Raw genomic sequence first — 72,089 nt, forward strand, 5'->3', positions numbered from 1 at the left:
ACAATGCGCTAAGTGCCCCAGTGGCACACTGTCAACTTACAAATGCCATAACTCCTTCACAGAGTGTCGGATTAGGGCGAATCTTATATCGATGGAAAGCTTATTCAATTTCCCACACAATGGAAAGTCAAAATCTTGAAAATACCACATGAAATAAAAAGGTATTCATCTTAGAAGTAATTTTTTGACATTCTCAGGACGAATTTAAGCTAGGAAAAAGTACGGGGTGTTACACATATCGTAGTGTACGAGACATTTCCCCTAGCCTTATTCTATCTAGAGACTAGAAATCTAGGAAATTTTCTAAGGATAAAAAACTCAGGATGTTTCACTCCCCCCACTAGGAACATTCGTCCCTGAATGACGGACAAGGTGGTATATACACGACTTACACCCCTTAGATACCTCTACCCTCACTGTTAAGACAGAAAACAAAGATGCAAGGAAATTAACCTTTCCTTTAACAAAATCAAAAAATTAAGATGTGTTCAAGAACACATACCTTCCACATAATCACAAGAGAAGAAAACAGATGCGGATACGTGTGCTTTATACCCTCCTCCACATCATATGTAGCCTCTTCCACCTTATGGTTCCGCTATAGAACCTTTAACGAGGCCATATCTTTGGCCCACAATTGATGAACCTGCTGATCTAGTATTTCAACCGGGACCTCTTCATAAGATAGAGAATTGAGATAACCAAGCCCTCCAAAGAAACCATCAAAGAAAGATCACCAAGATGCTTCCTTAACATGTAAACATGAAATACTGGATAAATGGAGCTGAAACTAGAAGGTAACTCCAATGTATAAGCAATATTACTAACCTTCCGTAAAATAGCATAAGGACGAGCAAACCAGGGACTGAGCCTCCCCTTCTTACTATAACGCAGTACTCCCTTCATGGGAGATACCTTTATGAACACTTTATCCCCAACTGTATGCCTTACATCCGCATATGACTTTTGGTGACTTTGGACAGCCTTAAGCCTATCCCGAATCAACTTTACCTTTTCCACAGCCCGATAAACCAAACACGGATAAAACATGTCCACCTCACTAATCTCAAACCTCCAATAGGAGATCTATACCTCTTACCATACAATGCCTTAAAATGGGCCATCCGAATACTTCAATGATAGCTATTGTTATAAGCAAACTCTACCAAAGGTAAATACTCAACCCAATTTTCACCATAATTGTTCACATATGCCCGAAGCATATCCTCCAATGTCTAAGTAGTCCTTTCTTCTTTCCCACTGTATGAGGATGAAAACCATTACTCAGACTCACCTCAGTACCCAATCCCTTCTGAAAGGACCATCAGAAATAAGGTGAAAACTGCATACCACAATTAGAGAATATCGAAACAGGTACCTCATGCATCTTCAGAACCTCCTGAAGATACAAATTCACATAATCCTCCTCCAAAAATATAGTCCTCACTAGCAAGAAGTGAGCAGACTTTGTCTTCGTCATCCTATCCACGATGACCCAAATCAAATCAAATTAGTTCCGCGACCGAGGAAGACAGGTCATGAAATCCATATTTATCACCTTCTATTTCCATTTGGGCAAATCAATTTCGTGAAACAACCCTTCAGCCCTCATGTGCTCAACCTTCACTTTTTGACACACCATACACTTAGGTACAAAATTAGCCACATCTCTTTTCATACCATTCCACTAATATATCTATTTGAGATCATGATACATCTTCATAGAACCAGGATGAACAACATAGCATGATCCATGCACCTCAGGCAAGATCTTATGTCGCAACACATCGACGTCAGGAACACATAAACTTCATTTGTAGCATAAAGTACCTCTCCACTGATCTTGAATACCATTACCTTTTACCCATCTACATCACTCTTGATTTTCATCAATATAGGATCTATCACTTACTTCTCCTTAATCTCTACACTAAGACATGATCTAACCGCTTCCTGTAGCTAAACTCCCCATGGATAAATTGCTAAGAGAATCAACAACAACATTAGCCTTACCTGGATGGTAGTGAAGACTCATATCATAGTCCTTGAGAAGCTCTAACTATCTGCTCTGTATTAGATTTTGCTCCTTCTGAGTGAACACATGCTTTAGACTCTTATGATTACAAAATATGTCTACATGCACTCCATACAAATAATGACACCATATTTTCAAAGAAAAAACCACTGCCAATATCCCCAAACCATGAGTAGGATAATTCCTCACATGCACCTTCAACTGCCTTAAAGAATAGGCAATTACCTTTCTATGCTTCCTCAAAACACAACTAAGTCCCACCCTATATTCATCATAATAAACCATAAACCCCTTATTATATTCAAGCAATGTCAAAATCAGAGTAGAAGTAAACTTTTTCTTAAGCTTCTTAAAATTCCCTCACATGCTTCTGACTAATAAAACTTTACCTTCTTCTGAGTTAACTTAGTCAATGAAGCATCTATCGAAGAAAATCTTTCCACAAACTACCTATAACACCCAGCCAAACCTATGAAACTCTGAATGTCAGTTGGAGTCATGGGTCTAGTCCACCTTTAAACCACAACCACCTTTTGACGATCCACTATGATCCTCTCTCTAGAAACAATATGACCCAAGAATGTTATAATGTTCAACCAAAAATCACACTAGGAGAACATGGTATATATTATTGTTCGTTCAAGGTATGCAATACAACCCAGAGGTGATAGAATGATCCACCTCACTCTTAGAATAGACCAAGATGTCATCAATGAACGCAATGACAAAAAGATCCAAGAACAGCCTGAAAACCCTATTTATTAAATCAATAAATGCCGATGGGGCATTAGTCAATCCAAATGGCATAACCAAGAATTCAAAGTGCCTATACATAGTACCAAAAGCTGTCTTAGGGATATCTTACTCCCTAAACATAAGCTTATGATACCCAGACTAAAGGCCTATTTTAGAAAAGAACTTGGCACCTTGCAACTGATTAAAGAAGTCATCTATCCTTGGAAGAGGATACTTGTTCTTGACTGTTAAATTATTCAATTATCGATAGTCAATGCACATTTAAAGGGAACCATTCTTCTTGCGCATGAACAACACTGGTGCACCTCACGGGGATATACTAGGATGAATAAACCCTTTATCTAAAAGATCCTTAAATTGCTCCTTGATTTATTTCAACTCAGTCGGAGCCATTCTCTATGGAAGAATAGATATTGGATTAGAGTACTAAGCCAAATCAATACCAAACTCCATTTCCCTATCCAAAGGAACACAGGGAAGATCATCTGAAAAGAACTCAGGAAAATCATTTACCATTGAAACCGAATGTAAAGAGGGACCTTCTGAGTTAGAATCTTTAACCCAGAACAAGTGATAAAAACACCTTTTGGAGATTAATCTCCTAGCTCTAAGATAATAAATAAACCTTCCTCCAGCGGCTAGGGAACAACCCTCCCACTCTATAATCAGTTCACTAGGGAACCTAAAGACAACTTTATTTATCAGACAATCTAAGGACGCATAACAAGAGTCTAACCAATCTATTCCCAGAATAATATTAAAATCTACCATATCCAACTCAAAAAGATCTACCAAGGTCTGCTTGCTACCAACAGATACCACATACCCGCTATAGATACTTTTAGCAATATTCGAGTCGCCTACCGGGGTAGAAATAGAAAATGGATACAAAATAACGTTAGGATCAAAACCAAAACACACAATCACATATAGGGTCATATAGGAAAGAGTGGACTCCAGATCAAAAACACAATACACGTCAAGAGGAAAGAGTTGTAACATACAGTAATGACATCAGGTAATGCCTTAGATTCCTGCCAAGATACAAGATCATACAACCTATTCTGGCCTATTCTAGTACCAGAATCACGAGCAGATAGAGAAGCATCACCATTAGGTACAGGAGTAGAAGATGAAGCAATTGAAGACTTGACCTTTCCAAAAGCACCCTCACTAATTAGCCAGTTTATGAGCATATGGCCTAGGCTGACTACATTTAAAATATTTATCTCTCCCTTCATAACAAAAGCCCAGATAAAGAAGACCATAAAATCATAAAAGAAGACATGAAAAAACAGACTCTGCCCCACTCTCCTTTAATTGGGTACTTTGTACCCAAAAATTATTATTACCTTGTTGACGCCTGTTATTCAACTACTTCGGGTAAGGAGAGACAACAGTAGAGAAGGGACCAGAACTCCCCCACTTTTTCTTCAACCATTTACTACTATCCCGACCACTCTACTACTGAGTACCGTGCTCAGAGAACCTACTCCTCTTACCCTGTCTTTCCCTAAACTCTGCCAGTTTTCTCTTTTCATTCTCCACCTTCTGTATTTGAATAAATAACCTTGAAAACTCCATATCCTTTATCAAAAAATCAGTCTTGATTTTAAGGATCAAATCCCAAGATATCCCAAAAGTTAACTTTCTCAACCTCACCCTCAATTAGCCACAAAATTTGTAGTATACCTTAACAATTGATGAAATTTCAAGGCGTACTCCTTGACAAACATTTTTCCCTGTTTAAGATTCACAAACTTCTCAATATTTTCTTCTCTCAACTCCTAAGTAAAGAAGTGATCCAAGAGGGCATTAGAAAAAGCCTCCGACAAAGACATCTCCTCCACATCACCCCTATTCTTATCCCACTTCTCGTACCATTGGTATGTATTTTCTTTGAGCTGATAAGCTGTGAAATTCACCCTATCCATGTTAGTGGCTTGAATTACCCTAAATATCTTCTCTATTTTATCCAAGAAACCATGAGGATCCTCTTCTACCTTTACACCAGTAAAAGTAGGAGGATTCATCTTCATGAATTCGCCAATCCTTTTAGCCTCAGCTGATTGAACACCAGATGTATCCCGCTCAGCTTGAGATATAACCAACTGAGTAATAGTATGAATGGACTAATGGAATTCTGCATTAGTCACCTCACCTTGAGGAGGACTAGTAGAAATTAAAAAAACTCTAAAACAATCAGGGATAGGCCTCTGAGATCGAGTATGAACTCCAAGTGTAGGGTGTACTATATCAACATCCCTAAATAGGATAGAAGGATTTTCTAGTGTTCTAAATAAATAAGGCCTGATCTGAAAAGTGAACAAACAAGGATTAGAGGAAATTCTAGGACTTAAGACTGCATGCTTGAAAACTAAATACCAAGAAAGTGAAATATTCCTAAATTCCTAGTAAACTCTCTTATGAGTATGGCTTTATGGACTCCCAATTGACCATGAACCTAAATCTCTTATACCAACTTGACATGACCCAACCTAAATCCTTGTTGTAATCAGAGTCCCAAGTTTGATCAGGACCGGAGCCACCCCTGTTACCCAACCCAACCTCCAACCGCCTGGACTAAGTTAGCTGAATTTTGAGCATATGATAAGATAACGTAACTATCCAAGTTATATAAATAGGTATATTATCGAGATGGACCCAATCGAGTCCAACCGTCCAAAGTATGAAACAAAATCCATAAAATGAAGACTTTCAAAAAGCTGGAAGCTCACAACATCAATCTAGTAGCTGATCCTTAATGTATAATAGCTAAGCAAGACGATTAGAATAGTCGATTCCTATATTGCATGGGGACACAACCACTCAAAGATGAGTTAGTGGGTGAATGCTAGGATGAACTCAAGATAAGGATAAAATAATACCAACTGGTAAAACAAAGTAAACCAACCATATGCATACAAACCATTCATATATAAATATATAACTATGTAGGCAAAAGGGAATTGGGTTTAGCAAGCATTTAAGATGATTAACCTGGGTATGTGAAGCTTAACCGTCCTTAACCACCTATGGGATATATGGATCTAATGTAACCCCTGAACAGGCCCCGATGTGTGTAGCTATACAAACTAGAGATACCATAAGAGTAAGGGATTCCCAAGTAATCTCACTCTCCATGATACATTTGTACATTATACATTAAGGATTTCTATATACCTTATAGTATCATAAAAGGGATGCCATGCCCTATCCCTCATATGGGTAAACATGAGTTTCCAGTGTTCATTCATTGAAATCCTACCATAATGGTTAGTTATCACACCCCACCATTTTATTCCAATTAAAACTATTTCCAATCATCCAAACCATTACTATTAATCGAGGATATACATAGTGGTATCATCATACCGACTATAACTTACAAGTATTGTCCTTAGACAACCTTTTAAGGTAAAGGGATTCTTGTATACCCATTTATCGAGTTAACTTTGAGGACTCCCATGTACCTCATAAGTCTTCCATTATGTATTTTTTAGGAAGTCTATGTACCTCACAATTTTTCATTAACATATTTACTTGGGGAATTCTATTGTACCCTATGAGGAGTTCAATTAACCATAACCATGACCACCAAACCATTTTATTTAACCATTCTAAACTATTTTACCATTTAGGGTTCCATTACAAAGTTTAAACCATACAATAGTTCCATTAAAATCTAATGAAGTAGTGAAAACATTCTCTTAGGCATTTTATCTAACATATTAGGGGCATAGTATTTTCAAAACCAAAACCAATTACCAAATAACAATTCCAATGCAACCCATTATCAAGTACTGCCATTAAAGCATATAAAAGTATAATTAAAAGATGGAAAAGCGATAACCAAACATTTATGACCAAAACCTCCCAAATTATATTTGAAAACCCAATACAATAAAATAATCAAACCATGAAAAATTGTATAAATCCATGCCTTTAGTTGGAATATAAATAAGGGAAGAGAAAATACCTTAAACCAAGAAGATGATGGAGAGAAATTGCCAACACAAGCCCCAAATTAATTCTTAAGATTAAAACCTAGCCTTCCTTTACCCAAAAGCCTTAGAGAGAATTATAGAGTGTTTAAGAGAAGTTTCTAAGTGTTAATGAATAGACTAATAAGGAAAATAAACTCCCAATAGGAATATAAGTCATGGGGACTTATTAGGTTAAGTGGGGAAATGTCCAGATCGCCCTCACTTAAACTTTCAAAAATTCTATCAGGTAGGTACAAATATCCATACCAGTTGTACCCTCCAATACGAGTGGTACCCACCACTCGTACCCAAGGATATCACCCCTAGACCCAACAATTTCCAAGGTATGACTCACTGCAAGCTATGTTGTATCCAAGAATGTGACTAGTACCCATGATTTATACACCCGGCAGAATAGAATCCCAAGAGAATTGAACACTAACCACCATACGAGTCCATAATATGAATCGTACCCTAGATTATGACATATGGTGAGCTGCTCGTACTCAGATACAACTTGAGTTACCAAGCGTAAGATTAAATAAAGTAACCAAACAACTAATATCCATCGATACGACTCTACCATCCAGGTCATACCCATTCCAGAAATTAAATCCAACCCACCAACCAACACTTGCCAGCATACGACTAACCCATACCACTCATATCCTAGTGTACGAGTCATTTCCCCTATTTGTATCCTATCCAGAGACTAGAAATCTGGGAAATTTTCTAAGAGCCAAAAACCTAGGGTGTTTCAAATAGCTACCACTCTAGTATTGGAATGGCCCTATTTTAAGCTTTGTATGGAAGAAGGTGTAGATCTCCTATTGTGTGGTTTAAGTTTGGTAAGAAAGAGATATTAGGTATGGATTTGGTTTACCAAGCCATGGAAAAGTTAAAGGTGATTTGGAATAGGCTTAAACTACCCAATGATGCTAAAATCCTATATAGATATGAGGCACAGTAAGTTAGAGTTTGAGGTTGGGGATAGTGTATTCTTGAAGGTATCTCCCATAATATGAGTGATTCTGTTTGGGAAGAAGGGGTAGTTTAGTCACTAGTATGTTGGTTCATACCTTGTTTTGAGAAGGGTTAGTAATGTTACATATGAATTACAATTGCCTTCTAGCTTGAGCTCCATTCATCCGGTGTTCCACGTCTCAATGTTGTGGAAGTGTGTAGGTGATTAATCAAAAATTATTTCTATCAAGTATATTAGTATTTCAGATTATAATCTTTTTAAGAGGTCCTGGTTGAAATCTTAGATCAACAAATTCAACGATTGTGGACCAAGGATGTAACTTTGGTAAAGGTTCTATAGAGGAACCACAAGGTTGAAAAGGCCACTTGAGAAACTGAAGAGGGCATGAAGTCCAAGTATCCATTCTAATTTTCTGCTTCAGAAGATCATGCGTAAGGTATGTGTTATTCTTAACATCTTTGTTTTCTAACTTAGTTAAAGGTAAGAGTGGAGATGTTTGGGGTTTGATCGTGCTAATCTATGCCTTGTCCCATCATTCGGGGATGAATGATCCAAGTGGGGGAGAATTGAAACATATTGAATTTTTGTCCCTTGGAAAATTCGTTAGCTTTAAGCTCACTGTCCTAGTAACGACTCATATAATGAGTCATACGGTGTGGTTACAAGTCTAGTGACCCTAGTTGTAAGGTGTTTAGTGGATGGTGGTTGGGTTTTCTGTCTTGGTTATGACTTGGTGGTTTTAGTTGTTAGGGGTGGTGACGAGTCATTAGGAGGAACCTTAACCAAATCAGTAACTTAGTGACTTGACTCTACTCTGAGTACATGTGGTTTGCTAAGAGCCTTGAGGATAGGTTATAAGAGGTAGGGTTAAGTCGTATGATGTCCAGTGTCTAATCCCTTGGGTTCTATCTTGGATATGATTAGACCATATGAGTCGTATGGTCAAGTCATAATTGGGGATCATGGAGTCATAAGAAGGATAATGTATGAGTTTCCAACTCATTATCTAGGATACAACTTATGGTTGAACCCAAAAATTTGATGAGTTTGACTTTGATAATGGCATGCCCTCAACCTGTTCATGAAATTTTCAATGAGAATAATATTGTCACAAGTTTAATTGTGTTTTTAAACTAAGTCTTTAGTGTAACCATGATAATAATTGATGATGGATGTTATAAAGGATTTAATGGATATAAATTGAATTGAATTGAAAACCTTATGGGGTATACGAGAATCTGCTAAGTAATTTTAACAATGAAGTTGGTGGGGAACATAGGAATCCCATAAGGATTGGATAAGGACACTACTTACAAGATATAGTCGGTATGATGATTCCACTTTATAATACCTTACAATTGTCTCCTGGAATTAGTTGTTTGGTTATGTGAAAAAGGTTTTAATGGGGAAATAATGGTGGATTCGTGATAGCTAGTTGTGAAGGTGTGAGTCCATTGGACAGACATTGGAAACTCATGTTTGCCGACTTGAGGGTTGGTCTTGGTGACCTTATGCTTTTGGGGTACACGGGACTCCCCCTAGTTTATACTTTTATATATGTATCATGGAAAACGAAGGGTAAACGTGACTCTCCGGCCTTCTGTGATATCTCTGGTTCATACAGCTACATGCACTTGGGCTCGTTTATAGGATTAGACTTGACCCATATAGTCCGCATATGGATTTATGACGGTTAATCTACGCAATCCAGGTTAAGATTTAAATGCATGCTAAACATTGTTCCCTACCATGACACGGTATATATATGTATATATGTAATTGTATATGGTTATTTAATTTTGTTTTGAATGACTACATTATTTTATCTTTATCCCTGAGTTACATGTTAGTGTTCACTCCGCTAATCGTCTTCGGGTGTTGTATCCCCATGAGATGTAGGAATCAGAAATACTACCATTCCTCCTACTCAGTAACTTGGATTTAGGGACAACTTTGAGTCAGATTGAAGTGGTGAGCTTTTATTCTCTGAAAGACTTCATTTCATACTATGGAATTCTTTTCATTATTGTTATTTCTTTGGTTTTAGTTTTAGCTATGGTCGAGGGCATGTACCGACCGAATGTTCTTTTATTTTGGTTAAATCTTTTTCAAACTACTATGGCATGGGCAATGTTGGCATTAGTGTTAGCATTGGTATTGGTATTGGTATTGGTTGGATATTTGGTTGTGGCTGTTTAGTTATGGTTATAGACTTACTTTATTATCTTTAGATTATTATTGTATTATCTATTTATATGTTTGAAATTCATATAAAATGGTATGTAGGCTAGTTAACAGTGGGGTATTGGGGGTGGTCTCTGGTCTTGGTTGGATTTGAGATACCCGATACGACTAGGCCTAGTTCAGGTCATGTCAGTAGTTTATGTGCCCTAATTCTCTTTCTTTATGTATATTTTATTTTGATGAAGAGTTCATGTTATTTACTGTAGAGAGATAATATCATTTAAAAAATTCTTATTTTGAGAAGACTTTTGCAATCGTGCAAGTATAGTATTTGTCAGTTCAAGTATTTTCCCAATAGGCTATTGATATTTGGCATATTTATACATTTAAATGTTTATTATACCTAATGATGCATAGTTTCTATCGTACTATGCTTTTTTTTGATATTTGACAAACCTGCTGAAGGACCAGACATACACCAGGATGATCTTTGGGGGAACAAAGGAATCAAGATCTCAGAGGGAATAAATGAACAAGTTTTCTTACTAAAAGAGATCTTATATCATTGGTACCAGGTACGTGCACTAGGCCATTCCATAAAATCTAACTCTTATAACAGTCCATAATTATAAATATGTTGCCAACTGTAACAGTGCTACAGAATATCTACTTGGGTTATTTCTTGAATAATGAGAAACTTGAAGGTTTTACCTCCTATATGATCCATATATATTTATACTTATGGGGGATAAAACCCTATCATTTCAACAACCAAATATTTCCTATTCTTCTTGCAAAGGCTGCTACCTTTTCCCCAAAGGCAAAACTTCAATAACAAAAGACATGCTAGTCAACTGAAGATGTTCTTAGTCTGTTGATGTTTATTTTTGTTCTTTGTTGTTATATTTTAAACCACTCTATATTAGAGAAGAAAATGGTACTCAAATGACAGACCAGATGAGAGAACCTAGTATCATTATAATTATCTATTTGGTTTTTGAATCGTGAGAGTTGGCCATGTACACTAATTTGTCTGTCATGCCTAATTCGTACGCTGATGTGGTCCTTATTTCTCCTTCAATGAGAAAAGAACATCACAACAACTCTCACTCTTCTATTCCTATATATTGATCATTATAACAGAAGAAAACTTAGATTTTGCAAACATCAAAATGAGCTTTTTCTCTTTTGTGAAAGTTGTGTTCTTATATAGTGAAGGCAAAACTTCAACAACATAGAAACTTATCTGTTCATAGTAAAAATTTCATTTTTTTCTAGATTGACCGAGTCTTTGTATTTTTGATCTTATAATTAGAAACTCACATCTCTACAGGAGATATATGTGACAATTTACTTTATCAGTTTCTTTTATTGGGGAATAGTAGCTAGAGTTAGATGATAGAGTCTCTGCAATAGAATTATTTTGAAGAAGAGTAACAATAGACTTATTTCAAGTGATTAGAGATTAAGAGGTGAATTTCTAGATAGAGTCTTTTCAATAGAGTTACTGTGAAAAGAAGTTTCAATAGAGTTACTGCGAAGGGTTAGGGATTAAAAGGTTAATTCTAAGATTACATAAGTTTGTAATCTATTTTTTTCTGGTGATAGTGAAGTAATTGATAAATCTTTTTGGGGTAGGTCATGGTTTTCCTCCCTTGAACAAGTAGTCATCCACATAAGCATCTCGTGTCCTTTTTTTAACTGCTATTTGCCTTTTGTTGTTAATTTTATTTGTTGTTCTTACTTAGAGACCTGCTAGTGTATGGTTACCTAACCCTGTGATGGACTCATACAAGCCATTACTACCCATATTTTAACTTGGTTCTAGAATAATTTGATGTATATTTTCATGTAATTTGAATTAATGGTACCTAGGAACTAATATACATAATTAGGTTATTGTAGGGTGAAAATACAGTTAGATTATTCTAAAAATTGAGAATTACTTCAAAAGGCCAAACCAAGGGATACTAGATGAGAAAATTGTGACATTTGAAGTTAGATTCCTCCCATGGAGGAGATCCAATATGCTATAACATGCCCCAGAGCAAGTGACAAAGCAGAAAAAATTGATGATGCAAAATAGTGAGAGTGCACATTGGCACCATGTTGTGATAGAGATTTAACATACCCAATTCCATGGTACGTCTGGCTTCAGGGGTATCTCATTTGCTACTTTCAAGGTTAGTATAAATAGGACACATAGTGAAATAAAACATTCGTTCATCACTTCTTAGAGCAGAAAAGCACGAGGATTCTTATTCTTAGGGTTTATTTTCTTACCCTTTCACTCATTAATTCTTCCATGGACAACTTATACTTTGTAAGCTTGCTTTTTATTATGAGTGACTTGAACCGACAATGTTTATTTCTCATACAATTGTTCCTATATTCTTATGCTTATTATTTTAGAGGTTGGCCAATGGTAGAATAAATTTGTAATCCTCGCATGAACAAACCAACAAATTATAGGTATAGGATAAAGAATATAAGGAGTAAGATCATCTCTTGAGTAACATTAGGATTTGATTTACGACTAGGATAGGAATATACTTATCTTGCCTTACTTGGTTACAACAGGATAATAAAGTGAAAGCATTTAACTTAGATTCTCAAATCCTCACTTAACGATGTCATTGTGAGGCTAGTTTGAATAGACGCGTAGATGATGACCGATTACGAATCATAATATCAACTTCATAATCCACAATTAGTGAAACAAAGCTCGTAGAGGCAATTTTGATGCTATAGTGTGAATAACATGGTGACCCTGGAATATCTCTGTAAGATTGATCATAACAATTTTTTTTAGTTTTATTATTAACTCTAGAATGATAAAACAATTTTTTTTTTTCTGTTTTAGTTGTACTTCTTAAAACCAAAGTATAAATTAAATTGGATATTTGGCTAATTCACAAGTCTCTATGGGTTCGACATCTACCTTGAAAAATCTTCTATATTACTTGTATGATCACCTGCATTTGCGTGTATGTTTGAGTGCAATACATTTTTGGCATCATTGCCGAGGACTTTGATACGTGGTAATTTTACCACTTATTTATATCTCTTTTCTTATAATTTTATGTTTTAGTCTATAGCACGAGAATAATCTCATTTGAATTGTGTTTACTTCAGATATCTTGAGACATAGAAGAATATTTGAGTAATTGAATGGAATCGAGATGAAAAGAAATTGAAATAGAAATCTAAAAAAACTGGTAAAAATTGGTCATCGCTATAACAAAGAAAAGGGCTTACAATTGTGAGATGTTGAAATTTAATGCCATGCGATCTCATGGTCAATTTACTTAACTGTGGTAGCTGGAAGTAAAAGTCACGCAATCGTGTGGGTTATGCTTGCAATATCGATGAAGAAAAGTTCTAGGTGTTAGGGTAAGTTTTGGCATATTTGACATATTTCTCAAGCTTGGATGCTTGTCTTCTTCTGTCAATACCCTTAGAAGAGAAATTGGAGTACTTTCATGAGAAATTCTTAACCCATTCTTCAATTCCTTGTTTTGTTATGATTAATTTTGGGTGTAGTTGTTAAAATTATACTTGGATATTGTACTTAGAAATAATGAAGTATTTATATTTTTAAATTTTGTGAGATAATGGTCAACTAGAAGTCAAACTCACACGATCATGTAGGTCATACTCGTGATAGCGATGAAGAAAATTTTGAAGCGTCACAGGTAGTTTTGGAATTTCACAATCTGATCTCAATTTATAAAATCTCGTTCCAGCCTCTTATGAAATCACCTTTGGAATATTTTTCATGATTGGAAGCTAGGGTTCTTCTACTGACACCCTTGGAAGAGAAGATTGGAGTACTTTCATGAAAAATTCTTAATCTTTTCTTTAATTTCTTTCTTTGTATTGTAGTTGTTAAATTCATACTTGGATATTTTTGTTAAGATAATTCAACATTTACATTTTGAATTTGGGTTTTTATTTTGTCATATGATTTTGTACTAATTGAATATTTATTAATTTATGAATGTATTTTTTCTATCTAATTAATCTTGTGATACCATTTGTAGGGGGGAGTGCGCGGATTGTGCGCGGATTTAATAGGTATAATAGATTTATTAGGTTTCTAGTGAATCTATTTTTATTTGTGCGTGGATATTTTTTAAATTTTGTTTCAATATCTTTTAATGATTTACTTTTTTCGTAAGATATATTCATTAATTATTTTATGCTGTAGTAATTGCAGAGTTACAAATTTCTGTATAATAATTTATCCTATCTGTGCTATAATATATATCTAATTCTAGATTTTCAATGTTATTTATTATCTTGTGTTGTTCTTCCCGTAGTGAGTTTTTCAAACTATATAAACTATCACATGTACTTTTATCTAAATTTTCTAAAGTTTTTTCTATCCATACTAATTTTTCTTTTAGGTTTTCCATTATTTTTCTAATTCGGTTTCTATAATTAATTTCATTATTTAGATTTTCTTGATTTTCTCTAGTTTTTCTAATATATTCTAACATTTTTTAATCTGAATAATATCCTTCTGGGTAAATTTCTTCGTATAACTGTTCTAGACAATTTGTAGTTTCGATTTCGTAGTTTATTACTTTTTCTAATATTATTTTCTTAATATCTATAATTTCTATGTTTTTAAGTATATATAGGATTAAAACTTTAAGATAATCTAAATGATCTATTTTTTTTTTTTAAATTGGTTTTATTATAATATTTTGTAGTTGTTTGTTTTAGCCTTAGTAGTTTTTGCATATTTTTATTAAGAAATTCTATGTATTTTATATCTTTATTTTCCATGTATTTGTCTACATTTATTTTTATCTATTTTTCTAGTAACTGTATGTTTCTTATATCTTTTTCTAAAAATTCCATGTAACTTATTATCTTAAATATTTGTAAGAGTAGTTAGGTAGATATGGTATATAATTTACTCTAGTCATGTAGTATTTACCAAAAGCTTTTTCTAATATGATTTTTCTTATATCTGCTACTTTTATATTTCTAAGTGCAAACAAAATAAGTATTTTGAATTTATCTACCATCACATCAGATAAATTATCATTCATTTTCATAAAATTGCTTTTTTCAAAATATTCCCTTCAACCAGGTACATAACAAAATATGGTCATCTTAGCTTACTATATACTAGATTATTCTTAAATAATATGTTCTTCCGTCACTATTAACATGGTAATCCGGATACTTTTTCCCTTAAACAGCGCCTCTACTCTGGTTACTCCCCGCCACGGCTTCTTGCCTCATTGGTTTCACCTTTAGGATGGCATAGTCCTTAGGGATTTTTCTCCATTTTCTCTTTGTTAATAAACTTCTTAACATATTATTCTTCGAATAATTCTACTATAAAGTAACTAATATGAATTTATTTTATCATATCATGATTGTTGGGAATTATGAATTTAGCTATTCATAATCATAAATAAATATACCTGTTCGAGTAGCTTTGATATTTCTGAAGTTTGTTGCTCCATAGCTTTTTCCATTGAAATATGTTTATTTAATTAACTGAGTAAAGTATTTGGAGTGGAGAGAAAAGTTGCTTCAACGCATGAAGGCTTGCCTTTGCAATGCCTTCTGCCTTCTCCATTTATAGAACGAAAATTTTACAAACTATCTTTACACATGTTAAAACTAAAATAAAGAAAGAAGAAAAAAGTCAAATAAAGGGGCCTATGGCCTATCCTATTTTCCTATTACTTACGTAAAAGTCCAATAATCTAATTAATGTACAATAACTTAATCAAGACTTTTGTACAATAATATACAATAATTCAGACTTTGTACAGTATCTTGTCTCCGTTGATTTTGTCGTATCTGCTCCATTATTGCTCCTTATCTTATCTTTTCGGCTGGCATTTTGTCTTCTTTATTCAAGATGTACCTCTGGAATAATATTATCTTCTCCATTGCACCTCGAACATTGGTGGTCTGGATATCTGTGTCCAATTATTTTACAGTATCTTGTTAGTAGTCCGTCTGAAATAAATCCTTTTTTTATTGCTCTTGCGGTAGATTGTTTTTATGGGTTGAGTAGCGTCATTATCCATTGTCTTACGTCTTCCATATCTGCTTGTCGTAGCTCTTTTGAATTTGAGTAAATCATTTGATGATCTCTCGAATAGTAGCTCCATATTGGGTTTCCGTTAGTATAGTTTTTTGCTAATTCTTGAATGATCGTAGCTAGTCCAATAAGTCGTTTATTTGCAAAAAAATCTGGTATCTCAATTCTAGGTATCTCCAGTTGTTGCGTAATATCTTCTGGTATAATCATATCTCTTGTTAGTCCTATCTTTACAACTTGTATAACTGGTTTTATTTCATCATATAATATCTCTGCTGGTGCAGTATAACACTTTATATAAAATAAATTTCCTTTTGTTATTCTTTTGTAGGTAGTGAATATTTTGTATAATTCTTCCATGGCTGTTAGCTCTTCTCCATCTTGGGTATATATGGTATTTAGTAGTCCATAGTCAAAACAGGTTTTAGCTAGGCTTGGGTTAGTTTTGGGTAGTGCGATTAGTTTATTATATCCTTGTAATTTTTGGGTTATATAATTGGTATTTGGTTCTTTGATGTCTGTAGCTCTGGGGTTATGGTTTAGAAAGGTTTGTACTCTGTATATATTTTCTATGTATTTCTGGGCGGTGTAGTTGTATACTTTTTTGTCTTGGTTTAGGCTATCTCGGTATGTGTTAACTTGTGGGGGTATGAATAAATGGTCTTTTTGTGTTTTTGGTGTAAATGGTTTTTCAAATATTTTATTCATATTTATATTCTGGTATCTTGGTCTATTAACTCCTTTGCTTGTACCTGCAGAAGTAGATTGATAATTGTTATGGGTTTTATGGAGTGTCCCAACGTCTCCTTCTAGCTCTGGATTTTTAATGTCTTCCGATCGACATAGCTCTGCACACTGCTGAGTTAGCTGATTTGTAGCTATAGACTTCAGTTTATCTTCATTAGTCTTTAGCTTTTCTATCTCATTACCCATACTGTCCACTTTCATTGAAAGCGTAGTTAGGGTGTTAAGTATTTTTTCTAGAGTATCTTCCTCTACTATTTCAGTCTGTGTAGCTTTGTCTTGATATGTAATCTGCAATAACATTTTTGTTAGTACTGATCACTTCAATTGTAAATGTGAAATTTAATATATTTAAAACTAATCTCCGAATCTCTTTTGTTGTAACTGAATTTTGTATTTTCTTTGTTAACCACCAGCGTACCTGTGTATTATCTGTTCGTACAATAAATTTGTTATATACAATATATGGCTCAAATGCTAATAAATATTTATATAATGAACATAATTCTTTCCTATTTATTTCCCATTTTATTTCTGTCTCGTTGAACGTACCTGAGTAGTATTTACAATGGTGTTCTATTTTTTCTGCTTCATATCGATATTTAAGTACTCCTCCGTAACTATATTCACTAGCATCTGCTTCTACTATATATATAAATTTTCTATTTTCATCTGGAAATTATAATTTTGGTAATTCTCTACAAAGTAATTTTATTTTTTGAACTTGTTTTTTATCTTTTTCATTATAGTTATATTCTATATCCTTTTTTAATTTTTTCTGTAGTGGTTTTAAAGTTTCTGCTAATTTTGGAATATATTCTCTTACTTAGTTTACTAGTCCTAAAAATGATTGTAATTTCTTTTTTGTATCTAATTCTTCTTTCGAATTTATTATTTTTTGTACTATATGTTGTTGCATTTTTACTCCACTTTTATCTATTTGTATTCCTAAAAATTCTATCTGATTTTTCATAATTTCAGCTTTCTTTTTGCTTAGACTTATTTCCGATTTTTCTATTATATCTGTAAATTGTTCTAATAATTTTAAATGTTCTTCTTTGGTTTTGGTATATAATAATATATCATCTATGTATACTATACAATTAGATAATTGTTTAAAATAATTATCCATAAAATGTTGGTATCTACCTGGTGTATTTTTATATCCAAATGGTAACACGTTCCATTCATAAAATCCTTGTGGTACCGTAAATGCGGTTAATTCTTTAGATTCTTCTTCTAGCTTTAGGTGGTAAAATCCTGATTTACAATCAAATTTGATAAAATAATTATATCATTGGATTTGTCTTATTTTTAATATCTTATTTGGTATTGGATAATTATATGTTATAGTTTTTGCATTTAAATTTCTATAGTCAATAACCATCCTACTTTTTCCTCTTTTTTGTTCACTATGTTTATTTACTATAAATGCTGGACTATTATGTTTACTATTACTTTTTTGTATATATTGTTTTTCTAATAATTCATCTATGTGCATTTTAAATTCTTTTAAATCGTCAAAATTATATGTTAATGGTTTTTGAGTTATTATGCTATTTTTATCTATTAATTCAATTTTTATAGTAGTTTTATGTTTTTCCCATCCTTTTAATGGATCTTCACTATATAATTGTTCTAATTTTTTCTGAATTATTTCTATTTTATTTATTGAAAATATAGTTATTTCTGTTTTATTTATCGAAAATACTACTAGTTCTATTGTATCTTCAGTATTTTTTATATTTTCTAACTTTTGTGTAATTTTTTCACTTCCCTTTATCCAATCAGTTTTCTTTCTTATTTTATTATTAACTCTTTTTGCTTTTACTTTTTGTTTACATGGTGTTGTAAACCACCAGTCTGTTTTGGTTATTATATGTGGGTATAATTTATCTAAGAATGACATTCCTAAAAGTATATCTTTTGATGTTAATTCATAATTATAAATTTCTTCTATTGTTAATATCTTGTCCCATACTTGTATTTTTACATTCCTAGCTTTATAAGTAATTAAGCTTCCTTCATTATTAAATCCTTTAACTATTATTGGTGTTTTTAATTTGTCCCATTTACTTTCTGGTAAGCAATTATATCTACATAAATTAGCTTCTGCTCCTGTATCTATCATAGGCGTATAATATCTAGTGTAATATCCTTCTACTACTATCTTCATTAATACATATATCTTCATTTCATGTTAAGGCTCTTTTTAAGAATAACTTTTCTCTGTTATATGTTAAGGTTAATTGTGTATGTTCTATATTATATGGTTTTACTTGTTCTAACCATTTTATTCCTAATAATATATGTGCTTTTTGCATTTCTTCCTTTACTTCGAATTCTATTTTTATTTTTCTAACTCCTATTATTATCTCTTTTTCTGCTATATTTTTATTATTTATTATACTTCTTGGTAGATCTGGGCATATATCATTGTCGGTTTTTATTTCTTCATTTTTTACTAGATATTTTGCTATATAATTTTCTTCTTGTCCTGTATTCAAAAGTATTAGATATTCTTTTACATTTATTTTTCCTGTTATGTAATATTGGTTTAAATTACTTATTGAATTTGTTTCATAACTTGTTCTTTTTGATGAGCTTGATGATTCTGGTTTTTCATTAGCTATTCTTTTCGTTGTACTTATTCTATCATTTACTATTTCTAAATTTTTTTCTGTATCTATGTCTCTGTAGGTATAATCATTATAATCTATTGTTTTTACAATTTGTTCGAATGGGCTTTCTATTTGTATTTTGTTAATCTTATTTTTCCCTGTTATTTTATGTTTTGTTGTTAATACATATAGATTTTTGCATCTTGCTGTAAATATTTTACTTCCTGGGGTTAATTTTATTCCTGATATTTTCCAATATAATACTAATGATTTATCTATATTTCTATTTGTTACTGCTACTGAATAATTTGCACTTATTATAAATTTAAATTTTTGATATATTAGATTTTCTTTTACGGCAGTTATTATGCTTTTTTCTATAGGTTTTATAATTCTATCATCTGCTAAATATAATTCTATTGGTGTATCTATTCCTTCTCTAAAACATGCTTTTATTAATATCTCTGTACCTCCAAGGTGTACATATTTTATTGGATCTCCTTTACTTTTTATATCATTTATTTCTTTATTAATTATTCTTTTTGTTACTAGTGGTATACTAGCTTTTCCTTTTGCATATCTGCAGTCTATTACATGTTCTTTTTGGCATACTACATAATATTCATCTTTTTTCCTAGTAAAAATATTTTTTATTGTTGGTATTTTAAATATTTTCTCTACACTTAAATCTAATTCTTTTCCTTTTATTTCATCAAATATGTTACTATCAAATATTATTTTTTGTTCCGTGCCTTCATCATTTAAATATTCTTCCTTTGTTATTATTTTTATATCTTCTTCAGTCATTTGATTCATCTATTTCACTATCTATTTCATTATCTGTTTCGTTTTCTGAAATTTCATATATACTATCCTCGCTTTCTAGTTCATAATTTATATAGTCTATCTGCATATATTCGGTATTATCTATTCTTATTTCTGATATTTGTTTATTTTTTGGATTTTTAGGTAATTTACAATCTCTAGCTAAATGTCCTAACTTTCCACAATTATAACAAGTACATTCTTTTATAGATTTCTTCTTTCTCTATGGTCTTTTATGTTTATAATTTTTTACATAATATCTTTTTCTTGGTTTCTTATATTTATATTTTGATTTTTTATATTTTTTATATTTCTTATGTCTTTTTCTTTTCTTATAATATCTTTCTTCGCATCCAAATTGGGGTGCTATTTTATTTTTGCAACATGCTAAATTTCTTATTAATGTTTTTTCCATTTTTAATTCTTCTCTATATTTTTCACATAAGTTTCTATACCATTGTTGTAAAAAGATGAGCTTGATGATTCTGGTTTTTCATTAGCTATTCTTTTCGTTGTACTTATTTTATCATTTACTATTTCTAAATTTTCTTCTGTATCTATGTCTCTGTAGGTATAATCATTATAATCTATTGTTTTTACAATTTGTTCGAATGGGCTTTCTATTTGTATTTTGTTAATCTTATTTTTCCCTGTTATTTTATGTTTTATTATTAATACATATAGATTTTTGCATCTTGCTGTCAGCAATTTAAAAAGTACGGAAGAGAAATATATATTAGAATTAGAGTTAAAAAATTTACCTACAAAATTATTAAATTAATTATGCGAAGACCATTTAACAATAGAAAAGCTTTTAGAAAAATTAAAGAATCTTTAATTAATAATTATTCAGAATATATAAGTCTAAATAAAACAAAAGAAAATCCACAAAAATTAGCCTACTTAATTACATTAATATCTAGTATTGAATCAAAATTAATAACACATTTAAAATCTAGAAGAATGAAACACATACCACCTAATTATGATAAAATTAGATTTAGATATCCACCAAGATATTATAAATATAATTTAAAATGAATAAAATACAACAATATAAAGAACTAAAACAAATTATCTCTGAAAAACGTAAAGAATTAAAAATAAGAATAAAAAGACTACATTATAATATATTTGCCGGAGTTAGTAAAAATTCAATAGATACACAAAAAGATGAATTATCAAAATTAGAACCACAAATAGATAGTTTAGAATATGTATATCAACATGACCTATTCACAATAAAATGAATAAAGAAGAATTTATAATAGATGAAAAAATATATGAAAACTACGAAGGATCAAAAATAAAAATAGTATTTTCTAATCTAGGACGAAGATATAAGAAAATAGGCGAACATTTATATCTAATGTTAGAAAAAGAAGAATTAAAATTAGAAGATAAATTGACAGTAATGGTAAGAATAGAAAAAGAAAATGAAGAGATAGATAGGAAAAAAGAAATAGAAAAAATAAAACAACAAACTACGGAAGAAATACGAAAAATAGAAGAAACTAAAAATAGTAGAATTGCTGAATTAGAAAAAGAATTACAAATATTAAAAGAGTTGTATGAACAAAGACAAAAAGAAAAAGAAGAAAAAGATAGAGAACAGAAATTACTAAACGAGATAAACCAATTTAAGGAAAAATTAGAAATAAAAAACGAAGAATTAGAAATAAATAATATAGATATTGAAGAGACAGAGACAGACAATTATGATTCCAAAGATAGTGAAACATATACAGAAATATTAACAAATACAAAAAATTTAGAAATCAATGAAGAACAAAAAGAAATTAATGAGGAAAACTTAGAAAATACCCACACAGAAATAAATACTCTTGATAAAAAAGAAAATGAAAATATAATACCTAAAACAACAGAAATAAGAAAACCTATATATTATAAGAATAAGTTTAAAAAATATAATGAATATGACAAATGGATACCAAAACAAATAGTAAATAAAAATTATAACTTTTTAGATCTAGACTGTGTAATAGATACAGAAAAAACAATACAATTATGGATAGGATATATGACAAAATAATTATTAGATAATAATATAAATATAACAGATGCACCTGAATATATAGAAAAAACCCTAATAGGATCAGTAAAACTATGGTTTGCAAATTTAACTGAAAATAGCAAAAAAGTATTAAGAACTAATAAACCTATAGAAGGAACATCATCGACAACAACTAAACTAACACCTATCGAATTATTGAAAAAATATGAAACAGCTATAAAAGATGAATTTGGTAGTACGACAACAATCGAAGAAGAACAAAATGAAGAAAAAGATACAAATAGAAATTTAATGTTAAAATTAGCAATATGTAATATGTGTTATATAGATGAATATAATTGCGCATTTAAAGAATATTATTACAAAGGAGCATATAGTATAGAAGAAAGTAAAGAAATAAGAAAATTATATTTTAATAAATTACCCGAGCCATTTAGTACGAAAATAATAAAAAGTTGGGAAGAAGCAAAAATAGTAGATACTTTAGTAGCCTAAAATTGGTTTATTATTAGTGCATCTTAGCTTGGTTTTAGAGAACAAGAGAAGATAAACCCACAACTGATCGAGATACATTAGTGGGTAATTTAGAATCCAATGCTAATTGTTAAATTTGTGGTTATTACTGAGTAATTAGTTAAATACAATAGATCATTGATATCACTCAATTCCACATTCCCATATTTCTTATTTTCCTATTTTGTGTAAGCCACTGATTACTTTATCCTTCTTTTTCTAATTGTTTTATTTGTCTTTCTTTTTAGTTGAAAAATCCCATAAAAATATTTGGATAAGAGTGAGTGGTTTTTAATTCCTTATTTTCTCAACCATCAATTACATGTTGTCACGACCTGATTTACGAGTCATGATGACACCTATTAAATCCCACAGTAGGTAAGCTGAACCATAACTCGAAACTAAATGCAATGTATTAACTTGGTGAAAATTCCCCTAAAAGGCCTAATAAGCAATCCAACAAAATAAATACACAATGCAAAGAAATAGTTTAAAGGTAGTCACTACATAAATACCATCCCACGTCCTGGTAGAGCCAGTACACGAGCATCTAGAATAATAATACAACCCAAACATCTAGGATAATCTCTTCATGTGTCTAAAAAAAAAGACTGAATATAGAAAGATAGTAGGAAATGAGAGACTTACACTCCAAGAGCTTACCCTATCTCTAAATATCAACACCGCATGAATACAAATTAATGGCAGCAACTAGTACTCGAATCTGCACTAAAATGGTACAGAAGTATAGTATGAGTACCAAAACAACAGGTACTCATTAGACATCATCGACTGGTTGAGCTAAATGATGATATAAATATGATAAAATGCAAGATAACATAACTAAGTCAAGGTATAGAAACGAACCTGAATCAACTCTAATATCGTTGTTCATAAAGAAGTAAATAAACTGGAATAATATTATAATGTAATATAAAACATTGACACATGCAATCATAATTACAAAATTAGCTTCCATATGAAAATTGGTATAGAAAAGTAAATAACTCATCACAGACTCCCATATGCCTAGAGAGTACACTCAAAGATAGAATAAACTAATCATTCATCGTTTATAAATAACCAACTCATTATTTAATCATCAATCCACAATTTACCAACATTTGACAAAGTACCCACATTCCATAATTTTACCAAAATATAGCTGTGTAGAAATATAGCAGGAAAATATTATTGAATTATTGTAACTATATTATTACATTGAGGCCATATTTATAGACAATACATTCCAATCCTTTTCCTAATAGGACACTACATTACAATCCTTTTCCAAGTAGGATTTTATATGTTATTCCTATTCCTACTCATATTCTAAAACTCCCCCTCAAGCTGGTGCATTGAAGACATATGTACCAAGCTTTTTATGGATGTAGCTAATATGAGAATTGGTGAGGGACTTGGTGAAGTTATCTCTAGAAAACTGATAAAGACTGCTTTGGACATCTGGAAGACCTTAATTGAAATGGAACAAACTGAAAAAATGATCCAAAAAGTAGTAAATATTATCGTAAAGTTGATGTGTCGCTGGAAAATTATCGAAAATTGGTATAAAATATACAGGTCATCTCAAAATCAAGAAACAATTAGATCTTGAACATGAAAGTCACTGGAAACTTAGCTAACTCATGCTCACATGCCGGATTATTAGATTTGATGGCTGAAAAGTGACTACAATCTAAGGAAAAAAAACATATGGGTAGAGTCGGAATGATGACATAATCCTACTGAAAGAGAGAAATATGTGTAGGATTGGAATGATGGCACGACCCTATTGAGAAATAGAAATTATATGAGTAGGGTCAGAATGACGATATGATCCTACTAGAAAAGAAAAATTATATGGGCAGGGTCGGAATGAGGGCATGATCCTACTGAAAAAGATTTGAGAAGTCACCGGAAAGACGTACAAAACTATGTAAATTAAATCTGCGGAGTCACCAAAAAGATGCATGGTGCTATGCAAATCAGATATGAGACAATAGTCCGAAAAGATACATGGTACTATGCAAATAAGATATGAGAAAATAGTCACTGAAAAGAAGTACGGTGCTAAGAAAATTGATATAAAAAAGTAGTCACCGGATAGATACATAGTGCTACGCAAAGATATGAGAAAATAGTCACTAGAAAGATACATAGTGAGTTAGTAACCCTACTTTTTCTAACATAGTCATTGGCCAGATGGGTGGCATATATGGATTATAGCCGCCCGCCAGCAGCGGAAACTCTTTGATTCTTTACCAAGATCATGGAAGATCTGATACCATGTGAAAAAATATAAGAGAAAAGTATTATTGAATTGTTGTAACTACATTATTAGATTAAGGCCTTATTTATAGACAATACATTCCAATCCTTTTCCTAATAGGACACTATATTACAATCCTTTTCCAAGTACGATTTTATATGTTATTCCTATTCCTACTCATATTGTAACAATAGCAAACCTTATCATCATTTATATACTAGTCACCATTAATTAGCTATCCATCTCCTATCACTAATTCAATTATCGACTAGTAACCATATACCACAAGTCATCATTTATCAACTAACCATCATTTGTCTACTAGACATTTTACCACTCTAGTCAATTTATGACATTCCACATTATAACAACTTCCTCATTTTTTGACTTAACTAAATTGCTACTTTCAATCTCATACCCCAATATCATCATTTAATAGTAAGTATATTATCATAGAATAATATGCATATCCGGACTTGAATCGATATATATATATCTATATATATACATACATAGAGAGGGAGAGGGAGAAAGAAAGAGAGAGAGTCAATAGCTAGACTTGAACTAGTAAATATATCATCAATAGCTGGACTTGAACCGATAAATATATCATCAATCGCAAGATTTGAATCGATAAATATATCATCAATAGTCGTACTTGAACAGATAAATATATTATCAGTAGCCGGACTTAAACTGGTAAATACATCATCAATAGCCGAACTTGAATAGGTAAATATTTATATATTAATGTAGTAAATACTATCATGAATGGCATAAATAATAGCATGATTAATAGACATCAACCTTCATATTAACTAACATAGCCGCCAATAATCAAATTTTCTCAACATTACCTCAATAATACTTTCCAAGAGTCTAACAAGCGTATAAAGGTCTTCACAAGCTAACATGCGTCATAGCCTAAGGTGGGTAAAGTGACTACTTCTAATCCCTGAAGTCAGATTTTAGGAAAATTCTACCCAAACTAGGTTTAAGGTATCTATATTTAGTTTTAGATGTTAAACAAGCCTCAATTATCCCTAGGATAGAAAATTCACCTACAATATAGGCAACTAGGCCAATTATTCTCAATTTACTATTTTCGATTAGCCTAAATGGTCCAACTAACCCAAAGTATGTCACTTCATCATACCAATACCTAAAACCCATCCCAAATCTAACAATATCCTAAAAATACAATGAACTAACTCAATCTAACAAGGGAGAAAACCTAGTCTACCTCGATACCGAAGAAATCTTAACAATCCACTAAAACCATTGCTTTTTTCTTTCAAGAAACCTTCTCGAGATGCTATGCTATCATAAACACATTTTAATCATCAATATGAGTATAATGATGTCCATATTGCATTATTGTGCCTTAGGTCCAAAAATTACATCAAAACCCCATGTGGATCCCACTTATGGAAATTGCATTTTTTAAACCAACCCAACATTCTTACATGCTCAAGGAGTCATTACACTTAAAAATGAGTGAAATCAAAGATAAATTGGGGCTAAAAGAAAGCCCTTAAGGTTTCAAGGTTTTGAGGAAGAAATCAATAAAATCCACCAAGAAAAAGGTGAATTCTTACCTCAAATTGGAAGATAATTGTGCAAACAAATGATAATCAATCTTCCCAATCACCCACAAGCTTTAATCCGACTCTATATCACTATTTAGGGTTGATGATCTCAAGAAATGGGTGAGAAATGGCTGAATTTGCGACATAAGGGTCTATTATACCTAGTCCAAGCATCCAGGTGTCACTATTGAGACTGAGCTATCACGTTCGCACCATATTAGACATGTATATGCGAACCACAATCACGACCACAACCTCATAATAGCTATATGTTGGGCTAATCAGACTTGTTGTGATCGCGATGACACCTGATTTTCTATTGGATTAGAATTTCCATGTCTAAAATAGGCTTTATTGGGTGCTTAGGATTCATTCAAAATCCCGTATACGCAAATGAACTACATAATGATACCTAATTTGATGTTCTGAACTCAATGACACAATCAAAATTTCCCTTTGAGGTGATTTCGACAAAATATGGCTCCCACACCCATATTTCATCTTTCTTAACTTTCTGACCAATTGATCAGAATGAGTTCGGGTGTCTCAAGACCTGAACTAAGAGGCTACATAACATAAAATCAATATTTTAGAGCTGCTTGAATAGGCATAATTTGCATTTGATGTTTTTTGACTGATGTTTTTACCCGATGACCATTTGGAACTAGAGAAATCTTCAAAATAGGGTAATGGCTCTAGAAACTAAACGAACTACCCGATAATCGAATTGTCAGATCCGGCAAGTCATAAATAACTTAGGGAAGATATAGGAAAGCTCTAAAAACTAAAATAAGTAGAAATATAGAAAATTAAGGGTCAACACAATATCCACTGCTAAAAAAACTTTTGTATAAAAAAGTTAAGGATTAGGATATACTTGAAGTCTTGAACAGGTAAGGATACTGGATCTGTATCTCACTATCGATCTCCAAAGTGGCCTTCTCCACTGGCTAGTGCCTCCATTAAACCTTAACTATAAGAATCTACCTTGTGTGAAAACACCTAACATGTTAATCCAAAATCAGCGCTTGCTCCTCCACAAAGGTCAACTGCTCATCCAAACGGATTAAGTCCTATCTTAGCATATGAGATGGATCAAGAATGTATAGTCATAACATAAAAACCTTAAAATTGGATGGACAACAACCAAATCAAGAAGTAAAGCTAACTCATATTCCATATTGCTAACTATCCAAAGAATCTTAAAGGGTCCAATAAATCTAGGCTTGAGCTTGCCTTTCCTCCTAAACCTCATAATGCTATTCATAGGAGATACATGGACAAATACGTGATCACCAAATCCAAATCTTAAGACACGGATCCTATGATCTGTATAGACCTTTTGCCTATTATGATATGCTCTTAACCTATCATGAATCACTCTAACTCTATCCGGCGACTCTTGAAGCAAATTAGTATGCAGGGTCAAATCTCAAAAGTCTCAAACAATCCAATTGGAGAACAACATCTCCTACCATACAAAGCCTTAAAAGGCGCCATCTCAATAATCTAACGATAACTATTATTATAGGCGAACTCTTCTCAACAAACGCTCAGAGCATATCTTTAAGCACTAAAATAATACACTTAGACTGATCAGTCTGCGGATGAAAAGTTATATCTGATCCACCTAGGTACCTAAATCCTTCTAAAATGCTCTCCAAAACCTCAAAGTGAACACAGAACCATGGTCATTAATAATATAAATGGGCATACCATTCAAATGACTATCTCCCGAACATAGATATAGCTTAATCTATCAACATTAAGGGATATTTGAGTAGGAATATAATGTGCTGACTTGGTCAAATGATCCATAATAACACAAATACCATTAGAATCACAGGAAGTGTGAGGAAAACCACAAATAAAATCCATGGTGACCCGCTCTAATTTCTACCAGGAAATGGGAAATCTTTGAATCAACCCACCTGGTTGCTGATGCTCGGCTTTTACCTGCTGTTAACTTAGGTAATGAGTTACAAAATCTGCCATATCCCTTTTCATACCACTCCACTAATAATTTTGCCTTAAATCTTTATACATTTTAGTTGTGCCTAGGTGAATAGAATCTCTAGAGCTATAAACCTCATATAGAATCAACTAAATTAATTCATCGATCCTTGAAAAACAAATATTACCATGAAATCTCAAAATACCATAAGAATCTATGGTTTAACTCTCAGACTCATGACTCAAAACCTAATAATGAAAGAAGCAAAGCTTACAATCCTTAAACTAACGATCCTAAATCTACTCAAATAATGAAAACCTTGCCTCAATACTAGCATGAATCCTCCTAGGGTCAGAAATATCAAGGAGAACCATTAAGTCGGCTAAGTACTAAATGTCCCATGCCAACGACGTCTATGAAATTAAAATACAAGCCAATCTACGATTACTCACTATCTTCTAACTTAAGGCATTTGCTACTACATTATCCTTGCCTGAATGATACAAGATGGAAATGTCATAAATTATTAAGCAACTCTATCCATCTATGATGTCTAGAATTAAGCTCCTTATGGGTTATAAGATGTTGAATATTATGATGACCAATGAAAATAGCATAGTGCACCTTATAAAGATAATGCCTCCAAATCATAAGCGCAACTACCGCCACCAACTCCAAATCATTGATGGGGTAGTTGCGCTCATTCATCTTAAGCTATCTCGAAGTATAATCAATAACACAATCCTGTTGCATCAAAACATAACCCAAGACAACTCTAGAAGCATCATAAAATATGGTAAATCCCTCATCCTCAAAAGAAAGAGCTACAATAGGAGCTAAAGTAAGAAAAATCTTTTAGCTTTCCAAATCTTGAGTAATACTCCTTGAACCATAGGAAAGGAACCTCTTTCTAAGTTAATCTGGTCATAAGAGTTAAAAGAGTAGTAAAACTCTTGACGAATCATTTGTAATAACTAGCCAAACCGATGGAGATACAAACCTCGGTCATAGTTTTAAGTCTAGACAAATAACAAATCACCTCAATCTTAGTTGGGTCTATCATAATACCATCCTTAGACACCTCATTCCCAAGGAATGTCACTAACTTAAGAAAAAACTCACACTTAGAGAATTTGGCAAAAAACGCATAATCTTTCAAATTCTTGAGCACGATCCTCAAATACTACAAATGCTCCTCTCTACTCCTCAAATAGACAACAATGTCACTAATGAACACAATCATAGATGAATCCAAATCGGGCTTGAAAACTCGGTTCATCAAATCCATATATACGACTGAGGCATTAGTCAAGTCAAATGACATTACTAAGAACTCATAATAATTATAACGGGTACTACAAGCTATCTTTTGATTATCCTCATCCCGAATCCACAACTAATGGTAACTAGATCTCAAATAAATCTTTAAAAATATGGTTGTATCTTAAAGCTAGTTAAACAAATCATAAATGTGAGGCGTAGAATAATGGTTCTTTACCATCACCTTATTAAGATTCCTATAATCAATGCACATACACATGGAGCTATTTTTCTTCTTCACAAACAAAATAAGAGCTCCCTTAGGACACACACTCGTTCTAATAAATACCTTACCAAAAAGATCTTAAAGTTGAGAATTTAACTACTTAAAATCGGTAGGAGCTATACAGTAAGGTGACAAAGAAATAAGTTATATGCTAGTATCGATATCAATAAAAAATTCAATCTCACGGATAGGGGTCATATGACAGACTCTCTATACTAGTATAAAAAATACAAGAGAGATAAGACTCACAACCCCTTTAAAATAAGTCTCCCATCACACATAGAATAAATAATCCTAATTGGTAAATCCCTACCATACGACTAGGTTTACACTAGGCATAGCTAAGGTAATGGTCTAGGTAAGACAATCCATGACCGCATGATAGTGGGATAACCAGTCCATGCCCCAAATCAAATCAAAATATAGCATATCTAGAATAATAAGATCATCATAAGTATCAAAACCTCTAACAGTCACTAAATATTATCTGAAAACCCAATCCACTACTTAAAAATCACCCATAAATATAGATACACACTAGGGAAAAAATAATAATTCCGAAGATAACTCTAATTGGAGAACATAATAAGTAGATATATAAGAACAAGCGGTTCCTAAATCAAATAAATTAAGGGCTGAATGAAGACACACCAAAACCATACATGTAATAATAGTATCTAAAGACTCAGCCTCAGGTCTAGTAGGTATCGCATACAACTAACCACGCCCGCTACCTGGCTGGGCTCCTTGTCTACCTCCTATATTTCTTGCCTAAGAACCTTTTGGAGTACCTTGAAAACCACCTCTATTACCCTAAAAACAAACTCTAGTTGAGTGATGCACTACTCTAATAGGGGAAAACTTTGAGATAAAGAAATAATTTCCCCACTACTAGTGCACTTACGAGAATAATGACCAAAAGATTTATAATGACAATATGCTTACTAAGTTGAACTAGAACTAATAGATCCAACCAACCTAGAGTAACCACCATGACTAGAATCGCTGAAAGATGAACACCTCAAAGATAGATCGTTAACCTATCTAGGGCGATCACTAGCACAAGACTAACTTCCCTAAATAATTTAAAAAGCTTCGTAAACTAGTCGATTGGGCTAGCTCTGAGGCTGATATAATGGTTGTGGAGAAAACCTACCATGAGAACTACTATCTCTAAATCAGGTACTACTACGACTCCCATTGAAAGTGCCCTGACATCCAAGGCTATAATTAATACCCCTTAGGGCCTCATGATTTATCTCCTCTATCACTTGAGCATGATTTAAAACCTTAAAAAAAGACCTACCCGCAGAGACCAAATTCTAGGTGGACATATATAGAGGAAGTCCTAACCATCTGACAAAGCAATCAACTGAAACACCCTGGGTTTAGGACCCTTAGAAAAATTTCTTGGATTTTTGGTTTTTGGTTAGGGATGACTAGGAGGTACAGGTCATATGCTAGGGTATAGTTAGTAAGGTTGGTAGTACACTAACCAATGAAGGTTGATGGGTCGGATTATTTTATGGAATAGGTACGACTTAGATTGGTATGAGTCGTATGATTAAATACGGGTTGCATGGTTGTGTATTTCTTTACTTAATTTAATTCATAGTAAAGTAACGTGGATCTGAGTATGAGTATCTCATCATGGGTCATGAGATAGGGTAAAAGTCATATTGTCTAACTTATATATTGGACAGTCTCAAATCCTTTTAGTTTTATGAGCATGGGTTGAGGGTATTGGTCATATCCTTAGATATAATTTGTCTTGCATGGTCGTATGTTTTCTAGTGTGGGGGTCTAAGAGAGGTCTAGGATACAAGTGGTTAGTACCACTCGTATTAGAGGGTATGACTAGTATGATGGAGTCTTACCCACCTATGGGGATTTTATTATAACACCCTAGGTTTGGGACCCTTAGAAAAATTTCTTGGATTTTTGGTTTCTAGTCAAGGTACGATTAAAGGGTACATGTCATATGCTGGGGTAGGGTTGGTAAGGTTGGTTTTACACTAACTAGTGATGGTTGGTGGGTTGGATTTGTTTTTGAAATAGGTACAACTTGGGTTGGTATGACTCGTATGGTTAATACGGGTCTTATGGTTGGGTTTTCCTTTACTTAATCTGAGAATTATTAAAGCAACTTGCATTTAAGTACGAGTGGATCACTATGGGTCATGAGATAGGGTATGAGTCATATTGTCCCAGTCATATGTTGGACAGTCTTAACTCTTCTTAGTTCTGTTATGGGTACGGGTTGAGCGTACTAGTCGTATCCTTAGATATGGTTTGTCTTACATGGTTATATGTTGACCAGTATATATGTAGGTGGGGGGTTCTAAGGTAGGTATAGGATATAAGTGGTGGGTACCACTCATATTGAAGGGTACATCTAGTATGGTAGATTCGTACCCATCTATAGGGATTTTATGCAATTAAGTTAGGGGTAATCTGTACATTTCCCCTCTTAACCCATTATGACCCACAACTTATATCACACTTGGGAGGTTATTTTCCCTTTTATTCTATTCATTAACACTTACAAAGCACACTCTAATCCTCTCTAAGGCTTTTGGCTAAAGGAAAGCTAGGGTTTTACTAAGTTGATCAAATTGGGGCTTGTGTTTGGTGATTTCTCTTTATTAAATTCATCATCTAACGCAAGTTACTTCTCCCTCTTTGTTAGTTTCAACTAAAGGCATGTTTTATACAATGTTTTCAAGGTATGCTTATTGTATGATTTTGGGTTTTTTAAATAGATGTTGGGGTTTTGGTATTAAATGCTTGGTTATGGGTTTCCCATGTTTTAATTATATTTTTACATATTTTAATATGGTGGTTTGGACAATTGGTTGTGTGGGAATGGTTAATTGGTTTTGGTAATATTATGCCCCAATATGTTTGATAAAATGCCTATGATAATGCTTTTACTATATTATTATACTTTTAATAGAACTATTGCACTGTATGTTTTGGTAATGGAACCCTAAAAGGTTTAAATTGTTTAAATGGTTTGGAATGGTTTGGCGTTTATGGTTATGGTTAATTGAACTCCTTGTAGGGTATAATGGAATCCCCCAATTAAACATGGTAATAAACAACTTGCGGGGTCTGTGGGATTCCCCCAAGCAATTATAAAAATTGAATACTTATGGGGTACATGGTATTACCCCAAGTTAACTTGATAATGTATTTTATCGGTACATGGGAATCCCTTTACATTAAAAGGCTGGATAAGGACATTGCTTGTAATCTATAATTGGTATAATGATACCACTACTCATAGACTTTGTTAACAATAATGGTATGATAGTTTGGTTGGTTAGAAATGGTTTTAATTGGGCAATAATGGTGGGGTGTGATAGCTAACTGTGAAGGTGCGAGTCCAATGGACGGTCACTGGAAACTCATGTTGGCCAAAATGAGGGGTTGGTCATAGCGACCATATATGATACTATGATGTACATGGGAATCCTATAAGTACACTTTACATATGTATCATGGAAGGCAAAAGGTACCTGGGAATCCCCTAGTCTTACGGTATCTCCGGTTCATGCGGTTACACATATTGAGGCCCGTGGGTTGTTCTAGGACGGTTACGTAACACATACCCCATTTCATGGTTTTAAAGTCATGCTAAACTTGTTTTCCTTTCCCGGCATGGTTATATTTGTATATATATAATATTATATATAAGGTTTGTGATACACCCAAATTACAACACTCCTAAAAGAGTGCAAGCAGTTGTTGTCAAATATATAACCTAACTAGGTTGGGGTCGAATTCCATAGGAATATGGTGTTAACTAAGTCTTTTGATTATTAATTAACTGTTAATCAAAAGTTTGTAGAAATAAATAGGGTTTCTATTGTTAACAAAGATTGTTTAGATTTTACCAAGTGTACAGGCTAGTGATTAGTTTGCAAAGTTAAAATCAATGAGATGCAATAAACCAGGATTATGGTCACCAAAGTGTTTCAACAACAAGGGTTGTGGTTCATCTCAAATACATATTTAAAAAATCCAGTCACAAGGCTAATTGTGCAATAAAGACCATTTAATTATTTCTCAACCCTAGAATGGGTTGATCCTATTAAGGCATCAACCACAAAACCAGAGTTTAACTTCTATGATTTTCTTGTAACTCCTCTCTTTTCCTAGCAACAACTATTTTACTCAAATAAGTGGTGTCTATAAGTACATCTTTCAAGTCAGCAACCAAAAAGAATCATTAAACTGAAGAGAAGGTTATGCAATTGGATTAATATGAAGGATTTGATCATCCCCAAAACTCTAATAATGTATCACACCAAGGCTCCCATAACCCTAGTTATGGGAGGTTTACCCACACATAGTTAAAAAAGGAATTCCATTGTATATTTCATAAATAATTCAGAAAAACTTACAAAGATACAAGAATTTGTTCCAATTCTTCAATTGATAGTGAATAAAATCAAATCCCAAAGTCTAAACGTGTTTCTCAGAGAATTGTACGTTACCTATTGTGCTTCAAATAGCCAAAATATGCCTAATCTAAACCTAAGCTTAGTATATAGGCTCCCAAAAAGTGGGAACTTAAAATTCAAACAAAAGCTATCATGTTATCGATTGATGGTCTAGCGCAAGCTTGACGGCCTGCCATTAAGTCTATTGATGGGACTCTTCCTTATGTGTTGTCTGTTTAAGGTTGATGGATGAAGTGATGGTCCATCGCACGCCTGATAGCCCATCACCAAGACCGTCGTTGAGACTCTGATTTCTATAGTTTCTATTTCATGCCGACGGATGCAGTTAAAGTCCATCACTGGCCTGACAATTCGTCACTTGGACGTCATTGAGGTCTTTGATGACTTTATTTTTGTTTAAGATTGACATAAAACGATGGTCCATTGCAAGTATGACGGTCCATTAGTTAGTCCGTCACATGCAATCCTTTCTTGCTTTTCCAAGTTATTCTTCCTTCTGAGTAAATTTCCTGAGAACAAGTAAAACCCGACATTAAATACTTTAATAGTTGATTAAAAAATACAATTATCCCTTGTATAAGGTTCAAAATGTTCCGTCAAATATCAGAACATCAACACCCTCAACTTAAGGCAATTGTTTATCTTTAAGAAACTCAACACCACATCAAAAGTATAACACGAACAATTAATAGTACTTAGCTATTGAACTACATATTAAGTAACCACTTAACCAGTACCTTAATCATGCAATCTCAACACATAAGGATCCATACTTGGCATTACTCTACAATTCAAAACTTGCATACTCGTAGACACAAGATCTCAAAGAATGAGTAATAAAAAGGACAGTTTAGTTTGTCCTCAAAGTTAAAGCAATCTGCCACACATGCTCAGATAACCTGCGCACTACCAACTTTAACTATAACTGTCACAAGGAAAGTTTCAAACATAGCACATACACCCATAAGCTTTCCCTTATGATCTTATACAACATACGATTGATTAGAAAGGATTAATCAGGACTTTTTATAGCTTGTAATAAGGGTTTGGTGATAGGTGAGGGATGTTTATTTTGGGAAGAGTGACTTTGGGTAATGAATCTACCCTTCTTTCCTTTAATACTACTCACCATAACTAGTTCTTCCTAGTCTCCTTTAAAATTTGTACTTTTCCTCTAGTAGTATCAAAATACCTTTTTTGTCTACATCAACCACTATAAACTTATGTTGATGCTGTTAGTTGAGGTACACATTATCTAAATAGATCAGGGATAGATGAGACTTCTTTACACAATTCAAACTACTTGCTTTGAATTATTAACTTCCTAACAGTAGCCACCCTCAACTTAGGTATTTTTGCTAAGTTGAGGTACTCAATGTCTAAGGAAGGACCAAGGCCAAAATCAGATGTCAATAATCAAAAGAAAGTGATTAAGATTTATAGGAAAAAAAACCAAAAATAAAGGCTCAAAAAGGGTTCAAAAGGAAACAATGCATCTTTTTGGTAGGGCCTTTTATGTCTTAGTGGACTTAACATTAAAAAGAGGTTTGTTATCCTATTTAATCAACCACAATGCTACACAAATGAACTGGTAAAGTTCTCATTGTACACATAATGTAAGAACTGCAGAAAATTCTCATACACTGGAATGAACTAATACCCATTTTACAGACTCATGGACTTGTACCAACCTAATTATTATTGGTCTAATTTAACATTTAACGCCAACTAAAGATCCACAATGGTTGATCATCACACAGTATGTATAATAATTAACAAAAAGGAATATTTTCATAAATCTCAGTTCACAGCTTTCTACCAAATCATTATTCTATAATACACATGAATAATATTTAACACATTATATATTAAATAAAGGAACAAAATATATTTATAATCACAAAATTACACAAAAGAAAAATAAACATAAGAATAAACATCCTTCACATGTCGTTTCTACTAGATAACACACGAGAGAAAAGAACACAGACAACAAAAGAGCCTTTCGTGACCTACTCCATATAACAAGTACCCTACCTCCACTAAATAAAAATGTTTTGTCCTCAATGCATAATAAATTAAGTACAAAGGAGCAGAATACTTGAAAAGACCTTAGATTTGTGAATTAGTCGAGTTAGGCAAAGCTTTAATAGCCTTAAATATGGTAACAACAACCCTCTTAGTAACTAGCGTGCTCAACACAACTTCTTCCTCAATGGCAGATATCAGAATAGGTATCGCTCCATCATATTCCCACTTTCTCAGGATGAACTAGTGGACACCCGATTTGCTTCATCAATGGCTTTTTTCCTTCTCTTCTTTCATCTTTCTTTGATTATTTTAATGCTTTTCTCATATTTCTTTGCTCTGATGTTTCATCTCTATGCCTTTTCTTCCTCTCCAATCTTATGTCAACACTTTCATTAATATTTTTACATTTATCCTTGAGTAGACTTCCTATGAGATCTACAAGACCTTTTTATTTATCACTACCACAAATGCAGGATCAAATACTCTTGGTGGTGGTTTCTTCTTCAATTCAGTAATATCAGCATGTGCTTTCTTAAATTCAACCACGAACTTTGTAAAATCAGGAATGGATAGTTCTCTCAACCTATTATTCACTCACTCTTCGATATAATCCATTGTTGTATGCAAGTTCTAATAGGGTTTAACAACTTCAACTATAATTTTGTCTACAAATGACTTGAACTATTTTGCCCACACACTCAGTTATCTCTCAAACTTATTTTGAGCCTTTACTATTTTTGTAAAATTTTCCTGGGTCAACCTCTACTCTGAATATCTCAGAGGTATATAAGAAGTGTCTAATGTCTCTCCCACTAGAGGTGCATACTCTGAACCAGTAGAAGTACCCTAAGGGACATAAGTAACTATAGGAAATGACATACCTGAAGGCATCTCCAAAGTCTCTGGAGTGGGTGAAGTCTGTACATTATAGGCTGGTGGATTATGGACCCGCACTCAAACTTGGAATCATTTTTTGTTAGCTCAATGTCTTGCCTTCTAAATTACCAAACTTTATTATCCACTCCTCTTGTTATAGGCATATTCGGGTGCCTATATAATTATGTGATCAAGCACAAAAATAGCAATGCAATTGCCATCTAGTGTGCACAAACAAACATCTCATCTGTAGATATGTGTCCGAAGTCAATCTTCAACCCATCAATCATACGGTCTACCAATACTACTCTTTGATTATCTTGTTTAACACCTCTTCCGATAGGTATTAGGATCAATCTGACTATGAACCACCAAAATTTTGCCCTAAAACTTAGGGATGACTTTACAATCTATTATTTTCCCTAAAGCCATAATAGGTTACCATTATTTATGAGTACCCAAGCCAACCAAGGCCTTTGGCTAGATGGTATAGTGATACAGTGCTCAGATTCTGGTATGATAGCCAGTGCTAGATAGTCTTGAACAAATAAAATCTTGTTGGTTGTGTGGTCAGAAATATCAGTTGTTACCAATCTCAAAGGAACCTGTGTTCTGTTCCTTATATCTGCTATTTTGGTCCCTTTGGGATAGTCCTTCTCCAATAGTACCAAGTAATTAGCAAAGAATTCCCACAACAATTTTAGATAATATGATCCTGGAGGATAGATTAAGCATTATATCTCATATTTATTAAACCTTCTTTCAAATTATGGGTACTCATGAAGATCAGACGTGACTATCTGATACTCTTCTGCAATAAGCCTCTTCATAGGACTATTTTGTATAGGATGAAGCCCATTATAGAAGTGTTTCTTTGCCCCCTTAATCTTCCATTTGGTTGGTTTGTGCACTTTTGGGTCCTTACTTCAGATCATATCTCCCTCTTCAGGTTTTGATACCCCAATTGGGTCAGGGTTTGAAGTGTTAACCCCTTCTTTCTCAAGGCTAGAACTTGTATTGCTACTTCTTGCATATTCAATCTCCTACTCTTTCTAGGAAAGTACTTGCTTATTTTTCTTACTTTGGCGAGTGTTAAACATTGGTTCCTTATCATCTCTTTCTTGCTCATCTCTGCCTCTTGAAGTGGTGATGTCTTGGGATTGTTAAGATCACCTACCACCTCTCCTTACTGGTAGTTTTTGAGTCATAGTGCCTGAAGATGGAACATAAAATCAAACTACTAGTTAGAAGATGTGACATGTTGTAATAACAAAAAAGAAAGAGTCACTATTTTCAAGTGATGATCAGGCTGACGGTTCGTCACCTTGTTCATCACATATTAGTTGATAAATAATAAGTCATTGAAGGTTAGGCTGACGGTCTGTCTCCTTGTCCATCATTAATTAACAGAACCCTTTTCAAAACTACTTTTAGTGATGGCCTTTACAACGGTCCATCACTAGGTTGATGGTTTGTCATTAGCCATCAGCACTTTCCTTTGCAGTTTTACTTTTCTTTGAGGCATTTTGTCAAATACCTGGTAAACTTAAACTTTATATTCAGAAGTTTCACTTTGAAAAATTTTTTTTTAAGAATTTTTTTGAGAAAAATACAACATATGCTACTCAAACTTTGCCTTAACCAACTTTAACCAGTGTTCGACTCACAGTTAAATTCAAAAATTCTTTTGAAAAGCCACTAGTACTTACATCCTTAACAAGTTCATCCTTGGAAACAAAAAGAGAGTAGTTTAGAGTCATACCTTTTTCTTGATGCTTCTCCTTACACTCTTAAAATATCCAACTAGGAGCAACTATAACTTTATGCTTTCAAGAGTAAAACTTGAACTTTAGAGACTGATAAAAATAGAAGAGATGGATGGCTAGTTTAAAAAGGAGTGAAGAAAAACTAGAGAGTCCTTACAGAAAATGAATTTGATTTGAAAAGAATGAATGAACAGGAGTTTTAAATGTTTTAGGAGTTAAAAATACAATATCATTCATGTAACTGATTCAATTTATCCATTTAAAACAACTTTGGATTGGTACAAATACCCATTTGGGCCTATCTTGCACCAACCTATTCATTAAAGTCCAATAATTGACATGATGTTCTTACCAATGATCCATTAGGTGACTGATAGTTCGTCAGTTAGGATGTCCTTACTTACCAAAATTAGGTGCCTACCGACTTACCTTGATGGTTCAAGTGATGTTATGTCTCTAGTGTGATGGTACATCGCACTTGCCATCAACCTTATCTAGAACACTTTGCTTTTGAACAATTTTGTGATGGTCCAAATGACGGTCTGTCACTATGTTGATGGTCCATCAGTTTTCTAATCGCCCCTTATCAAGAATGACTGCTTTTTGGCCATGGCCTTGACAACCTTTGTGATGGCCCGTTAGGTAAATGAAGGTCCATCAGTCTTTCTGCCACAACTTGTCAGCTTGTTTACTCCTTCTCCCTGAAGGACAATTCCTGTACACTGAATAACCTAATCAATTGTATATAAAAAATATATAACCTTAGCTAAACGCTTATACAACTCATTGTGGGTTTCCTTCCACTAGCGCCTGATTTAATGTTGCAACATGACTCAGTTTTCTTGATTGCTCAGACTTCATCAAGATAAACTGTACTCAAACATTTTATCGAATCCATCTGACCAATGTACTTCTTGTATCATTTCCCATTAAATTTAAAAATACTCCCATCTTTATTCTCCAACTCAACTACTCCAAAAGTAGACTTGCATGATTTTTAAAGGCCCAGACCATTTTAATTTCCGCTTACTCGGAAAAAGCTTCATTATCGAGTTGAATAACAAAACCCAATCACCAACCTGAAAGTCTCTCTTCTCAATTCTATGGTCCTGATATTTCTTCATGCATTCCTTGTGTAAATCAGCTCTTTCATATACACTGAGATAAGACTCATCCATCTCATTCAGCTGCTCTAATCTCAAGTCTGCTGACTCCTTCCAATCCATGTTCAACTTATTTAGCACCCAGAAAGCTTTGTGTTCAAGCTTAATTAGAAGATGACATGATTTTCCAAAAATAAGCTGATACAGTGACATCCGTATGGCATTTTGAAAGTCGTTCGACATGCCCAAAGAGCATAATCAAGCTTCCGTGACCAGTCACTTTTATTTGCATTCATAGTCTTGGTGAAGATCACCTTGATTTCTCTATTTGAAACCTCCACTTTCCCACTAGTTTGTGGGTGATATGGTGTAGCCACTTTGTGTTGTTTCACACCTTACTTACATAGGGAAGCCCAAAAAACCTTGTTATAGATGTGTGATACTCCATCATTTATGATCATTTGTAGCACTCCAAATTGTGAGAAAATGTTCTTCTTCAAGAATGCTACCACCCTTTTTCCTTTTTTATCTGCTAAGGAAATAGTTTCAACCCACTTGGGCACGTAGTCCACAGTGCCAAAATGTATTTGTGGCCATAGAAACTTACAAACCGATCCATGAAGTCTATGAACCATATGATAGATAATTCCACCTCTAAAATCTTCATCATTGGTATCTCGTGATAATTGTATATTGAACCTTGCCTTTGACAATGATCATATTTTAAAAAAAATTCAGAAGAATCCCTATGTAATGATGGCCAATAATAACCACTTTGAAATATCTTCCTAACAGTGCGGTCATTTGCATGGTGTCCACCAAATAGGGAAGCATGGCAAGCCTCCAAAATACTATGGATATCAACCACTAGTATGCATCTTCTATTAATATTATCTGCACAATGTCTGAAAAAGTAGGGCTCATCCAAGAAATATTTTATAGCATCATGGAGAAACTTCTTATTCAAATGGAATGACAGGTTATCCAGAATGATATTGCTAACAACAAAATTAGAAAAATCAGTATACCAAGGTATCAAGTCTAGAACAAAAGCTAGAATATGCTCATCCAGAAAAGAATCATTAATCGCCAGCTTCTCCATAGTGGACTAGTCATTCTCTAACTTGGATAAGTAGTCCGCTACTTAATTTTCACAACTCTTTTGGTCTTTGACTTCAAAGTCAAACTCCTACAGCAACAAGACCTAGCTGATAAGTCTCGGTTTGGCATCATTATTTGCTATTATGTATCTTAGCGTAACATGGTCAGTGTGTACCACTACTTTGGTCCCCAACAGATAAGCTCGAAACTTCTCAAATGCATACAGCATAGCTAAGAGTTCTTGATCTGTGACAGTGTATTTTTTCTGTGCCCCATTTAATTCCTTACTATTATAATAGATGGGATGAAACAAATTCTCTTTATTCTACCCCAAAACAGCCCTAAGTGCTACTCCACTTGCATCACATATTATTTCAAACTACTTAGACTAATCTAGAGAAATAATGAAAGGCAAAATAAATAACTTCACCTTGAGGTATTGGACTGCCTTCATACAATTATCCTCAAACTTAATCTTGCTCTCCTTTTCCAACAACTTACATAGTGGGTTTGCAATTTTGGAAAAATCTTTGATAAATTTTCGATAGAACCCAGCATGGCCAAAAAAAGTACGAACTCCTTTAATTGAGATAGGAGTAGGTAGATTTTCAGTAACTTCTATTTTAGCTTTATCAACTTCAATCATTTCTGCAGAGATTTGTGTCCTAACACCATGCCTTCCTTCACCATGAAGTGGCACTTTTTAATGCCCCAAATCTAGTACCTGGAATGCAACACAGTGCTCATGATCTTGAAGGACCACAATCTAACCCATGACAGATATCTGTACGTAAGGACTGCATAATATACTGTATAAATATGGAATAAAAGGCTGAAAGGACATAAGGTTCAAAAATCTGATGAAACATAACATGTGAATAATACGGTAGCACAATACAAAAACTAAAATAACTGTATGAACATGCTATAGTTGGAAGCCTCTAAACTGTCTAAAAACTGTAGAGTTGATGGGACATATCCCTAACTAACTCCAGACTGCTAAAATAATAAAGAAATAAAATAACTATGCTATGCTCGAATGATGAGGACTCACTACTAGTTTGGTTGCTAAATATCTGATCTGCTAAGGATGCTCGGGAGCTTATACTGTTGAACTTATGGTATAAAATACCACAGCACAATACATTAGTACGATTGAATGTACTGGTATGCAAGTGAGGTAGGCTGAATAGAAGGGTTCATATGCATGAATAATACTGACTAATTGAGTAACATAAACGTGAGAATACATGCATGAATACGTGAATTGTAACTGAGATCATGACATCACTGAGTCCAAATACTGATAACATAAGTTTTACATAATTGATATACTATTATCTGAATGACTGTGTCTGACAGTCCTATTTTTGATGGAACTAGCTGAGTTTCGCACTGAACTGGGTGACTATATCTGATAGTCCTGAGTTTTGTAGAACTATCTGAGTTCTATTACTGAGACTAAGACTGAGACTGAGACTGTGGGAAGTAGTCATTTAACTGACATACCCATAATAAACTATTATAGCTGAGTTAGGGTCCAATCTGTAACCCCAATTCGAAGGGTGTCAATACCGCGCCACTGGTAAGGACAAGCTGTGAGTGACCCCCATCTAACAGGTACTCTAATAAGAATGGCGGGACCCTTATCTAATAGGTCAAGCGACCTCATCTACCCTCACCTAGTAGGTTTGATGTCTTAACCTATGTTGGCTATGCAGTTCTAGAGCATAAGGATTGCTTCTAATAATCATACCCTCTAGTAACAGGTGAGTTCCCATCTTGGGCTCACCCAGTGCTGAATTTTACTCCCATCTGAATACATACTAAGCATAATTAACTAAACTAAACTGGACTGCATTCATTGAGTTTTGTTGACTGACGAAATATTATTGAGATCTAATAAATAACATAGATTACTGAAATTACTGAGTTTCCTGAGTCATGTGACTGACTAAATTCTACTGAGTTCTGAAATTGACTAAGAATACGATGGATCATGGCATGATTGAGATTATCATGAAACTAACACTGGCTCTAGGCACACAGCTAAATTTTTGGGTACAATTACCCCCAAGACTCAATAGCATTAAACTAACAAGACATGACACTTCTTGATACATGACCATAGTCAATAATTCATAGTACAATCATTGGGGATTTTCATAAAGTATGCACATGCTATAAGCTTACACATGAATAGGAATGCATGTAAACATATCATAATTTAATAAGCCTAATCTCATGAGACTTACGTCAATCCATTACCAAGCATAACATTAATGTGAGAGTCATATCGAACATAAGGGAGAAACATGGATTCATCAATTTTGGTCACAAATGAGTCATAAGGCATAATTCCTATTCTTTTAGGCATTTTATCAAACATCTTGCATTCATATCTTTAGGCTTAGGCATGAATATTGAAATAATACATCATGGCAATATTTTACACTTTCAATGCAAGAACTTCAACCACATGCTAACATATTTTCATGAAAGTCATTAAAGACTTTAACTTGGAAATCAAACAACAACATAAGCATGGATATAATTCAATCCATACCATGGAATCCAAAGTTTATATTTCAAATAGGGTTTCTTGAGCTTCATGGGTGAAAGGAACCCATGAATCAATCCTGACATACCTGTGTGGATGATTTCTTTAAGATTGGTGAAGGAAATCTTGAATTCTTGACTGGGTATTAGACACCTAGGGTTTCTTGTTCTTGGGGATTAATCTTTGAGAGAAACCCTAATTTGGTGTTATAGATGAATAAAAAGTTTATGAGCTCTGCTCTGGTATAATTAAGGGTAAAAACAGGTCGAAAAAGACCCAAATACCCTTTTAAAAATGGCTTTAAATTGTTGATCAAATGTGGCAATAGTTTGGGAGTTAGTCTATCACTGGCTCGACGGTCCGTCGGTCCATCCTGTCATACTTGGCAAGAACCTGAACTTTTTGCTTCGTCTGCAAAGGTTTGGGCGACAGTCCATCGCTAGCTCAGTGCTCTGTCGGTCTTGACTATTACACTTGGCCAGAAGATAGCTTCACTGCCTTAGTCACGACGGCTTGGGCAATGATCCATCGCTAGTTCGACGGCTCATCGGCCTGACCATCGCTTCTGGGCAGTTCCAGTAGTTCTTTGTAAAACATCCAAAAATTTTTACTTCGATATTGGATTTGAATAAAATTGGTATTATTGGAACGCTAATTCAATTTCCTTCTTGATAAAAAATTAGGGAAATTCTATCTGAATTAAACATTAATCATTTAGGAAGTCATCACTAACTCTTCTAGAGACTATATATGACTTAAAGAAATTTTGGGGTATTACAATATCTCCCCCTTGGGAACATTTGTCCTTGAATTGGACTGACTAGACTGGGAAAGCTAATAGACTGATCTTACTTAAGGGTTCTGAACATTGAACGTGTCTATAAGACTGGAAATTCTGATATACTAAAATCTTATACTAAATATGTATGTTTGATGCATGGATATATCACAGATAGTCTTCATGAATGCATGACTAAAATTACTGAGAAGTTGAGTTTCTCTTAATGAGAATGCATATCTAGTGCATGAAAATATGACTGACATGATACATGAACATATGACTGGATATGCAAGGGTATTTTATATCAAGTTTATTACTCAAATATAAACATGAAACTGAATAAGTTTAAGGAAAGCTATTACCTTGGGCTGAGTCTGAGTTTCTGGAGAAAAGGTGAGGATACTTGGTATGCATATCTACTTCTGCTTACCAAGTAGCTCCCTCAACGGACTGATTCTGCCAAAGAACTTTTACTAGAGAGACTTTTTTGTTCCTCAATATATGATTCTGGTAGACAAGAATTTTGACTGGGATCTCTTCAAAAGAAAGGTTGTTTTGAATGTCTAAGCCCTCTACCGGGACTACAACTGTTGGGCCACCTATGTACTTCACTGGATGAACTGAGGCTAGATCTTAAGGTAATTTGAGCTCTTAAGCTACCTTGCTAAAATGATTGAGAATTTTTAAGGGACCGACATATCGGGGACTGAGCTTTCCCTTCTTACCAAATCACTTCACTCCCTTCATGGGAGAGATTTTCAAGTACATATAATCATCGATCTCAAACTTATGATCCTTGATGCACATATATGAATAAGCCTTTTGTCGGCTCTGAGCAGCCCAGAGTCTTTCTCTGATCAACTAAACTTTCTCTACGGTGTCAAATACCCAGTCAGCCCCTACTACTGCAGCCTCACCCACTTCAAACCTACCCATTAGAGATTTGCACCTCCTACCGTATGGATCTTTAAATGGAGCCATCTGAATACTAGAATGATAACTTTTCTTGTATGCAAACTCAGTCAAAGGCAAGTGGTCATCCCAACTCCCCTTGAAATCAATTGCACATGCCCTTAGCATATCTTCCAAGGCTTGAATAGTCCTTTCTACTTGACCATCTGTTTGAGGATAAAATACTGTACTGAGATAAACTTAGGTACCAAGACCTTTTTGGAATACTTTCTAGAAGTGAGAGGTGAAATAGGTATCTCTATCTGAGATAATAGAAAATAGAACACCGTGCAATCTGACCAACTCCCTGATATAGAGTTTGGTATAATCCTCGACTGAATAAGAGGTATGGACTAGAAGAAAATTTGCTGATTTAGTCATTCTATCTATAATGACCCACATTGAATCATGCTGATGACGAGTACGAGGAAAACCCTTCACAAAGTCCATGTTCACTTCTTCTTATTTCTAAGTAGTAATACTGAACTCTTGCATAGACCCACTAGGCTTCTGATGCTCTATCTTGACCTACTAATATGTTGAGCATTTAGCCACAAACTCTGCCACATCTTTCTTTATCCTGCTCCACTAATAGATTTCCCACAAGTCGTGGTACATCTTAGTGGCCCCTATATTAATAGAGTAGCACGCACCAAGTTCTTTTGGAAGAATTCATTGCCTCAAGTCATCTACACCTGGAACACACAGACGACCCTAACAACGGAGTACATCATCTCCCCCTTGGGAGAAAGCCTCTACCTTCTGATCTCTGATCGACTCTTTCAACTTAACAAGATTGGGATCTCTATCTTGCTTTTCTTTCACCTCAGATACTAGAGATAATTCTGAACTATTTTGAACCCAATAACTACCTTCTGCTGAATCGACTAAGCAAACTCTTAGTCGGGTAAGCTAATGGACTTCCTGAGCTAACTTCTTCTTACTGTCCTCAACATGAGCAACACTACCCATAGATAGTCTACTGAGAGCATCAACCATAACATTGGCCTTGCTTGAATGATAAAGGACACTTATGTCGTTATCTTCACGAGCTCTAACTACCTTCTCTGATGGAGGTTTAAGATCTTTCTGAGAGAATACACACTGAAGGGTCTTGTGATCTATGAATACATCTACATGAACACCAAATAAGTAATGCCTCTAAACCTTTAAGGCAAAAGATATGGCGGCTAACTCAAGATCATGAGTCGGATAATTCTTCCAATTGGGTTTAAGCTGTCTGGAGGTGTAGGATATGACCTTACCATGCTGTATAAGGAAATAATCCCAACCTACTCTTGATGTATCTCAGTACACTATGAATCCATCAGAACCATCTAGAAGAGTCAAAACTAAAGCTGAGGTAAGTCGAGTCTTCAACTCCTAAAAACTCTTTTCACATGAATCTGACAACTGAAACTAAACCTTTTTCTGAGTCAATCTGGACATAGGGAATGCAATAGACAAAAATTCTTTAATAAACCGATGGTAATAGCCAGCCAAACCCAAGAAACTCCTGATATCTATGGAGAGATGGGTCTAGTCTAGTTTCCCACTAATTCATTTTTTTAAGGATCAACTCTAATGCCATCACTGGAGATGACATGACCAAGGAATGCTACTGACTTTATCCAAAATTTGCACTTACTGAATTTGGCGAACAACTGATGATTTTTGAGAGTCTGCAATACTATTATTAGATGGCCTGCATGATCATGCTCACTGCGGGAATAGATAAGAATATCATCTATAAAGACTATGAAAAACATGTCCAAGTACTGCTTGAACACACGGTTCATCAAGTCCATGAAAGCTACTAGGGCATAGGTAAGACCAAAGGACATCACTAAGAATTGATCTGAGGTCTATCTTATAAAAATAGCTGGCACCCTGAAGTTTATCGAACAAGTCATCGATTGAGAGAAGTGGATACTTGTTCTTAACGGTGAATTTATTGAGTTGATGGTAGTCTATACACATTCTGAGTGAATTGTCTTTCTTGCGCACAAATAAGACTGGTGTGCCCCACGGGGACATACAGGGTCTGATGAACCCCTTATTTAATAGATCCTTCAACTGATCTTTTAACTCTCTGAGTTCTGCTGGTGCCATTCTGCATTGTGAAATAGATATAGGCTGAGTATCTAGAAAAAGATCAATGCTGAAGTCTATTCCCCTTTTGGGTGGAATTCCTGGAAAATCTTCGGGAAAGACATCTGAATATTCATTCACTATTGGGACTGATTTAAGACTGGGAATTTCAAAACTAGAGTCCTTAACTCGAACAAGATGATAGACACATCCCTTAGATATTATTTTCTATGCACGAAGGTAGGAAACAAGTTGACCTCTAAAAACTAAAGTACTACCCTTCCACTCTAGGATGGGTTCATTCACTAATCAATATTGTAGATCTGCACTCATTGACCACACTATCATTCACCCCAGAAATAAACTTACTCATCTTAGCCTTATTACCTGCCATTACATGAGGAGCATACTAACACATTAGCTTCCCTCGGCTCTAGGGGAAAGAATCTGTCTAGAAAAGTAGTGGAAAACTCCTCCCACTCTATGGGTCCTATATCTACACCCCTCTCGGCTTTCCACTATTTGAACCATGTGTGAGCCACATCCTACAACTGATATGCAGCTAGCGCAGCACTCTCTGTAACAGTAACTTCTATGATATCTATAACCTTCTAAACCTGATCAAGGAATTCCTAAGCATACGACTTAGACCCAAAAAAGAATGGTGGATTCATTCCGATAAAGTCCCGAATCATGGCTGCATCTGAATTGGCCACTGGGTTGGCTAAAATGACAAAAGGTCATTTATTCTAGGAAGCAACTAAATTAGCAAGAGTAATGAATGCATCTCTAAACTCTACATGAGAAACATATTCATCGAAGGGATCTTCTTGGACAGACTGAGAGGCTGACTGGTATTTGTTTCTTCTATTGGGAGGCATATTCTGTAGTAGAAAGGGAGAAATAGATTAGACTGAGTGTTAAATTTAAGCTCATGCTCACTGGCACAACAGGAATACTGATATAAGGGAAACTGTTCTTAAAATTTCTTAAAACCTCTTATACATAAATATGGCTCACAACAAATCCATGCATAAGACTCTACTAGATGTAGCTTTCAAACTTCCTAGGACACTATTGAACCTTAGGCTCTAATACAAAGTTTGTAACACCCTGAATCTGATACCCAGAATGCTATGCGGTGTTCATGACCCTGAAGGACCACAAGCTAATCCATGACTGATATCTGTACATGATCACCGTGTAGCATTCTTTGTACAAAGTTCGAGGTGTTACACACTTCTCCAAATTTTAGACTAGATTGAATTCTTGTATCACTGCAAAGCCGTCCCCAAATTCACCAAACACAAATTGAAGGAATCACCTACTATAAAAAAGTTACGTATGAACACTTCTAAAGTGTCGCCAACCATATATGAAAAGATCGACATCATACACCTTTGGAACGTAGCAGGTGCATCACATAATCTGACCGACATTCATTTGAATGCAAAAGTTCCATATAGGCATGTGCAACTTTTGTTCTCTTAATCCTCAAGAGAAATCGATATTTAGTTGTATGCTGAGTAACCATCTAGGAAATAATACCAACCCCTTTCTACCAACTGATCAACCATTTGGTCCATGAAGGGCATTGGGAAAAGGTCTTTTAATATCTAAAAATTTTTCTTCCTGTAATCCATACAGACTTGCTAACTAGTTATTGGTCTGAGTGGAATTATCTTATTCCTCTCATTCGTTACAACTATCATTCCTCTTTACTTAGGCACACACTACACGAGGCTCATCCACTTACTGTCAGAGATTAGGTATACAACCCCAATGTTAACCCACTCTATTATTTCCTTCTTTACTACTTCTTATATTACTGGATTAAACTTGTGTTGATGTTCAATCATAGGAGTGAATTCTTTTTCCAACTGGATCATATGTGTGCAAATTCTAAGTAGAATACCTATGATGTCAGAAAGAGTCCACCTAATAGCTATCTTATAGAACCTCAGTATAGAAATAAGAGCCTCAACCTAATGCTCCATCAAATCCACTTTATTAATAACTGTAAATTATTTCCATCACATAGAAAAACATATTGCAAATGGACTGGTAACTCTTTTAGTTGCAACACCATTGTTTATTTAATCGAAGGGCTAGTAGTTAGTATTGGAAGATTTTTTAAGAGTACGACTCTATTCCTGTCAATGGACATATGGTCTCATCGTACCCATCAATTCCCTCACTATCAAAGTTTATCAACGCAGTAGATAAAGTCTCTATCGTAAATCTTTCTTCAACTTACACCTCTTGATCATCTTTGTAAAACACATCAATAAATGAAACAACACGCATCTCTATCTATTTCTTCATAAATTGGCACACATCAAAGCTAATCTCTTTGTCATTGAGCCTAACTTTTAGCTCATTGAACTCCAAATCAATTAGTAATTTCCCAGTCGCTAAGAACGGTCTACCCAATATTATGGGTACTTTGAAATCCATATCAAAATCTAAAATCCCAAAGTCTGTTGGGAATATAAAGCTAGCCACCTTAACTAGAACATCTTAAAGAATTCCCACTGGTCTCTCTACCGACCTTTCAGCCATTAAAAGTCACATATTAGTAGGCGTAGGATTGCCCAATTCCAAATATTTTAAAAATACCAATGGCATAAGGTTTATACTTGCTCCAAGATCGCAAAGATCTTTTACGAAGTTGAACGATCTGATAGTACAAAAAATAGTAAATGCTCTTGGGTCAGATTTTTTCTACACTAGAGATCTCATAGAAATGGCACTACAATGATGAATATTATCTATTGGTTCATAGCTCACTATCCTTTTCTTCGTAACAAGATCTTTCATGAACTTGGCGTAACCCAACATCTACTCTAGTGCCTCAACTAAGGGTACATTTACTTTTAACTACTTCAACATGACCATGAATTTGTTGAACTTAGTCTAATCTGCTTTCTTCTTCAATCTATATGGGAATGGAGGAGGAATCTTTTGTAGTCTTGTTATATCGGCCTCTACATCCTTACTTTTGTCTTTGTTAATATCATCAGCTTGCTTTTGTTTAGATGGCTCTTTCACATTCTCTAGTTTTTTAGACTCTATTAGATTTTTATCAAAAGCTTTATCTTCTATCACCACTACATCATCTGGAATGGATGAATTCAAGAAGGGACCAGGTAATATTTTACCACTTTTAGTAGTAATAGCCAAACACGAACTATCATTCCTCAGAATCTACACTATGTCACTTGGCAACGTCCCACTCATTTTTTGATTAAATGCTATCAACAATTAGTTCATCAGTTTCTTGAATTACTTGATGAATGTAGAGTGTGAGTCAACTAATTTACTCATGGATAATGAATCACTTTTCATCTCTCTAACTCCTGTATCGATTGAAACTACACCTTTCAACAGTTTAGCTATTATATTCTCCATTAACATCTTCCTTGAATTGTTTGAGGTAGTATCACGACTCCCAAGTGGTATATACAACCCACTCGTATCAGTCTTATTCTTTTAGCAATCTTGGTCATGATATTTATAACCAACCTTTTTATAATAATTCCGACACTGATTTCATTGTCCATTGCCTTAGAAACCCCCTTATTATTCAAGTAGGTTGCCTCCTTCTCAGAATCTGATTTAGCTACCTTACTATGTGACCACACAACTTTTTAACCTTTTTACCTTTTTTATTAGTTGTCTCTAGTTTGTTATAGAATCATATGCTAGCTCATTCAACTATAGAGTTGCCTTCCCAGACAGAGATAATGAAAAAAGCCTCAGATGGATTTCATTCTACCCCACTCTAGGATTATCAAAGGACTTGTAAATATTAATAAAGTTCACCATGTGCATATTCAGATCATTCCTTGGCATCCTACCAAATAGCCCCTTAAGATTAATCGACTGAATTATTGTACTTGTAATATTAAACTTCATGCTTGGTGTTAATGGTGGTGGAATAATCACTCTTGTACCCCAAGCTCTATCTAAATCAGATTCATCATTGTTATCCAAATAAAATTGCATAACTGGTTGACAATTTTCTCTCCTTCTAACTAGATGATTTTAATTTGCTGGTATAGTTGTATTCTCTACACGTCTACTGTTCATAGGGCCAATAAAGTCATCATCTCCTAAGTCATCATCCTCCGCATTAGCCACATGACCAGGGTTATCTATATTTTGTCGATTGACTTGTGTATTATCCAAAGTGGCTAATCTTTCAGCTTTTTGTTATTCAATAATACTCCCAATTCTTTATGGTTTCTAGTTGACAGGTAATAATGGCCAGCTTTACCTTATGGCTTGTGGCATACAAAACCAAGATCTTGTAATAGTCAAAACAACAAATAAAGTTAAATTAGGAAACTTGACCAAAAGTCAATTAATGTTCATATACTTAATTGGCAATCGTATTAATTGACAATTGTATTCCTCAGTAATGACAACAAAATTTGATGCACCCATATTAAAAATCTCCTAAAGGAATCTAAATGATCATTGTCAAATATATAACCTAACTAGGTTGGGGTGAAATCCCACAGGGAATATGGTATTCACTAAGTATTATGATTATTAATTAACTGTTAATCAAAAGTTTCTGAAAATAAAGTGGGTTTATATACAAAGATTGTTTGGATTTTACTCAGTGTACGGGCTAGTGGTTAGTTTGAAAAGTTAAAAATAAAGGAGAGACAGTAAACTAGGATTATGGTCACCAAAGTGTTTCAACAACAAGGGTTGTGGTTTATCTTAAATCCATACTGAACAAATCCAATTACAAGGCTAATTGTGCAATAAAGTCCATCTAATTCTTTATCAACCCTAAAATATGATTACACTTTAATTATTTCAAACTTAAAGAGCAAATAGGATTAATCAATTAAATCCTCAAGGAGTTGATCCTTTTAAGGAATCAACACTAAAATCAAAGGTTAAATTTTATGATTTTCTTGTAACTCTTCTCTTTGTCTAACATCAACTCTTATACTCAAACAAGTTGTGTCTATTGGCACATCCTTCATGTTTGCAACAAAAAAGAATCATTAAACTAAAGAGAAGGTTATTCTATTAGATTAATTTGAAGAATTTGATCATTCCCACAACTCTAATAATGAATCACACCAAGGCTCCCATAACCCTAGTTAAGGGAGTTTTATCCATACATAGTTAAAGAAAGGAATTCCATTTTATATTTTATATATAATGTAGAAAAACTTACAAAGATACAAGAATTTGTTCAAAATCCTTAATTGATAGTGAATAAAATGAAATCCCAAAGTCTAAACTTGTTTCTCAGAGAATTCTACATTACAAATTATGTTTCAAATAGCCAAAAGATGCCTAATCTAACCCTAAGCTAAGTATTTGGAGCCTCACAAAAAATTGGATCTCAAAAATCAAATAAAAGTCATCGTGTCATAAGTTGACTGTCCATCGCAAGCTTCGCAGCCCATCACCAAGTAAGTCACTGGGACTTTGGATTTTTTATGGCCTGTTTAAGAATAACGGATGCAGTGATGGTCGTCGCAAGCCTAATGGCCAATCACCAAGTCTATTGCTGAGACACTGATTTTTATGGTTTTTGTTTAATACCGACAGACATAGTAACGATCTGCCACTTGCCTAACAATCTATCACTTAGAACATCATTGAGGTCTTTAATGACCTCATTTCTATTTAAACTTGATAGATACAACAATGGTCCATTGCAAGTCTGACGAACAGTCAGGTAGTCCATCATATGTAACCCATTCTTACTTTTCCAAGTTATTCTTTCTACTGAGTAAATTTCCTAAGAACAAGTAAAACCCACCATCAAATACTTTAATAGTTGCTTAAAAAATACAATTATCCCTTGTAAAAGGTACAAAATATTTCATCAAATATCAAAACATCAACACCCATAAAGTCGTGTCAATTAGAGTCTCTTTTACGGGTATGTATCATGCCACACTTATAAAGGAAAGGCTACAGGGCATTTAGGAATGTTTCACTTTCTTGGTATTATATTTTCAAGATACAAGGTCTAATATTCTTTCTAATCCTAGTTTGTTCACTTTTTATATCATAATTTGATGATCAGAGATACAAGGTAATTCATCTTTCCCAACTGGGACAATGTTGAAGGGACATGTACTACTCAGGGGATCCATAATTGATCTAGGGGTCCAATCCCTGATATTTTTGGAACTTCACCAGTTGTTACTTGTTCTCATCAAGATGAGGTGATGAATGTAAAATTTCATCAATCGATTCATATTATTGCTCAGTTAGTTGCTGCTTAGGATGCTTGAGATTCATCTGGTGTTATATCTGCTAAGGCCATAAGAGTAGGCCAGTTTATGAAGATGAATCCTTTAAATTTTATAGGCGTGAAGGTGAAAAAGAATCCACAAGATTTCTCGGATAAAATGGAGAAAATATTTAGGGTAATGTAGGTCACAAATATGGAAGGGGTAAATTACCAGCTTATCAGCTTAAGGATATTGTATAATAGAGGTACAAGGATTGGGATAGGGATAGAGGTATTGTTCAAGAGTTGTCCTTATGGGAGACTTTCTCAAATGGTTTTCTAGATTGCATTATTCCTCAAAAGCTGAGAGAAGCAATGATAGAGGAATTTGTGAATCTTAAGCAAGGGAAAAATGTCAGTTAGTGAATATGACTTGAAATTTCATCTGCTGTCCTCTCCGGACTTGGTACCCGATAGGAGGGCAAAGATGAGAAAGTTTATTTTTGGGCTATCATGGGATTTGATCCTTGAGAGCAAGACCATATTTTTGATCAAGGATATGGATATTTCTAGGTTGTTTGTTCATATACAACATGTGGAGAAGGAAAATAGAAAATAGGCAAAGTTTGGGGAAAGACAGGGCAAGAAGTTCAACTCCTCTAAATAAGGTAATGCTAACTAGTAGGAATTTTAGGATGTTGGTAAATGAAAAACAAGAAGTGGATGAGTTCTAAAATAGTCAGTCGGTAGGGTTTAATAGGGTGGCAATAATTTTCTGACACAGGATGCCCAATCTAAGGCGAGTGGGGCTCAATCGACTTTTTCATTCCCTTCTTGCCGGCTTTATGGTTGTCTTTATTAAGGTTTTTTCGATTAAGGGAGGGACAATGTTTTAAATATGGATATTCAGGCCATATGCTTAGGAATTTTCTAGTTACTAAGGGTGCTTTGGGATCAGTCAAAGCTTTGATTGCTTTATTTTCTTCTCCTGCACAAAAGGGTGCTACTTTTGCATCTACTTTTGCTTCTTGTACTAATGCATGTTGGAATAGGTTATATTGTTTGGCTACTCGGTAGGAATCTGGCATATCACTTAATGCCCTAATTGATATGTTACAACTTTTCTTATGACGTGTATTGTCTACTTGATTTGTGGTCTACTATTTCTTGTGTGACCTAATTTATGGCTTTGTATTTTTTTCTAATCTTAAGGTTATTTTGGATCCTTTTGCTATTTCTACCCAGGTAGCATACTTTGTGGTTGCTAAGAGAGTTTATCGGTGGTGTGTGGTATCTATTAGTAGTAGGCAAACTTTGGTGGATTTATTCAGATTAGATATAGTGGATTTAAATGTTATTCTGGGGATGGATTGGTAACACTCTTGTTATGTATCCTTAGATTCTCAGACTTATAAGGTTTTCTTTAGGTTTCCTGGGAAACCACCTAGCTCATAGGGGAAGGTTTATTTCTTATCTTTGAGTTTAACGGTCAATCTCCAAAGGGTGTCAGTATCACATGGTCTGGGTTAGGGATTTTAACTCAAAAGGTCCTTCTTTCCACTTAGTTTTGGTGGTAAATGAGTTTCCTGAGGTTTGTCCAAATGATCTTCCCAGTGTTCCTCTGATAGGTAGATTGAGTTTGGTATTGAATTGGTTCCAAACACTCGTCCAATTTTTATTCCTCTTTATAGAATGGCTACAGCTGAGTTGAGGGAACTCAAGGAGCAAATTAAGGATTTTTTGGATAAAGGTTTCACCCATCCTAGTATATCCCCTTGGGGTGCACCAATTTTACTCATGCACAAGAAGAATGGTTTCCTTTTGATGTGCATTGACTACTGGTAGTTGAATAAGGTATTAGTTAAGAACAAGTTTCCTCTTCTAAGAATATATAGCTTGTTTGATCAGTTTTAAGGTGCCAAATTCTTGTCTATGATAGATCTTCATTCTAGGTATCATCAGCTTAAGATTAGGAAAGAGGATATCCCTAAGATTGTTTTTCATACTCGGTATGGGTAATTTAAGTTATTGTTATGTTATTTGGTTTGACTAATGCCCCAATGGAATTTATGGATTTGATGAATAGGGTTTTCGGGTAGTTTGAAGATCTTTTTCTCATTCTTTTCATTGATGACATTCTAGTTTACTCTAAGAGTAAGGTGGATTATTCAAATCACCTCTATGTGGTGTTGTATAATCTTAAAAGAGCAACTGTTGTATGCCAAGTTATCTAAGCGTGAGTTCTAGTTGAACGCTGTAACTTTTCTTAGTTATATTATTTATAGTGAGGGGATCATGGTGGATCCACATAAGGTGGAAGTGGTTAAAAAGTGGCCTGGACCTATAACTCCAACTTATAATTGAAGTTTTTTGGGTCTAGCTTGGTATTATAGGAAGTTCGTGAAAGGTTTCACGATGATAGCTACCCCATAGACTAAGTTAACTTAATAGAAGGTAAAGTTTTCTTGGTCGAATGCCTGTGAGATGCGTTCTTAGAAGCTCAAGGATAATCAAACTTCAACTCCAGTCTGGACATTTCCTGTAGGTAATGGGAATTTTGTGGTTTATTGTTATGCATCTCGCGTGGGACTTAGTTGTGTTTTGATTGAACATGGGAAGGTAATTACCAATACTTCTAGGCAATTAGAGGTACAAGAGACAAATCATCTTACTCATAATTTAGAGCTTTTAACAGTGGTTTTTTCTTTGAAAATGTTGAATCATTATTTCTATGGAGTGCACGTGGACATCTTGTATAATCATAAGAGTCTATAGTATATGTTAATTTGAAAGCAGCTAAATCTTAGGTAGAGCAGATAGTTGGATCTTCTAAAGGACTATGATATGAGTCTCTACTACCACCTAGGTAAAGCTAACATAGTTGTTAATGCTCTTGGCAGGTTATCCAAGGGGAGTTTAGCTAATATGAAAAAGGAAAAGCAAGAGTTAGCAAAGGATATTAACCGCTTAGCTAATCTTGGGGTCCAAATCCTAGACTTCGAGGATGGTGGTGTAATGGTATTGGAAGTGGTTCAATCTTCTCTCGGTGTGGAGATCAAGGAGAAGAAAATGCTAGATCCTATCATGATAAAAATCAAGAGTGATGTTGGTGGTAAAAGAGAGATAGTGTTTGAGATCAGTGGTGATAGTACCTTGAGGTACCAAGGGTGTTTGTGTGTTCTGGACGTCGATGGTTTGCTACAAAGGGTTTTTACTGATGAGCATAAATCATGCTATGTTATTTGTCCCAGTTCTATAAAAATGTATCATGATCTCAATGAAATATATTAGAGGACTGGTATAAAAATAGATGTGGCTGATTTTGCGGCCAAGTATTTAGTGTATCAATAAGTGAAAGTTGATAATATGAGGCATGGTGGATTATATTAGGAAATGGAGTTGCTGGAATGGAAATATGAGGTAATCAATATTGATTTTATTACCTGTCTTTCTCGATATCATAACTAATTTAATTTAATTTGGGTTATCACAGAGAGGATGACGAAGTTTGCTTATTTTTTGCCAGTGCGGAATAACTTTTTAGCTTAGAACTAAGCAAGGTTGTACCTTTAGGAGATTGTAAAATTGCATGGGATACCTATTTTGGTTATTTTTTATCATGGTATGCTTTTTCATCTCACTTCTAGTAGTTTTTGAGAAAGGGTTGGGTACTAAGGTTAGTCTGAGTACTGCTTTTCATCTGGAAAAGAATAAAGAACTATTTAGAAATTGGAGGATATGCTTCGGATGCGCATGATTGATTATGGTGGAAATTGGGTTGATCATCTATCTTTGGTAGAGTTTTCTTATAACAATAACTATCACTCTAGAAATTGTATGGCCTATTTTGAGGTATTGTATGGTAGAAGTTATAGATCTCATATTAGGTGGTTTGAACTTGGTGAGATAGATATATTTGGTCCAAATTTAGTTTATGAGGCTATGGAAAAGGTAGAAGTGATTCAGGATAGGATTAAGGCTTCCCAAAGTCACAAAAAGTCCTATGTGGATACAAGTCATAGAGACTTGGAGTTTGAGATTAGGGTTAATATGTTGCTAATGGTATCTCTCATAAAGGGAGTAATGCAGTTCGATAAAAAGGGAAAGCTCAGTCCTTGGTATGTTGGTCCTTATAAAACTTTTGAAGGGTTCGTAACATGGCGTATTAATTGGAGTTCTCTTCTAGTTTGAGCACCATTTATTCGGTATCTCATGTCTCGATGTTCAGGAAGTATCTTGGTGATCCTTCTTCGGAGGTTCCTTTAGAAGGGTATGATTTCTCAGATTCATTATCTTGTGAAGAGATCCTGGTTGAGATCTTTGACTGGCAGGTTTGTTAGTTATGGACTAAGGATGTGGCCTCAAATAAGGTTCTATGGAGTAACCACAAGGTGGAAGAGACTACGTGGGAAGCAGAAGTGTACATGAAGTTCAAATATCCATATTTGTTTTCTTCTTCGGATATTTGTGTGTAAGGTATGTGTTATTAACCTCATCTATATTTTCTAAGTTCGTTAAGGGTTGGAATAGTTCCTTGCATCTTTATTTCTAACTAGATAAATTTTGGATTGATATTTTATAGTGCAAATAAATAGTTCTTGTATTTGACCTTCCTTGTGTGTCATGCGGGGATGAATGATCCTAGTGGGGGAAATGAAACACCCTTGGTTTGGGACCCTTAGAAAATTTTTTAGGCTTTCTTGTTTCTAGTTAAGATATAAGTAGGGGGTACAAGTTGTATGCTGGGATACAGTTGTTAAAGTTGGTTGTAGTTGGTGGGTTGGATTGGTTTTGGGAATGAGTACAACTTGGGTTGGTATGAGTCGTATGGTCATATACGGGTTGTATGGTGGGTTTTCCTTTACTTAATTTGAGACTTAGTAAAGTAACTTGGATTTGAGCACGAGTGGCTCACCATGGGTTGTGAGATAGGGTACTAGTTATATTGTCCCACTCGTATATTGGACAGTCTCAACTCCTCTTATTTCTATTATAGGCACGAGTTAAGGGTGGTTTTATTCATATCGTTATATACAGTTTATCTTGCATGGTCGTATGTTGACCAATGTAATGGGGTATAAGGGAAGTCTAGGATACGAGTGACGAAGACCACTCATATTGAATGGTACAACAAGTATGGTGGAGTCGTAACCATCTACGTGGATTTTATGCAGTTAAGTTGGGGTAATCATGACATTTCCCCTCTAAACCCATTATTACCCCACTACCTTTATCATACTTAGGAGGTTATTTTTCCTTTTATTCCATTAATTAACACTTAGAAAGGCTAGGGTGTCACTAAGGTAATCAAATTTGGGCCGGTGTTGGTGATTTCTCTCCATCATCTTCATCATCTAAGGCAACATACTTCTCCTTCATTGTTAGGTCCCACTAAAGGCATGTTTTATATAATGTTTTCATGGCATGATTATTGTATAATTTTAGGGTTTTCAAATAGATATTGTTGTTTTGGTATTAAAGTCTTGGTTATTAGTTTCCCATGTTTTAATTATGTTTTTACATGCTTTAATTGTCTCTTGGAAAATTGGTTGCATCGGAATTGTTGATTGGTAATTGTAATTGGTTTTGTAAATACTCTGCCCCCAACATATTTGATAAAATGCCTATGATAATGCTTTTACTATATTATTGGACTTTTAAGGGAACTATTGCGCGATATGATTTGGTAATGAAAAGCCAAAATGGTATAAATGGTTTGGAATGGTTAAATGGAATGGTTTGGTGATCATGGTTATGGTTAATTGAACTCTTTATAGGGTGCAATAGAATCCCCCAAGTAAACTGGTAATGAACAACTTGTAGGGTACATGGAATTTCCCCATGTAATTACTAAAATGCTATACTTATGGGGTATACGGGATTCCTCCAAGTTAACTTTACAATGTAATATATGGGTACATAGGAATCCCCTTACATTAAAGGGTTGGCTAAGGACATTGCTTGTAAGGTATAGTCGATGTGATGATACCACTACTCATAGCCTTAGTTAATAATAATGGTATGATGGTTTGGTTGGTTGGAAATGGTTTTAATTAGACCATAACGGTGCAGTCTAATAGCTAATCATGAAGGTGTAAGTCCAATAGACGAACACTGGAAACTTATGTTTTTCGACATGAGGGGTTGATCATAGCGACTAAATATACTACTAAGAGGTATATAGGAATCCTCAAAGTACACTGTACATATGAATCGTGGAGAGCGAAGGGTACTTGGGAATCCCCTACTCTTATGGTATCTCTGGTTTATGTGGCTACACACATCGGGGCTAATTCAGGGGGTTACACTGGGCCCATATAGCTAGTGGGTGGTTCTAGGATGGTTAAGCTGCGCATACCCAGGTTAATGGTTTTAAATTCATGCAAACCCTTTCCCAGAATGGTTATATATATTATATGTATGGTTTGTAAGCATGTGGTTTGTTTACTTATTATTATCGGATGGCATTATTTTATCCTTATCTTGAATACTTGCTTGTGTTCACCCTTTAACCCATCCTCGGGCAGCTATATCCCTATGCGATTTAGGGATCGACCATTCTACTCTTCCTATTTAGGGGTGGAATTAGAGATAAGCTACTGGATTAAAGTGGTGTTCTTCCATATTCTGAAAGGCTCCATTTTATGTTCATGGATGTTTTTACAAGCTTTGGCTTACTTATAGATATTATTTTTTTCTTTGATTAGTGGCATATCCATCTGGATATTAGTTTTCTTTTAGTTAGAGGCATTTGTGGAACTACTATGGGTTGATATAGGTGGGATCAATAGTGGTTTTAGCCTTAGTATTGGCACTGGCATTGGCATTGCCATTAGGGCTGATACCGTTGAACTAAATTTCTCATTGTTCAATTCTTTTAGGTTATGTTACAGAACTTAGTTTGGTTATTATTATGGTTCAGTTTAATTATGGTTGTTCTTTAGTATTAAATGGTTGGACTCGTTTGGGTGGTCACAGTAATAGACCTATCCTAGAGTCTTAGGTTACACAATAACACTATCTTTTCATATGTTTGAAAGACATTAAACTAAGGATGTGCATAGGTTGGTTGGGTTTGGTATCAGGGGTGGTATCTGGGCCTGTTTGGACTTGAGGTGCCTATTACAACAAGGCTCCGAGTCGGGTCATGTCAAGTTGGTATTAGTGCTTTAGGTTCATGGTCAATTGGGGGTGCACAAAGCAATTTCAAGTAGAGTCTCTTTTAGGGGTGTGTAGGGTGCCACACTCATAAGAAAGAGGCTACAAGGCATTTAAGAATGTTTCACTTTCTTGGTATTCTATTTTTAAGATACAAGGTCTAAGGTTCTTTCTTATCCTGGTTTGTTCGCTTTAAAGATCATGCTTCGACGATTTGAAATGCATGGTAATTCATCCTTCTCAACTGGGGAAAATATTGAAGGGACACATACTACTCAAAGGATCCATAGTCGATGTAGGGGTCCAGTCCCTGATATTTTTGGAGTTTCACCGATTGCTACTTGTCCTCCTTAAGATGAGGTGATGAATGTTGAATTTTATTAATCAATTCATATTATTGCTCAGTTGGTTGCTGCTCAGGCTAAGAGGGATGCATATGGTGTTCCATCTGTTGAGGCAATAAGGGTAGGCCAATTTATGAAGATGAATTCTCCTAGTTTTTCTGTCATAAAAGAGGAGAAGGATCCATAGGGTTTTTTTGGGATGAAATAGAGAAAATATTTAGGGTAATGTAGGCAACAAATATGTAAGGGGTAAATTTTGCACCTTATTAGCTCAAGGATATTGCATACCAGTGGTATGAGGAGTTGGATAGGATAGAGATAATGTTTAGTAGTTGTCTTTATGGGAGACTTTCTCAACTGCCTTTCTGGATTGCTTCATTTGTCAGGACCTGAGGGAAGCAAAGATGGAGGAATTTATGAAACATAAGCAAGGGAAAATGTCAGTCAAGGAATATGCCTTGAAATTTCATCATCTATTAAGGTATGCTCCAGAATTAGTGTCTAATATGAGGGCAAGGATGAAAAAGTTCATTTCTGGGCTATATGAAGAATTGATCATTGAAAGTAAGACTGTATTGCTTATCAGGGATATGGATATTTCCAGGTTTGTTGTTCGTATATAGCAGGTATAGGAAGAAAAAAAGAAATAAGAAAATTTTGGGAAAGGTAGGGCAAGAAGTTCATGTCATCTAAATAAGATAGTGCTCAGCAACAGGGTGGTCAGGATAGAGGTAAATGGCATAAAAAGAAGTGGGGATATTTTGGTTCCTTATTTATTAATAGTGTTCTTTATCCAAAATAGTAGGGTGATAGGCGTCAATAAGGTGGTGATAATTTTTGGGAATAGGGTGCCCAATCTCAAGTGAGTGGGGCTCAGTCAACTTCTTTATGCCCTCATGTTTGTTCCATGGTCATCTTCATTAAGGAATTTGTTATGATTGGAGGGATAGATGTTTTAAATGTGACCAGCTAGGCCATATGCTTAGGAATTTCCCAATTTGTAAGGGTTCTTAAGGAGCAAGTAAAACTTCAGTTGCTTTATCATATGCTCCTGCACCAAATGATACAACTTTTGCATCTATTTCTGCTTTTGGTACCGGCATAGGTCAAAATATGGTATGTTCTCTTGGTACTCAGCAGGAATTTGAGGCATCACTTGATGTCGTGAATGGTATGTTACAACTCTTTTATGGCGACGTGTATTGTCTGCTTGCTCATGTGACCTTTTTTATGGCTGTGTATTTTGGTTTTGATTCTGAGGTCACTTTGGTTTCTTATTCTGTTCTACACCAGTAGGTGACTCCATGGTTTCTAAAAGAGTCTATAAGTGGTATGTGGTATCTGTTGGTAGTAGGCAAACTTTGGTGGATTTTCTTGAACTAAATATGATGGACTTTGATGTTATTTTTAGGATGGATTGGTTACACTCTTGGTAAGCTTCCTTAGATTGTCAGAACCATAAGTTAGTCTTTATGTTACATGGTTAACCAGTTATAGAGTGGAAGGGTGGTTCCTTAGCTCCTAGGGGAAGGTTTATTTCTTATTTTAGAGCTTAGAGATTAATCTCCAAAGGATGTCTCTATCACTGGGTCTGGGTTAATGATTCTAACTTGAAAGGTCATTTTTTACATTCGGCTCCAATTGTAAATGAGTTTCCTGAGGTCTTTTTGAAAAATCTTCCTGGTGTTCTTTTGATAGGGAGATTGTGTTTGGTATTGATTTTGTTCTGAACACTTATCCCATATCTATTCCTCCTTATATAATGACTTCGGTTTAGTTAAGGAAAATTAAGGAGCAACTTAAGGATCTTTTAGTTAAGGGTTTCATCTGTCCTAGTGTATCCCCTAGGGGTGCACCAGTATTATTCGTGTGCAAGAAAGATGGTTCCCTTCGGATATGCATTGACTATCGATAGTTGAATAAAGTAACAGTTAAGAACAAGTATCCTTTTCCGAGGATAGATGACTTGTTTAATTACTTGCAAGGTTCCAATTTCTTTTATAAGATAGATCTTCAGTCTGGGTATTATCCTCTTAAGATTAGGGAAGAGGATATCCCTAAGATGACTTTTTGTTCTCAGTATGGGCACTTTGTGTTCTTGGTTATGTCATTTGGTTTGACTAATGCCCCGACGACATTTATGGATTTGATGAATAGGGTTTTTAGGCATTTTTTGGATTTTTGCATCATTGTATTCATGGATGACATTCTGGTTTCTTCTAAGAGTGAAGTGGATCATACTAATCACTCCATGTGCTAATGCAGACCTTTAAAGAGCAATAATTATATGCCAAGTTCTCTAAGTGTGACCTCTTGTTGTGGTTAAAAGGTGGCCTAGGCCCATGACTCCAATCGATAGTCAGAGCTTCTTAGTTTTGACTGGGTATTATAGGCAGTTCGTAGAAGGTTTCTTGATAACAGCTACTCCATTGACTAAGTTGACTCAAAAGAAGGTATGTTTTTCTTTGTCGGATGCTTGTGAGGGGAGTTTTAAGAAGCTTAAGGATAAGCTAACTTCTACTTTAGTCTTGACATTGCCTGAAGGTAATAAAGGGTTTAAGGTTTATTGTGATGTGTCTCGGGTGGGACTTGGTTGCTTTTTGATACAGCATGGGAAGGTGATTGTCTATGCTTTTAGGCAATTAAAGTTACAAGAGAGGAATTATCCTACTCATGATTCAGAGCTTTTAGCAGTGGTTTTTTCTTTGAAAATCTGATGTCATTATTTATATGAGGTGCACGTGGACATTTTTTCTGATCATAAGAGTCTATAATATTTGTTCACTCAGAAAGAGCTTAATCTCAGATAGAGAAGATGGTTGGAGCTTCTCAAGGACTATGATATGAGTCTTCACTACCACCCAGGTAACGTGGTTGCTGATTCTCTTTGTAGGTTATCCATGAGGATTTTAGCTCATATGGAAAAGGGGAAGTAGGAGTTAGTGAAGGATATTCACCACCTGGCTAATCTTGGGGTTTGTCTTCTAAAATTTGAGGATGGTAGTATGATGGTACATAAGTGGTTCGATCGTCTCTTGGTGCGAAGATCAAGTATAAGAAAATGCTAGATCCTATCTTGATGAAAATCAAGAGTGATAATAGTGGGCAAAGGGTGGTTGCGTTTAAGATTAGTGTTGATGGTACTTTGAGGTACCAAGGGTGGTTGTGTGTTCCTGATGTTGATAGTTTACGACAAAGGTTTATGGATGAGAAGTATGAATCACACACTGTTGTTCATCCTGGTACGACAAAAATGTATCATGATCTCAAGGACATGGATTGGTGGAATTGTATGAAAAAGGATATGGCTGATTTTGTGCCAAATTGTTCGTGTTCCAATAAGTCAAAGTTGAGAACATGAGGTCTGGAGGGTTGTATCAGGAAATGGAGTTACCAGAATTGAAATGCGAGGTAATAAATATAAAATTTGCTATCCGTTTTCCTCGATCTTAGAGTTAATTTGATTCGATTTGGGTTAGTATAGATAGGATGACAAAGTCTGCTCACTTCTTGCTGGTGCGGTCTAACTTTTTGATTGAGAACTATGCGAGGTTATGACTTTAAGAGATTGTAAAGCTGCATAGGATACCTATTTTGATTATTTTTTATCGTGGTACGCAGTTTCTATCTCACTTCTGGTGGTCTTTCCAGAAGGAGTTGGGTACTAGGGTTAGTCTGGGTATTGCTTTTCATCCATAGATGGATGGACAAAAGGAGAGGACTATTCTGACATTAGAGGATATGCTTCGAGCATGCATGATTGATTGTTCGTGGCAGTTGGTTTGAGCATCTACCTTTGGTCGCGTTTTCTGACAATAATACCTATCATTATACCATTGGTATGGCTCCTTTAGAGGCATTATATGGCAGGAGGTTTACATCTTCTATTGGGTTGTTAGAAATTGGTAAGGCGGATATGTTCGGTCCAGATTTGGTTTATCAACCTATGGAAAAGGTAAAAGTGATTTAGGATAGAATTAAGGCTGCCCAAAGTTGCCAAAAATCCTATATAGGTGTACGACATAGATACTTTGAGTTTGAGATTGGGATAAAGTGTTCCTAAAGTTATCTCCCATGAAGGAAGTGATATGGTTTGGTAAAAGGGGAACTTCAATCCCCGGTATGTTGGTTCTTATATAGTTTTGCGAAGTATTGGTAACATGGCATATGAATTGGAGTCTCCTTTTAGTTTGATCTCCATTTATCCAGTATTTCATATCTCGATGTTGAGAAAGTATCTTGCTGATCCTTCTTCGGTGGTTCCCTTAGAAGGGTTGGATATCTCAGATTCTTTATCTTATGAAGAGATTCCAGTTCAAATCTTAGATTGATAGGTTTTTCGGTTATGGACCAAGGATGTGACCTCAGTTAAGGTTCTGTGGCAGAACCACAAGGTGGAATAGGCTACATAGGAAGCGGAAGTGGACATGAAGTCCAAATATCAGTTGTTTTCTGCTTTGGATATTATTGCGGAAAGTATGTGTTCTTTATAACATTTTTATTTTCTAACTTAGTTAAGGGTTAGAATAGATCCTTGGATCTTTATTTTCAAACTTGGTTAAAGGTTGGATTGATATTTGATAATGTGAATGAATCATACTTGTGTTTTACCTACCTTGTCCATCATTCGGCGATGAATGATCCTAGTGGGTGAGACTGAAACACCCTGGGTTTGGGACCCTTAGAAAAATTTCTTGGATTTCTAATTTTTGGTGAAGGTACGACTCGGGGGTCAGGCCGTAAACTGGGGTATGGTTGGTAAGGTTTGTAGTACACTAACCAGTGATGGTTGGTGGGTTAGGTTGGTTTCTGGAATGGGTACGACTTGTGTTGGTATTAGTCGTATGGTCGGATACGGGTCCTATGGTTGGATTTTCCTTTACTTAATTTTAGAATTAGTAAAATAACTTGCATCTGAGTATGAGTGGTTTTACATGGGTTGTGAGATAGGTACGAGTCGTACTGTCCCATTAATATGTTTAACAGTCTCAATTTCTCTTGGTTCTATTGTGGGTACAGGTTGAGGGTAGTAGTCGTATCCATAGATATAGTTTGTCTTGCATCTTTCATGGTCGTATGTTGACTAGCGTGGGGGCTCTAAGGGAGGTCTAGGGTACGAGTGGATGGTACCACTCATATTAAACAATACGACTAGTATGGTGGGGTCATACCTACCTGTGTGGATTTTAGGTAGTTTTGTTGTGGTAATATGAACATTTCCCCTCTTAACCCATTTTGAGCCCATGACTTATATCACACTTGGTAGGTTATTTGACCTATTATTCTATTAATTAACACTTATAAAGCACTCTCTTATCCTTTTTAAGGTTTTTGGGTAAACGAGGGCTAGGGTTTCACTAAGGTGATCAAATTGGGGTTTGTGTTTGTGATTTGTTTGCATCATCTTCATCATCTAAGGCAAGTTACTTCTCCCTCATTGTTAGTTCCAACTAAATGTATGTTTTCTGCTATGTTTTCTTGGCATGATTATGGTATGATTTTCGGGTTTTCAAATAGGTGTTGGGTTTTTGGTATTGAATTCTTGATTATGGTTTTCCTATTTTTTAATTATGTTTTTTCACACGTTCATGGTGGTTTGGAAAGTTGGTTGCATGGGAATGGTTAATTGGTAATTGGATTTTTCTTTGGAGACACTATGTCCCCAACTTGTTTGATAAAATTCCTATGATAAGCTTTTACTATATTGTTTGACTTTTCATTGAACTATTGCATGGTATGGTTTGCTAATGGAACCCCAAATGGTATAAATGGTTTAAATGGTTTGGAATGGTTAAAAAAAATTGCTTGGTGGTCATGGTTATGGTTAATTGAACTCCTTGTGGGGTATAATTGAATCCCCCAAGTAAACATGGTAATGAACAACTTGTGGTGTTCATGGGGTTCCCCCAATCAATTATAATAATGGAATACTTGTGGGGTACACCATATTCCCCCAAGATAACATGATAATGTAATCTATGGGTACATGGGAATCCCTTTGCATTAAAAAGTTGGATAAGGACATTGCTTCCAAGCTATAGTCGGTATGACAATAGCAATACTCATAGACTTGGTTAATAAAAATGGTATGATGGTTTGGTTGGTTGGAAATGTTTTAAATGGGAAATAATGGTGGGGTGTGATAGCTAACTGTGCAGGTGCGAGTCTAATGGACGATCACTAGAAACTCATGTTTACCAACATGAGGGGTTGATCATAGCAACCATATATGATACTATGAGGTACATGGGAATCCTCTAAGTACATTGTACATATGTATCATAGAGAGCGAAGGGTACTTGGGAATCCCCTACTCTCATGGTATCTCCAGTTCATATGGATACTTGTATCGAGGCCCGTTCAGGGGGTTACAGTAGACCCATATAGCCAGTAGGTGGTTCTAGGATGGTTAAGCTATAGATATCCAGGTTAATGGTTTTAAAGGCAAGCTAAACCCAGTTCCCTTTACCGGCATGGTTATATATTATATGTGCGGTTTGTTTGCATGTGGTTTGTTTACTTGGTTTTGCTGGATGGCATTATGTTACCCTTATCTTGAGTATTTTCTAAGGTTTACCCGCTAATACATCCTCGGGGGTGTAACGCCACGCATTTCGGGCTACAATATAGACCATGGTTCCGATGTGTTGATAATCCCGAAGCCATAAATCATATGTCAATATGGCATGTTAATTATTTGTGTAGTATGTGAATCCATTCAACCTTGAATTTAGACCATAGAGGTCCTTTGACTCAAGGACGAGTTGAAAACTACTTCGATCGATTAAGTTTAAGTTGAAATTATAATTCGTGTCAACTTCTATCAACCATGAATCTTTGTATATGTAAAATTAGAGAGTGTACTATGTATAAAATGATAGGTTTTTGAGTTATCTTTCCAATGATAACAATTTTGCTAAAATCGATCACCCGAGCAAGAAGTTATGGCCTTTGAAAGTAGTATGTGTCGCCTAACCAATCGCACATGGCCACTGAAAAGCATCTGCGATAGTATATGCGGCACCTATGTAAACATAGGCGATATCATATGCGGCGCCTATGTAAACATAGGTGATAGCATAGGCGGCGCCTATGTAAACATAGGCGATATCATATGCGGCGCCTATGTAATGATTTCAAGTGACTTAAACACTCCGTTTTTGGGGCAAAATGGTCCTTTTCCCACACTTCTTCAGCCATAAACACAAAATTCAGTCCCCAATTCTCCAAAATACATCCACATTCATCTAAAAATTCTGAAGAACACTCCCAAGGGTTTCAAACTAAAAACCCAAATAAATCAAGATTCAACCGTGGGTTTTCAAAATCGATTAGAGATTGGGAATCCCCATTCCACAGGCTTCAAGAAGCACCCATTTTTTTCCGAAATAGAGGTACGCGGGGTTTTCCTAAATTCTCATGGGCATAGAAAAATCATGTTTTACAATGGAGTTTCTGAATCTATGTATATATTCATGTATTAAATGTTTTAACATCATTGTTTTGGTCTTTTGACCTTCCCAAAAGTGAGTTGAGAATTTGGAGGTATGAAACCATTTATTTAAGAATGAATTCTTGTTGAGAGAATGATTTTCGGTGAATTCCCTCTTATTATGAATTTTTCAGATTTCTCATAGCATATGAATTATTTTGCTATGCATTCTTGAAAAACACTATATGAAATGATTGAACTTTTGTTATGATATAAAGGTGGTGTTAAATCACTAAAGAGGGAATATAGCATGAATGTTTAATGTTCATAATGCATGTAATGAAAAAGTGAATGGATTTGCTAAAGGCACTAGACGACCATATGTTGATGAAGTTTTTGCATGATTTTGACTTAATTTCGAAACACGAAATCTTCTGTGTCAGTTACATGTTTTTGGTGGTCTAAATTATGCTTTAAATGAAAGATTTACCTTAATGTATTATGGCTCAGAAATCATGACTTGAAAGTCCTGGTATGACGATACCAATTCAGACTAATGCCATATCAGACTCAGACTAATAGATATTTCAGACTATCATGATTTTAGACATTCAGAATGTTGTATGTACAGAAAAGGTTAAAAATTGGCATACAGAGATGTTAGGTGGTTCCCTGAAGAGAGCTTGAGTTCAAGCAACTCATTTCCTAAAACCGTGGTTTGCCGACCCGGGTATATTATTATATGCTGACTTAAGTGTCGTGTGGCATATCAGATTTAGGAACTCCAACCCTTGTGGCATACTTAGGTTGAAGACTTCCCCGCCGAGTCAATGGGGGATTTCATATCGCCCGTGGAATATCAGAATTGTAGGGATACCACCTAACTCAGAAGTAATACACAGATCAGAGTTTGAGATTTATAGACAGGTTACATGTTTTCAGAAGATACCCATGTGTTTTTAGAAACTTTTTTATGCATAATGTTTGATGAAAATTTGCTCTCACATATTATATATATATATATATGTTCAATTACTCTATTTTGGATTGCTTCGCGTGCCAGTACAATTGTGCTGACCCCCCCTCCTTTCATGTTCTGAGGCACAATCTAGGGGTCCAGATAAATAGTAGAGATTTCATATCACAGGCTGAAGTTTGCAGTGGTGAGCCTTCTATGATTCAGAAGGCCAGCTTATTTCATATTACTACTATTAGTTATGTTTTGGTCTACTGGGGGCCTTGTCCCAGCTTTCAGACAACTTTGATTAGTTCATGGTAGAGATTTCGCAGATTGAGTCAGACATTATTATTCATATATATTTTGGATTTTAGTTTTTAGTAGTATGATCATATTTAGATTGACCATGTTTCCGTATTAGATTTCTCTTTCTGTATTACCTTTTATCATATGAATTATGTGCATGATTACCAGATAGATAGAGAAGGGTGTTTCGAGCCTTCATGGTTTGGAATGTTCGTCACGGCTAGGGCCCCGGCTTGGGTCTTGACAAACTTGGTTTCAAAGCACAGTTCATGGTCCCAGGGTTTCTGCTAAATCACGTTAGGTAGATTTTTTTTATGGGTGTGTAGCGCGCCACACTTATAAGCAAGAGGCTACTAGGCGTTTAGGACATGTTTCCCTTCTTTGTGATTTAGTTCGTGCTTTAGAGTTTGAACTGTCCCCAAATCAATGATCTCTTGTATTTCAGAAACACAGTTATGCCTTCACATCGTATCATTGATCAGAATGCTTAGGCAGATGAGGTTCGTCCCACCCATAGGATGCGGACCCATAATAGAGCTCACAATCTAGAACCTATCCCTACTCCAGGAGTCCCTCTAGTCTGACCAGTCTACCTCGTGCTTCGCAAACTAATGACAATCGTTCCCCGACTACTTAGAGAGACATTTCAAATGTAGAATATAAATGATCTATTCATATACTGACATAGTTGGTAGCTAACCAGGCTCAGCGATCAGAAGATATTGGGTCTACATCTATTATGTCTAAGGCTACTAGGGTCAGACATATCATGAAAATAAATCCACGTAAGTTCATTGGCACCAAGGTGGAGGAAGATCCACAGGATTTCGTGGATGAGATGGAAACAATCTTCAAGGTAATGTATGTGGATGAGGTTGAAGGGGTAGAACTAGCAACTTATCAGCTTAAGGATGTTGCAAATCAGTGGTATGCCGACTAGAATAATGAAAAAGGTGAGAGTGCTGAACCCACAGTTTGGGGCAAATTTGTGGGAGCTTTCCTTGATCAATTCTTTCCTCTGGAGTTGAGGGAGGCCAAAGCGAAAGATTTTATGAATCTGAAGCAGGGAAGTATGAGTGTCCAAGAGTACACTTTGAATTTTAATAAACTAGCCTGCTATGCTCTAGAGTTGAATAGTAATCTAAGAGCCCGAATGAGGAAATTTGCATCCGGCCTTTCTGATAACCTGGTGCTTGAGTTCCAGCGGGCAATGTTGAATAAAGAGTTAAGACTTTGTGAGGCTGACCATTCATATGAAGCAGGTAGAAGAGAAAAATAAGAACATCTCTGAAGCTAGGGAGGTGGAAAGACAAGTGAAAAGAGCCAGATCAGCCTACTAGAGTTACAGTCAGCCTCAGGGCGGTAAGTGGGGAAATAAATGGAAGAAAAAAAAGAATTGGGGCAATGCGAAGTCTACTGCCAGTGCCCCATTACCCCGACCACCAACAGACAGATGATCTCAGAGTTTTCAGAGTAACCATGGAACCAGAGCTCAGGATACTCGATCACAGGGTAGTGTAGCTCAGCAGCATCGTACTTTTCTACGGTGTGAGACTTGTGGTAGAAATTATCTAGGAAGGTGTTATTTAGGCTCGATAGAAAGAATATTAGTGGTGCAAAGTCTTAGGAAAATTCTTTGGCACCACCCCCGCCTCAGAAGGGCACCACAGTAGTGGTCTGGAATAGTCGCAAATGGTTATATGCTTTGACCAACTGCCAGGAGGTGGAAGCTTCCTCATATATTGTTACCGGTACATTACAAATCTTTTCCCGTGATGTTTATGTGTTACTTGATCCTGGGTCTACTTTATCCTATGTGACCCCTTA

Source organism: Capsicum annuum, chromosome 6 (assembly GCF_002878395.1).
Source record: "Capsicum annuum cultivar UCD-10X-F1 chromosome 6, UCD10Xv1.1, whole genome shotgun sequence".
Taxonomy (NCBI): Eukaryota; Viridiplantae; Streptophyta; class Magnoliopsida; order Solanales; family Solanaceae; genus Capsicum; species Capsicum annuum.